Source organism: Neofelis nebulosa, chromosome 11 (genome assembly GCF_028018385.1).
Source record: "Neofelis nebulosa isolate mNeoNeb1 chromosome 11, mNeoNeb1.pri, whole genome shotgun sequence".
NCBI classification, from domain to species: Eukaryota; Metazoa; Chordata; class Mammalia; order Carnivora; family Felidae; genus Neofelis; species Neofelis nebulosa.
In genome coordinates this window covers 92,599,225-92,665,563 of record NC_080792.1, presented here as the reverse complement: position 1 = coordinate 92,665,563, position 66,339 = coordinate 92,599,225, and the positions used below count along the sequence as shown (strand labels likewise).

Below are 66,339 nucleotides of genomic sequence, written 5' to 3'. Positions count from 1 at the left end.
GCTGCTCTATGGCCCCATGGGTCTCGTAACACAAGAGACAAAGGTCCAATTCTGTGCACGTCACAGGCTGATGAAAGGGAAGATATTTTACCTGCTGCTAGTAACAACCTGCTGTATGCTGAGAGCCGTATTCATTCTTTAAATGTTTTCATTTACTTGTATTAAACGCCCACATATGTTTAGCACATACAGATACACAAAACAGAATTTAAAAATCACACCGAATCCCACTGCCCTGAGGTGAACACCATGAGCACTGGGGTCTCAGGTTTCTCCAGACTCTGTGAATCTAATCGCGAAAACGGTCGCACCCCCCCACCCCCCTGCGGCCACCAGGGTTGCAGGCACTGGGCAGTTTACTCCCCCACCAGACCTCCCCCCACCCTGGACGGTAGGCACTACTGTTCTCAGCCCTTTACAGATGAAGGAACGGAGACTCGAGAAGGTAGGATGCCTCCCAGAGTAGCAGACAGAACGGATGCCGCTGTCCCTTTGACTCGGCTATACGGACACGGTATTTTGTTGTCGACTTTCATCGCTTTGGTTTGTGCTTGTCATTGTGTTACAAAAAGTAAAAATGCTTTACACGGCTTGGGTTTTTGTTGTTGTTCTGTTGTTATTTGCTCTTTTTTACTTTTACTTAATAATCGTGGTAGGCACAGTGCTAACATGGCCCCAAGATTTCCAGCCTCCTGATGCGTGTCATCTTCCAGTTATTCAATCAAACGCCCAACCAGGTGGTGGGGTGAGGAGAATTTGTAGGTTAAGTTCTCAATCAGTCGCCCTTAAAATGGGGAGATTATGCGGGGCGAGTCTCATCCAGTAACTGTCCCTTTAAAGGTGCTGGGCATTTCCTGATGTCAACAAGGCTCTGGTGTGAGAGGGACGCTAGGTCAGGGGCGTTCTCTGCCACTGCCCTTGGGGCCCACAGTGGCCACGAGCACGGAGCAGAGGCAGGCCCTTGGGGCGGAGGCCACCCCCACGCCCCCACCTGACAGTTGGCAGGAAACTGGCACCTTTACCGCCCGCCTCAACGCACTAGATCCTGCCACGGCCACGGGAACCACAAAGAGCTCCAGATGAGACCTCACTTCTGCTGTGTGAGACCCTGAGCTGAGAACCAGTCAGCCACGCCCAGACTCCTGACTCACACAAGCGTGGGCTGGTGGTGTTGGTTGCTACAGTTGTGATTTGTTTAGTAACAAGAGAAAACAAATACAGTGTGTCCTAAATGGTTTCCACCTCAGAACCCTGTATCCTTTGAGGAAGAACACAGCATCCCAGTGTCCCCATGTGCTACAATCAATGCCTTCCTCCTGTACATCTTTGCTGCTCCCAATCCTGCTATTCTAGGCAATATTGCAACGAACGTTTTATAGCTAAGTCTCTGTGCATTCTAAATTCCTGGAAATGGCACTACGCACGGAGTGTCAACGAATGCGGTTTTGAAATGAACACCCACTGCCCTCTAGAAACATTGCACCAAACGTATCTCCCCATTGGCCATTTATGGGCACACACACTTCACTTCCCCCAAACTGCCTTTCAGTTCAAGTGACGTGTCCTGTCTTTCTGCGTTTTTAAATTATTAGTGTTAACTTTTTTTTCCCCTTTGAAGGGCATTTTTTTAAAAAATGTGTGTGCATGTGTGTAATGTGTATGCGTGTGTAATGTGTGCGTGTGCAATGCTTGTGTAGGCCTGTGTAATGCATATGTGCATGTGTAAGGTGCATGCATGCATGTGTAATATGTGTGTGCGTGTAATGTGTGTGCACGTGGGTGTAAATTGTGTGCATGCATGTGTGCCTATTGCCTGTATTATTAGCTGGAACTTTTCCATTGCAAGGGACAAAAGTCACACTTGCTTAATCAGAAAGAGAAATTATGGGCTCACAATTGAATGTCCAGGAAAAAACCTACTTTAAGCGATGGGCAGAACCTAGACCCAGAAATGTCTTTCACGGCTTAGCCCGGATTAGACCAACTTGGGTCACTATCCCATCTTTGAGCCAATCACGTAGCTCAACAGAGCGGACAGGCTTAGGTCACATGACCACACCCCGCCCAGGGGAGGCCAGTCCTGCCTGCACCACAGGGGGCACAGGTTACCCCAAGAAAGAAGGTGCTGTCCTTAGAATAGATGCTGAGCAGGGCCACGGGGCAGCCCGTCCTCCAGGACGCCCGGACACTGACTTTGTGCGTTTTATTTACTGGATGTTTACCCAATACATCCTTTAAGACTCCCAAGAACTGGTAAAATGAAGACACTAAGTTTGTCATACGTGTTTCAAGTACTTTTTAAGTTTGTTTGCTGTCAACAGCAATTACCCTCTTTTACGCAAGGAAGTTTTAAGTCTCTATGTAGTCAGATACTTAACCGTCTTCTGTTATGGCCTGTGGCTTTACTGTTAGGCTTAGGAAAACATTCTCTGCCCTAAGAGTTTCCGTTTGCCAACGTTTTAAATTAATGCTTTTTCTTTCATTTCTCCATGACAATATTTTAACCATCTGGAATCGATGCTGGTTCGGAGTGTGAAAACTGTTTTTCCCACATGCAATAGTTGCTTATTCGGCTTAGGTCACGATGTCACGGTCCGTGGGTTCGAGCCCCGCGTCAGGCTCTGTGCTTTTCTCCATGGGTTGGAATGCCTTTATTACCATTTGCTGAATTATTTTATGCGTGTGTTTTGATGGTCTTTCCCGCGGGTTCCTCTTCACTGACCTTTTCTGTGAGGCCTAATCTAAAAACCAAATCCACACACTTGGAGCTACCGATTACCTATTTTATGACTGCAATAGGGATTAAGACACTCGTGAGGAGTTACAGAGTGGTGGTTATGACAGGATGGTTAGGTGTGGTCCCACAGCTGGCACGTCTTCAAAAGGGAGGAAGGGGAAGTTCCTGATCTTTCACTGTCCCCCTCTCTCCTACCTTCCCTCTCTGCTGGTGAATGCCTGGCTGTTGCAGATGGCCCGGGGTTTTTTTTTTTTTATTTTTTATTTTTTTTATTTTTTATTTTTTTTTTTTTAACATTTTTTATTTATTTTTGGGACAGAGAGAGACAGAGCATGAACGGGGGAGGGGCAGAGAGAGAGGGAGACACAGAATCGGAAACAGGCTCCAGGCTCCGAGCCATCAGCCCAGAGCCTGACGCGGGGCTCGAACTCACGGACCGCGAGATCGTGACCTGGCTGAAGTCGGACGCTTAACCGACTGCGCCACCCAGGCGCCCCGGCCCGGGGTTTTTTAAAGCACATGAGAACATAACCCCAAGAAGCAGAGGTTGTTACGCACAAGAGCCAGGTAAAATGAGTGCTTAAAAAAAGGCAAAGCCAACAAACCCGACTTCCTGGCCACGCACTCTCACCTCCCCGGTAAAAAGAAAACACACGTCATTCCGAGAGCTGAATTAATTCACGCAGCGCAGGCAGGTGAGTTTGGCTTTGTTGTGGGCCAAAGAATGGAAGGCCTGACTCCACCCTGTGGGTGACTGTGCCTCTACTGCTTATCTTTTCTGCTTCTGCCTAGATTCTGTGCAGCCAGACTGAACCGTTACAACAGGGACTCCCTGAAATAAACAGAACTTCTGACAAGTCTGTCCCCGAGGAGAGTCCAAAGATTGACAGGATGGCCTGACTGTAACGTTGCTAATGCCTCCCACCACGGTCTGGTGCACAGAGACCAGCAGGGCCTGTCGTGGTCCCCAGGATGGAACCGGGGAGCAGAAAAGCAGAAGCATGGACCGCAAGCCCTGACACCGAGCCGTCGCACCTTGCGGACTATGGTTGACTGGTGACGACAGACGGCACAGAACATCCGTGATGGCTAGCTGTGACCCGGCGTTTTGAGGAAGCCGAAACTGTGAGTAAACAGGTACGACTGTCTGGAAGCAAGGGGTGAGCCACGCAGAGATGAAATGAGCCGCGGAAATATTATGAAAAGGTCAGAGAGGTTCGACCGCCCCTGAAATGTGCTCAGTCTCTGATGGCTTCTGAATTCACTCCATCAGATCACACCTCCTCCCAGGGGACAGGGCAGTGCTGGAGCAGGGAAGGGTCCCGTGTCTGACAGCCAGTGGTGCACCCCAGTCCACACCCCTGCGCCCTTGCAGTTAAGGCTCGCTTTCCCACAGGGCCCTTGAGGTGAAGAGGCTGTGACAAAGCTGTACTCTGTAAAATGACGGACGCCATACTTATCCCCCAGACGCCAGCTGTGTGACTCAGGTCATTTACTCATTTATTTTAGGTTCAAAGGAGAGACTCACACAGTCACTTCCAGGAACAGGCACGTATTACGAGTCTACTCCACACAGTGGTGAGCCATCAACTTGTATCAATTATTTAGTGTTACAATGACTGGGGCTTAGCACAGGGGCTCAGAACGCATGGGCGGCAGGGGCCAGGCAGGAGCTCGAAGCACAAACTGGCCCAATGTGAGACAACAATCAGGCTGCCCTCTCCTTTTATGTTTTTTTTTTTTTTTAACGTTTATTTATTTTTGAGACAGAGAGAGACAGAGCATGAACAGGGGAGAGTCAGAGAGAGGGAGACACAGAATCCGAAGCAGGCTCCAGGCTCTGAGCTGTCAGCACAGAGCCCGACGCGGGGCTCGAACTCACAGACATGAGATCGTGACCTGGGCCGAAGTCGGATGCTCAACCGACTGAGCCACCCAGGCACCCCCTCTCCTTTTATGTTCTTACTTTTTAACAGAATCATGACGGGTGAGTCTTGGCTACAAGTAACGGAACACCCAGCACGTGGCCTAAACAGTGTACGATTTGTGATCTTTCACTACCTAACTTCTCCCTGATTCTCTACCGTGCTGTCCACATCCCCAGCCGGTTCGTCTCGGGAGTGTGAGACAGCTGCCAGCAGCAATGAGGGCCTCAGGCTTCCTAATCCATATCCCCCTTGGAAGAGTGTCTCTCTCGCAGGCTGGTACAAGAGTCCTTTCTTTCAGCCTGACCGGGCCAACTTACGTCATTTGTCCTCTGCTGGGCCCTGGGGGAACGTCGCGTCTCGACTGGGTAGAGTCTGGGTTTCAGAAGAGGCATGACAGACTAGCATTGGTTTTGACTAGTCGGATCCAGAAACAAAGATGAAGTTAGCTTCTCCTGAGCGACACGGTTAGCTGGTGGGGAGCGGGCTGGGGGAGGACAAATGGAGAACAGACAGCCAAGCGGAATCAGGATTCTGTTTGCAGGACAGGCGGGTGGGCGTGTTGGACAGGCAGTAACCGGTCGTGCCCACTGCACATCCGTATAGGGCGGCACTGACCGACAGAACTTTCTGCAGTGGTGGGGTAATCCACACCATTGTGCTCACCACAGAAGCATCAAACACACGAGGCCATTGGGCGCTTGAAGTGTGGCGGCTGTGATCGGAGAAGCTGCCAGAACTTCCTAAGGTTTAGGCCCAGACCCGGCCCAGGGACGCTCCGCCGTCGCGGGGCCGGGGCTGCGCGTGAAAACTCATTGCAGACAAACCGGAACGCTTCTTCCAGTTGGACTGTTTTGCAACCTCAAGATGTCAGAGACTGCGGTGCAGACCAGACCTCCCCAGCACCAGGAAGTGCCACACTTCCTCAGTGTACATCCTGAACTCCAACTCCTGCCCCCACTTTGTTCACTTAGCTTTACACTTCTCAGTGGAGATCATCCAGTTGGGTTAGTCTGCTGTCATCCAAAATGGCACATCTGTATGGGGCGGAGTTTCACAAGAACTCATCTCATGAACCGTGTCGAGTGGCTTAATTTTTATCCCATGTTTACCCTGCACTTTGCCCGAGAGTGGCGACTGTATCAGTCTCTTGAACAAATACTTGAAGGTTCTGTCTCACGTACCAGCCAGAGGACGGAAGAAGCATTGCACTGTACTAGGAATTAGGTAAAAGCCTCGTATGTAAGACTGAGCTCCACCGGGGTGTCTGGAGGGCTCAGCTGGTTGGGCGCCCGACTCTTGATTTCAGCTCAGGTCATGATCTCATAGTTTGTGGGCTCAAGCCCTGTGTCTGGCTCCACACTCTCAGTGCTTGGGATTCTCTCCCTCCCTTTCTCTTGCCCCTCCCGTGCGCTCTCTCTCAAAACAAATGAATAAACTTAAAAAAAAATAAATAAGACTGAGCTCTACTGCCTACTACGTGTGTGATCCTGGAGAGTAACCTTAAGTGGTTTGCCTTTTAGTTAAATTTGGATACTAACATGCTGTAGAAATCACAGGGGTCTCAAAAAAGCAAACAAAAAACACCAAGAAAACAATGAATATAAAATATTATTTGGGCACCATTTAAACTTCAAACATCCATTCAATCATCCAATTCCATACATAGTTTCGTGGTGGGGGTTGTGGTAGATTCTAGAAATGCAGTAACGGACAAACAAAATCACAGCCCTCCCTGGTTTGAAGACTGACATTAAATCGTTTTGGAAAATATGTAATCATAAATTAAAAGAGTATTGTGAAAACAACACGCAGCGAGTACTCTAAAGACGTATGAAAAGGGATGCAACCTATTCTGGGAGGACCAGGAATGTGACATTGATTGAGGACAATTAGCATTAATGGATTGCATGGGAAGGTCCTATACTGTCATTCAATGATTCCCTCTTTAAAGGACAGTAAGTATTTATCTCCTGCCTGCTGTGCCAGCACCAGCACTGTGTGAGGCATTTCTCAGCCAGATGACCTACCGAAAGCCCACTCCCCAGGTAACGGCTCCATCCTTCTCTTGGCTGGCCTCAAAGAGGGAGGAAGGAAGAGGCAACGGTCTCACACGAACGGCCATCATCCAGCTGTGGGTCCCAATATCTCAAGCCATGCCTGGGCCGTTTCTGGAGGACGCTCTTCCCCTCCACCATATGCCAGTGGTCACTATTGCAGGTGCTGTGGGCGTGGTGAAGAATAAGACACATGAGATCCCTGCCACCATGGAACTTACACTTGTGGGGACCAGTACAAGTCAGGGAGGACAAAGGAATACAGAAAAAAAAAAACAAAACATGACAGGTGCTATGCAGAAACTAAAGGCAATGGGATGGGGTGGGATGCACTTCAGATGGGATGGTGGAGAAATGCTTGCAAGGATGGACGCTTGAGCTGAGCGTTGAGGGAAAACGGGATGCCAGCCAACAGACAAGGAAGCAAACTCGGCGCCTGACTTGTCCTGGTGCAGCGGCTCTTCATGGGGAGATGCTTCCTGGGGACCGTCTGCACACAGGGTGCTTGCCACTCTGGGGGACGGGGGTGGAACCGGCCCCCGAAGGACAGCAGAGGCTAGGGGTGCCGCTCACCGACCTACCGTGCAGAGGCGGCCCCAATCGTCAGCGCTGCACCTGCACGGGAACCCCGTGCCGGGGGGCAGGAAAGAGCCCGCAGGCAGGCGCCAGCTTTGCAAATCAGCCTGGAAGACCGGCAGAGCCCGAAGCCGCCATATGGGGGTCTGTCTACGCTTTCGTAGGCGGAGGTCGGCGACCTCGGAGTGACAGGAACAATTCCGCTTTTAAAACCCCGTAGATGGCAACGCCCTGCGCCCGGGGCTCCACTCCCGGCAGAAGCTGACCCACTGCCCGGCCGGGCTTCCGGGCGGAACCGGAAGTCGCCAGCGGCGGCCAATGGGGGCGCCGAGGGGCGGGTCTCGCGAGAAGCCAGGTAGCGGCAGCGACCAATGGGGGCTCCGGGAGGGCGGGCCGAGGTGCGGCTGGGTGGGTCTCGCGAGAAGGGCGGCGGCGGCGGCTGCACGGCGGCTGCTGCGCGTTGGCCGGGGCGCGGGGCGGCGAGCGCATGGAGGGCTCGGGCGGCGAGCGGGCGCCGCTGCTGGGCGCGCGGCGGGAGGCGTTCGAGGGCCGGCGCGCGGCGTGCGCGGCCGTGCTGCTGACGGAGCTGCTGGAGCGCGCCGCCTTCTACGGCGTCACGGCCAACCTGGTGCTGTTCCTGAACGGCGAGCCGTTCGGCTGGGAGGGCGCGCAGGCCAGCCAGGCGCTGCTGCTCTTCATGGGCCTCGCCTACCTGGTGTCGCCGTTCGGCGGCTGGCTGGCCGACGCGCAGCTCGGCCGCGCGCGCGCCATCCTGCTCAGCCTGGCGCTCTACCTGCTGGGCATGCTGGCCTTCCCGCTGCTGGCGGCGCCCGCCACGCGCCCCGCCTTCTGCGGGGCCCCGCGCCCCACGCGCGTCCGCAACTGCTCGGCGCCGCCCTGCCCGGACGCGCCCGCCCGCTACTGCGCGCCCGCCGCGCTGACAGCGCTGGCGCTCGTCGGCCTGGGCGTGGGCGCCGTCAAGGCCAACGTCACGCCCTTCGGCGCCGACCAGGTGAGCGCCGCGCGGGCGCGCCAGGTGCGCCCAGATGTGCGCCGGGGCTGGGCCGCGGGCAGCCTGGGCCCGAGGGACTGGCCGCGATGCGCCCTGGGGAGGGGGTGAGCACTCCTAGGGGATGGCCAGGGGGCCCGCACATGGAGCGGCCTTCCCTTCTGGGAAGGGGCCTCTTGGGAGTGATGGCCAGGTGGCTGTAGGTGGAAGTCACTTCCTTTCTGGGAGTGGAGTCTTGAAGGCTATCAAAGGTAGCAGCTGTCAGAAGAGCTTTAGGGGACAAGCCAACAACAGGTGCAAAGGGCCTGGGGCCAGCAAGAGAGGGGATGCCCTTGTTGCCCTAGCTGTTAAAGTGACAGGCATGCTGCAACACTTAAATGAGATGTATTAAGTCAGCACATATTGTACACACTCAGAATTAGGTAAGGTTGTATGCCACATACATTAAAAAAAACAAAACCCAAAACAGAAGTGAGGAGAGAGGTGGTAAGAAGGGGCCGGGTCCTGGGAAGTTTTTAAAAGACTTTGAGGGGTGCTTTGCTGGCTCAGTTGGAGGAGTGTGACTCTTGATCTTGGGGTTGTGAGTTCAAGCCCACGTTGGGTGCAGAGATTATTTAAATAAATAAAACTAAAAGAAATAGAACACAGTAGGAAGCCATCGTGGGGTTTGAGTGAGGAAATAACATGATCGGATGTGTGTTTCCGAAAGGGGGGCCTCTAGAGCAGGTGTGCCTGGCAGCTGTGACCTGACAGCCAAAACTGGTCTATTTCCTTTTTTGGGAGGGCCCACAAGCTAAGAATAAGAACGGTTCTTAAGTTTTTAAGTGGTAGGGGAGAAAAAAAAAAAAAGAGTTTTGCGACAAGTGAAAATTCTGTGAAACTTAACATTTCACTCTCTGTACAGAAAGCTTTATTGGAACAGCCCTACCTGTTGGCTGGTCACACAGTAGCTGTGGTGTGGCTGCTTTCACGATGCAGTCGCAAGATTGTGGAGTCGTAACAGAGACTGGAGGTCTCGCAAAACCTAAGATATTTACGCTCTGCCCCTTCCCAGAAGAAGTTTGTGACGTCTGGAGTGCAGACTAGTGAGGGAAGTGGTGCCCACACGTGGACCAGGTAGAGACAGGTGACGCTGGCCAGATTAGAGACGGGGATGTGGACTTAGGTGGGCAGAGTGGATTCAGGATAAGTCGAGGTGGAGTGGGCAGGAATTGCTGGCGGGTCATCTGTGAGCAACAGGAAAGACAATGCGTAGGTTTTTGTGCTGAATAACCATGTGATTTTTGCCGAGGGCTTGCACTGCCCCAGGCCCTTATGCCAGGGCGTGTATGAGTCCATGTGACACCGCCCCTGTTGTCGTGCTCGTTTCACAGACGAGGAAACTGAGGCTGGGGAGGTTAAAAATCGTGTGCCCAAAGTCACACAGCCAGCACGTGACCGAGCCAGGATGGGAGAGCCTGTCCTTTGAACCTGAGCTGTAAGCGTACCTGTGTCAGGCCACCCATTACAGGAAGGTGGCACCTTCTAATGATGTTGGGAATGATGGATGCCTGACGTCCTGAAGGCTTCCTTCTCTGCCCCGTGAAACGTGCTTTGCGTACGTGAAGTCATTGAATCTCCTGTGAACCTCCTACCGTTTTCCAGTAAGGAGGTGGACGTACAAAGGTGCTTTCTTTCCGTTGTAGCAAGTGGTCAAGCCAGGGTCGTGGGCGTTCTGCGGCAGAAGCGCGGCAGAAACACAAAGCGTGCAGAGTTGGGTCTCGAGGCCCGGGCTTGTGGCTTTGGGGCTTGGGGGCTGTCAGTGAAGGGACAGCATGGGCCGCACAGCCACGTGATCACCTGCCATGGCCCTCACTGTTCTTGTTACGCTGCCTGCTGCCTGATCTGAGCCTCTTGACGATCTATGTACTGGAGTTACCTGTCTTCCTAGAAACAGGCTGAGAACGTTTGGCCTGCGCAGAACCATAGCAAGGGAGTGGGAGCTGGGTTTGGGCCCAGGCTGTCTGACTTAAAAGTCAGTTCTTTCCAGTGGATAATAGACCAGCAATTAACATTCATAAGGAGTGAATGGTCTTGCGAAGGTTATTTAGAATGCATGACAAAGAAGGAACCCTCCATGGTTAATCACATGGACATTTAAAAAAAAAAGTGCTCTCTTCGACCAGATGACCGACCTAATCTCTTCAAATATGACCCTATGCTGAAAAGAATAGGACTGACCACTCTAGATTCAAGGACGTTACATTTGAGAACCAAGTGCAATGTGTGTGTCATGATGGGATCCTCGGTGTTTTTTAAGCCATTTTGGGGGGCAATTGGGGGTAATTGGATTATAGACCACATATTAGATAAAATCGCATTGACATTAAGTTTCTTTTTAATTTTTTTAATGTTTATTTTTGAGAGAGAGACAGAGTGCGAGTGGGGGAGGGAGGGGAGACACAGAATCCGATCAGGGCTCTGAGCTGTCAGCGTGGAGCCCGCGGTGGGGGTCGAACTCGCAAACCATGAGATCACGACCTGAGCCGGAGTTGGACGTTTAACCGACTGAGCCACGCAGGTGCCCCGACGTTAAGTTTCTTAGTGCGATGATGGTCTGTGGTCATGTAGAAGAATGGCTTTATTTCTGGATTCGTGTGGGGTGAACTCCATCCTGCTGCAACTTATTTTTAAATCATTCAGCCTGGAGAGTATGTCATTTACAGGTGCAGAAAAAGAGAACCAAGGATCTAAGTGAAGGGTACACAAAGCGTATGTTTTACTGTTCCTTCAACTTTTCTGGAAGATTAAAACATTTCAGTAAAATGGTGAGGTGTCCTTGAACCAATGCACAGGTAAGGTGGATGTGGTCCCTCCGTACAATGGAATATCACCCAGCTGTGGAAACGATGTGCTGATGGGTGCTATGACGTTATGGATGTCGACAACACCGTGTCAAGCGAAAGATCCACACGTGAGACGCGATGTGTCCTTTTTGTTCCATTTCTACGCAGATGCCCACATAGGACAGACCAAGAAGACTGCCAGAACAGCGGTAGCTGGGGGCCAGTGGCGACAGGGTGGGAGGTGCCTGAAAAGGAACAGTGTCTTGGTGGTGTGATGGAATGTGGAATTGGATGGTGGCCGTGGTTGCTCAAGTGCGGGTAGGCCACCAACCACCGAGATGGACGTTTCCAAATGGGGAATTGTTTCGTATGCCGACTCTATCAGGAGAAAAGCATTCAGAAGGAAAGCGTTGCTGCTGTTCTGCCACGGGCTCGCTCGGTGCCGGGTGCTGCCTGCCGGGTGGAGGGAGGTCTGGGCGTGAAGCCGGTCGGTCGGGCCGCCCTCCAGGGTGGGTTACTCGTCACCTCCTGGCTCTTCTTGTGTCCAGGACGTCTGCTTGTGTTCTTAAGGTAATGTAAGCTTCTCTATCACTGTCCCCTTCCCCTCTGTCCCCCAGCAGGGTCTCGAGGGAGCATTCTGAGCGAGAGATGAGTGGGGTCCGGCAGTGTAGCTTTGAGGGGCCTCTGCGGCCCTGAGACAGCAGATGGGCCACTGAGGACTCCAAGGCGATACGTTTCGATGGAAGTCCTGCCAGCCCCTTATTTCTCCCCAGTGTTTAACCTTTTTCAGAGGTCGCGACCGTCCTTTCAAATAGTGAACTGAAAGAAGAAAAACTTACTTTACAGATAAAGAGAGGAAATGATACTTTTTTTTTTTTTTCCTGGAGGGGGGAAAAAGTTGCAGTCTTGTGCATTTTAAGGAATTTTTCCAAATCTGCCAGCTGTTTGACTTACTGTACATGGTTCTGTTCTTTTCGCTGGACTTTTGTGAATTGACTGCCGTAGCTCCTTTGGACCGGTCACATGAGAAACTTGTTTACCCTCGGTGGGGAAGGGCATGAGCCCCGGAGCAGATGACGATGTGATGTGACTAGTGAGAAGTGGCTGGCTGTAGGCTTGCCAGCTCAGGGCACAGAAGCATGTGATTTGCAGCTTACAGGAGCCAGCTTCCCATTTGTGGAAAAAAAAAAAAAAAAAAAAAAAAAACCACACTGGTATGTGGTTATTTAGGGCCTTAGTAACAGGCTTAGATTTCTAAAGTAACGTTGGCTGGGGCGCCTGGGTGGCTCGGTTGGTTGGGCGTCTGACTTCAGCTCAGGTCACTTCGGCACAGGTCCTGATCTCTCGGTTTGTGAGCTCGAGCCCCGCGTCGGGCTCTGTGCTGACAGCTCAGAGCCTGGAGCCTGCTTCGGATTCTGTGTCTCCCTCTCTCTCTGCCCCTCCCCTGCTCTGTCTCTGTCTCTGTCTCAAAAATAAATAAACGTTAAAAAAAAATTAAAAAAAAATTGTGTGAGTTGGGGCGCCTGGGTGGCTCAGTTGGTTAAGCGTCCGACTTTGGCTCAGGTCATAATCTCACGGCTTGTGAGTTCAGGCCCTGTGTTGGGCTCTGTGCTGACAGGTGGGAGCCTGGAGCCTGCTTCGGATTCTGTGTCTCCCTCTCTCTCTGACCCACCCCTGCTTGCACTCTGTCTTTCTCGGCCTCTCAAAAATGAATTAACGTTAAAAAATATTTAGAAAAGGTAATAAAAACTGTGTGAGATCACTGGCTGGTGTAGAGAAGGTGTCCGTGTGGATGTGGAAATCAAGGTCAGGTGGGAAGGTGTGAGGGGCCTGTCCCCATGTGGAACATCACCAGCACTGTGGGGCCCATTATGTGGTCTTCTCAGAGTGCGACCTGGGGCTCATGTCCGAGTTCAGGAGATGAGGAGTTCGTGAGCCCCCCAGGAGTCTCTCCCTTATCAGAATCTCCCAATTCCCTGGATTGCCTTCCTAATCTGAAAACAGCATGTAGTTTTAGGTTCAGTCTGGGATTTCCTTTTTGCCCCAGATTTACCAAGGTGTGGAGGTGTGCAACGGTGGTTCTAAAACTTACCTGTGAATACAGGTCACCTGGAAAAATGTTTAAAATGCCGATTCCTGGGCCCCAACCCCTGAGATGGTGACTGGGTGGGTCTGGAATGCGAGTCTTGTGAATGGGCACTTGTAGGGAGCATTCCAGTGTTTGCAGAGCAGGTGGTCCCAGCCAGTACTTTGAGAAACTCTCTTGGATTTCTTGGATTTCAGCATGATTAAGAGAAGCACCCCTAGAAAGTGCAGTGATTAAAGTTACAGGGTGCTCCTTTGTCAGGCGCCCCGAATGGATCTGTAGGCACCGTTTGGTGGGGCTGCGTTTCTTATGAGCTGCCACAGTGACAGTGACCGTAGTCACTTATACGGGTTTCTCTTCCTTGAGGGTGATCACGTTTTAAAGTCTGTTTCCTCCCCGTTGTTTTAGGTTAAAGACCGAGGTCCAGAAGCCACAAGAAGATTTTTTAATTGGTTTTATTGGAGCATTAATCTGGGAGCAATCATTTCCCTGGGAGGCATTGCCTACATTCAGCAGAACGTGGGCTTCGTGACCGGCTACCTCATCCCAGCGGTCTGCATCGGGGTGGCTTTCCTGGTCTTCCTCTGTGGCCAGAGCGTCTTCATCACCAAGCCGCCCGATGGCAGTGCCTTCACGCATGTGTTCAGGATACTGGTGTATTCGTGCCGTCCCCAGAAGCGGATCGGAGAGCACGGTCACAGTGGGTGAGTGCCGGCTGAGACACGACGCTCCCAGCGCTGTGGCTACAATACTGGTTTGTGTCTGACGCACGTTACCGTGTGCAGGGCTCTGGTCGGTGGCTTCAGTGTCTCATGCGCACACGGGGACGTTGTAAGGTGCTGCCGCCTCCATTTTTTTTTTTTACGTTTATTCTCTTATTTTTGTTTTTGTAACATTAATTCATTTTTGAGAGTCAGAGACAGAGTACAAGCAGGGGAGGGGCAGAGAGAGAGGGAGACAGAATCCGAAGCAGGCTCCAGGCTCCGAGCCGTCGGCACAGAGCCCGACGCGGACCTCGAACTCACGGACCGCGAGACCGTGACCTGAGCCCAAGTCGGACGCTTAACGGACTGAGCCGCCCAGGCGCCCCTCGGCAGCCTGATTCCGGGACTCATGCTTTTAGTGTTTAACTTCCACCCTGAGTTTCCTGTCACCACTGGCTCGGATGGACCTCTTACTTCTGTAAAAGTGACAGAGATAGACATTGGCAGAGAGTAGAGAAGAGACGTTATACATACTCCCTGTGTTTCCCTTTTGGCTTTAAAAAGCTTTGAAATTCATTTGAATGAAACATCCAGCAATCGCTAACTTGAATTGTACTTCCGAAACAGTAAGCTGTTGTGTCTGTCTTCTGAATCGGCTGCTGAGTGGGTCAGTGTGGGCCCTGTCATCCACTGGTCCCTGCGGCCGCTCTGGGACAGGACGACACACGAGCAGAATTTTGAGAGGCAGGAGGGGAACTGCATCGTCCCCTCTGCATGGGACTTCCCAATTTTAGTGCTGAAAGTCCCACGTCCTGCAGTTTTTTAGCGCTGGAAGTCCCACGTCCTGGGGAAGTCCCGGGCAAGCTGGGACAGATGATAGGTCACCCTCGATGCATATTAATACAGAAAAGTCCGGAACTTAGCCCAAGAAGAGAGCTCAGCAGTTTCGGGCTTTATCATTGAAGCGTGATCTACCCGTAGTACAGTGCACCCCTCCTCATACTGTGTGGTTCTGGAGTTAGGACGGCCTCATTCGACATAGGGTCTAGAGTATTTCTCACCCCTAAAAGTCTCCGGGACCCTTGGTAGTGGACCCCCTCAAGGAGAATTCTGATAGGCACTCCTGATGGGTGGGCGGGCGGTCCCTGAGCCAGAGGCCGACCCCTCAGCCACACAGGGCTTTGTGCAGCACACTCCTTGCTGGGTGGCACTGAACTCTGGAAGGTTCCGTGCGCCAACCCCCACACCCACCTTCTCGTGGCTGGTGCCCTGAGCCATACGAACGTGTGGTATTTCATCGCATGCGGTGGGTTTGAAGCTGTTCCAAAATAGCTCTCGTGGCCCTGCCCCTCCGCCCGGGGCTGCCATGGCCCCTCAGCTCTCCCCGCCAGTCCTGGGACTCTGACAGGTCCGTGCGGCGCCCGAACCCCTAATTCCTGACCGCGGATGGTGGCAGTGCCGTCTTCCTGGTGCTGTGCCTCGGCCTTGCCTTCATCAGGCCCAAGCAGGGGCTCTCATCCCACACGTTCGGTCCTTGGGTTGAGTACTCGTGAGCAGACCCATCCTCTTGAAGGCTTGGGGTGTCGGTGCGTGTGGTACCTGGTAGACATTCCTGCAGGAGGACGTCACGGCCTCATGGACGTTTTGGGGTGTCCTGCACAAATGGCATGATGAAAAAGGTGTGGACTCTTACTTCAGAATCTGATTTCCCTGTGGGTTCGGTTTTGGGCGACTGGCACAGTTAAGATCGAAAGGACTGTCTGGCAGAGAAGCTGGTGGACCCGACAGTTCTCGAGTTATGTTCTCCTTGCGCACGGGTCCGGGCTCTGTGACCTTGGGCAGGCTAATGACCTTGCCACGCCCGCATTCCCTCTTCGTACAGGGGACAGGGGCTCATCTTGCAGGGTCATCGTGGAGCCTGAGAAGCTGGCGTGTGCATGGCTGTTAGCGTGGCCCGGCCCGTGCTGAGAGCCCGGTTACCGTGAACTGCGTGGCCGGGAGGGGGATGAGCAGCCTCACCTGGGGTTCTGCCGAGGTGCTGATCTGCTCTGGTGGCTCCAGGTTCTTTTTGGTCTGGGCTGGTCTGTGTTTTGGAGATGACTCCATGTCGATTTTACGTGAGAAAATCGATGTGTATGTGCTCGTCAGGCTGAGTGGGGATAGTTCTAATCCTTTTCTGAGATGCACACCTTGAGTTGACAATCTGAGAGTCACTAGACCCTCTTCCTGGGAGAACGCACCTGCGTGCACACAGCAGCCTCTGCAGACAGTTCCGGGGGAGCACCAGCCTCGTGACGCTGGGGCCCTTTCCGGGTTCTGTCTGTGTTCCAGGGCATTCGTGTCTGTGGCTTCCTGTTGGACCCTTGTGTGTTGCACAGTAACACGCTAACAACACGTGTGAGTTAGGGAAAGCATTAGGTGCATTTGACTCAGCGGTACTCAGAACAGTTGAGGAATGCAAGTTGTGTGACCAGTAACATGGGAATGATTCGATGTATAAAAATGGGTTTGTCCTTTGACACTGACAGGATTTTAGAGAAACACATGGGTAGATGATGTGGTAAATCACCGACCGTGTCTGTAATAGGTACGTAGGACTGGACATCTTCTGGCCAAAAAATAAAATTGGAGAAGCTTAGTGAATATTTTCAAAAGAGAGTCTGAATACTATCTTTGGAATTTAGCATTTCTCCCTGAGCGTGGTTTTCCTGATTCTGTTCCCTACTAGATAAGCTGCGTGCGGCTCGGGTGCCACCTCTGTGTCCCTGGCTCCCAGCTAGAATGGTCCCAGACATGCAGGCACTCGGTAAATGTTTGTTGAACGGAACTTACCTTTCCTGTCCAAAACGTAGCTGCAATATTAAGTTAGTTTTCAGTTTTTTGCCCCCCCTCGAACGTTCAGGTTAAGAAATGTCAATGTTATAACAAAAAAAAAACCGAGACAAAAATGATTTAAAATAGTGGTAACTTAATTTGGATAGTTTAAGCTACAAAGCAGACAACTAGAAAGCCGTTTATAGCCGAGTTGCAGCATTGGAAGATAATTATGTCCTGGTGGTTCTGGCTTAAAAAGTAGTTGGTCGACAAAACAAATTTTTCTGTTTCACCCCTAACGACCTAGGAGCATCCATATCCGCTGGAGAGTTTCAGAGCTGTCCGCTGGGACCTGCCCATCTTCTGACTAGTGACAGTGGCCTAGAGTAAGCGGGCGAGCTCTGTTGCTAGTGCCCAAGCCGGGACCCAAAGGCCTGAGCGTGAGGGTGATGCCTGTGGCCAGAGAGTGGACGGGTGGCGTCCTGGCCCCCGGCTTTGTCACCGCAGCAGGGGGTCCTTACCCTTCCGGCCCGGCTGCCTCCTCTACAGTGGGGCCAACAGGAGCGTCTTGGTGGTCCTGGCTCGTGGTCAAGGTTATCGGGCAGGCGCTCAGTGCCCCCTGCTGCCAGGTGACCTCGTCGTGTTACCGTCACGCCCCCAGCCTCCCCCCCCCCCCCGCCCCGGAACAGATCCCTTCCTCACGGCCGCGTCGGTGGCTGCGTTTAAGTAAACGGCTTTCTTAACAACCTCAGTATTATGGTCGCAAGGTCTTCGCGTTTGAAAAGCAGCATGATTCAGAATCCACACCATCCCGTGCAGCTTTTTTTCCTAAACGCTGGTGCAGCGACGTAGCTGGGGTGGCAGCCGGAGCAGAGGGAGCCGTGGGCCCTCCTTGGTGTGGGTGAGCGGAGCTGGAGGCCAGACGAGACCCGGTGCCCGCCGCGGCCGCCCCCGTGCGGTGCGGCCGCTGGTGTAGGAACCGCGTCCGGCGTGAGTCAGTAAGCGAGGGGCTGAAGGAAGGCACATCAGTGCAGCCAGCTGCCTCCCTGCCTCCAGACTGAAATTGTTGCCAGACAGCCCATTTCCGGGGGTGGAAGAAAACTAACTCCTTCATTTTGTCTCCCAAAGTGAAGGCGTTGGAGCCCTTCAGCACCCTTCTAAACACAGTCTGTTTGATTCATGTAAGAGGTCTCGCGGAGGGCCGTTTACGGAAGACACGGTGGACGACGTGAAGGCCCTTGTGAAGATCGTCCCCGTCTTCTTGGCTTTGATACCCTACTGGACCGTGTACTTCCAAGTGAGTGCCGCCAGGGGCCCCCCCTCCCCCGTCCCGTCCCTGAAGCTCCCGGGTGCCTCGGTGGCCCTCCTGCGAGTCTCCGGGGTCTTGGCGTCCCACTGTCAGTGCCGGAGTCCCTTCCGCCTAGTTCGGGGTCGTGAAAACCCTTCGACAAGAGGAGCCAGGAGCGGCTGTGCTCCTGGTTTCCCAGGCCCCCCTTTGAGTCTCATTTCTCTGTTCCTTCTTTCTCGAAGTTCTCTGCAGACGACGCGTGTGGGGACCAAATAACCGGGCTGTTGGCAAACTGAGCGTTGCGCGTCTGCTCCCAGAGCGGGGTGGGGGGGCGCGTGCTCGAGCCTTCGCACACCAACCGTACCGCTTTCTCACCTAGATGCAGACAACGTATGTTCTGCAGAGTCTTCACCTGAAGATTCCGGCAATTTCCAGCCTCACGGCCACTCCTCACACGGTGAGAACAACTGGGGCGATGTGCAAATTGTCCCCCTGGAGCTTGTGTGACACACGGGGTCCCCCCGCAGGCCCTTGCGGGAACCAGGAGCATTCTCGCTGGAAGCGGCTTCTGCTCATTTTAGAGACGGGTCTCGGTCGGCTGAGTCGCTCGCCGATTGTTGACTAACGTCACTAAACCCCAGCATCCTCACCGCACTTGGCCCCCTTAAAGCACAGAAGCGCAGACGCAGAGGCATTTAGAAAGAGGTCTTTTTCAGTTCTAGTGTGTTGAACCTGGACTTTTTCCTTAGGCGGTTCCACTTGGTAGGAGTGGATTGTTCTGGAAAGACACTTGTCCCCGTTGGACATTAGTTACGTGGTTGCGTGTTCCTCCCAAGAACTAACCTTGTCTGTGTGTTTCCAGTTCCCGGCGGCCTGGCTGACCATGTTCGACGCGGTTCTCATCCTGCTGTTAATTCCCTTGAAGGATAAACTGGTTGATCCCATTCTGCGAAGAAACGGCCTACTCCCATCATCCCTAAAAAGGATTGCCGTTGGAATGTTCTTTGTGATGTGCTCTGCTTTCGCTGCAGGTGAGGTGGTGTCTGTGTCTCGTTCGGAGAGCCCGAAACCGGCTTCGGCAGCCGTGGGTGACTCCAAGCACGGTGACAGGCCCCCGGTCCTGCCGCGTGTGCACCAGAAAGCAGAACATTGTGAACGTGGGTGGTGTTTGTTTTCTAGTTTCCGTCATGCGACGTGTAAGATGTTCCTCCCGCGGCTCCGCCATTTTCCTTCTAGAGCCAAAACCACGTACTCTGGAAGGTGACTTTTGGCTTGGATCAAAGGAGGCTTGTTGTCTCCCTGCTGATTGAGATTTTGGACAACCGTCGATTGCCGAATGGATGAATGTTGATGTAATTCTCAAAGATGGGGATTCTCAACCCTTAGTTCTTAACGTTAGGTCCACTAGTCGGCTTCAGTCTGCCCCGGACCCTTTGCGTTTTTATGTAAAACTGTGCATTTCGTGACAAGAAAGGTTTTATCAAACACAGGTTCGCGACCAGCCTGCACCCCCAGAAAGAAACGGTTGAGAGCTGATGCCTCAAGTATCCCAGCCCTGAGGGGGGAGTTTTCCGTTGGGGCCTCCCCCAGCAACACGTTGCTGCTCACGTGTTTTCGTGATTCTTCTCTTCTGAACCGTAGGTTGGAATATCTTCTGATGAAACTGAGGTGTCACTGACTTCCTCAAGTTGCTCTGGAGTTCTTCCTTCATCAGTATTTGAAAATTATGGAATCGTAGGATAGCGTAGTTACATAACGAGAACAGAAAAGCTGATGTTCTTGAACCAACTATATATCACCCGGTGTTATGAGGAATTGAACGTGAAGCCCTGCCGAGACGGAATTTAATATTCTCCGGCAGTGTCTTCTAGCAGCCTCCCTGCACTGTCCCCAGAGTGAACATATTGATATAGTACTTAATAGATTTAAAGAAATGAGTCCCTAGGCTTAAGAGCTCTATATTGCCGCGACCGGGACATTTTAGAAGACGATTACGTTTTCTCTTGATCAAATAGATAATTAAAGTGAGGTTGTGTCTGAATGAAGTTTTTACTGTGTGCTTTCCTTATAATTCCGTTTCCCTTCCAGTCCTGGGGCACATAGGGAAACAAGCAAAAGCAAAGAAAAACTAAATTACAGGGGGCTATAATTGCAGGTCTCCCTGAGCAGGCTCGGAGATCATCGGGGCCGTCTGGACTCACAGAGCTGCCGGCGGTTGGTGTCTGTGTCCCGCCTCCCCTGAGCACCTGCCGTGGGCTCGGTTGTGGCCTGGGCAGCTCCCCTCCGTCCCTGCGTCGGGGAGCCCTGTCTGGACCATGGCCACGCTGCTCACGTGCTGGGGAAGGCAGCTTGTTCTGTCCCTCTGGGCAGGGTGGCGGCCTCGGCTTTCAGGCATTTCCTAGCAGATTCTAAGTTCGGGCTCCTTTAACACCATCTTACGTTTTGCTTTGATTTCCGGCTGGACAGCTCCTGGGGGGCACCCTGAGAACCGGGGAGGGCATTCTGGGGGTCTCTATGTGTCCGTGTGGGAGGCAGCAGGCAGACGGTGACCGCTGAGAGTGCCCGGTCAGCCTGGCGGTTCCGCCCGTCACTGGCGCCAGTGGGGCGGACAGGCCGTGCCCTGAGTGGCTGCTCGCGCCCCGCAGGGCGCTCGTGTGGCCAAACGGCCCTGAGACTCCGCGTAGGAATTGATTTCTATGCTTGTTCTTAAGAGGCTTGAAAAGGCTTTCTGTGCTTGGTGGCCGGATATTGGGGAGGGGCCTCGAAGTCACTGGTTCGGAGGTTTTAAGTATCTTGTGCTTGAATCCGGCAGTTTATTTTTTTTTTTTAGTTTTTTTTCAACGTTTTTTATTGATTTTTGGGACAGAGAGAGACAGAGCACGAACGGGGGAGGGGCAGAGAGAGAGGGAGACACAGAATCGGAAACAGGCTCCAGGCTCCGAGCTGTCAGCACAGAGCCCGACGCGGGGCTCGAACTCACGGACCGCGAGATCGTGACCTGGCTGAAGTCGGACGCTCAACCGACTGCGCCACCCAGGCGCCCCAATATCAATAAAATTGTAAAAACACATTTTATTTTTTTTTTTTTCAACGTTTATTTATTTGTGGGACAGAGAGAGACAGAGCATGAACGGGGGAGGAGCAGAGAGAGAGGGAGACACAGAATCGGAAACAGGCTCCAGGCTCCGAGCCATCAGCCCAGAGCCTGACGCGGGGCTCGAACTCACGGACCGCGAGATCGTGACCTGGCTGAAGTTGGACGCTTAACCGACTGCGCCACCCAGGTGCCCCATAATCTGGCAGTTTATTAACTGCATCGTAAACAGGGGCCCGAGCTTCTCACAGCGTGACTTCCAGCTCTGGCGAGTATTACTTAATTGGAACATTAATACGTTTTGAGTAGAGACCTGAAACTATCATAGCAAACCAAAATTTTAATCGAAAGGAAACTGTTTTGCCTTTGAACTTACTACCTCCTCCCGTAACCAATCAATAGCTTCCGTTTAGTACCATGCCTGCTGGTGATAGTGTTTTCTTTAGCGTCCCTGAGATGAGAAGAATCAGGCAGGCCCGAGGGGTTTTCTCAAGTGTGCGTAAGAAAAAAGGAAGTGTGTTCGTTGGTTAGATTTCCTTTTCTTCTTAAAAATTGTGTGTGTGTTCTTAAATTACTGAAGCGATACGTGCTCACGGGAGGAGAGGAAATCTTGGAAGCATAGACAAGAAGATAAAAACGAGCTGTAATTTCCCTAGAGAGCCTCTCTCCTGGGATGGTGTGAACTGGCCTGATCTCCTTTGTGTGTCTGTGCACATGCACCTCCTTTGTGTTTTTGCAAACATGAAATCCTGTTGTGGAAGCTGATTTAAGCCTGATGAGAAAACAGAAGCGTCAGAAAAACCACAGAGTGTAATAAAAGCTATGCATGTTACATGTAAGGAGAAAACCCCCAAAATACAGATGAGCCGTTGCACACGCACGTGCGCTCGCGCGCACGCACACACACACACACACACACACACACACGCTTAAGGACACATCATTCCACCGCCTGAGGAAATCTGCAATTACCACTTTGCACGTGCCCGGGCAGAATTATCTGTGTGCTGTGTGGTAGGTGTGTTTCGTTTCCTTTGTCACGCGCTTTACAAAGCCCTGAAGTATCATGAAGAGCCTCCCGTGTCCGACGCTCATGTACAGTTCTCCAGTGTTGGGTGTCAGGGCTCTTGTTTTCACTGCCATGGTCACCGCCACGGCGGAATTTCTTTCCTTTCCAAATACTTAGAAGCGTAATCATGGCACCCTTTGAAGGCTTTCGATAACCTGACGGAATTCTCTTCCGGGAAGGTGGTGAGGGGCTCTGCCATTGTCCCGGGCTGGTGGTGCCCTCCATCCGCCTGTCGGCCCCTCTGTGCCTCGTGACTGTGTCGTGGGACTCTGTCCCGCGGGTGTGGGCAGGGGTCCGTGTGCAGACCTCAGGGCCCGAGAGCATCCTGAAATTGGGGCAGAGCCAGCTGAGAGCCTTTTTTGGGCTATAGCTTTCATTAGTTAAGAACCCCTGGTCCACAGCGGGTCTTTAGAAATTAGTGTCACATGGTCAATCCGTGGTCATAACAGACACACAGAGGAAGCAGGGGCGACCTCAGTGCATCCAGAACCTCACCATCCAGTGACCACCACGTCATGTCTTCCTAGAACTTTTTCTGTTACAGGTAAACTGTTGTTTGTTTTTTTTGTTTTTGTTTTGTTTTTTTTTAATAAATAGAAATGAAACAAACCAGCCACATTTATAATCTACTCTCCTTGTTTACTCCACATATACCGTTTTTCTGTGGCGGCTACACAGTTAAGTTATGGCTTTTAACAGCCACATGATATTCCGTTGTTGAATGTCCTGTCGTTTTTTAAGCCAGCCTCTCTTGCCGCCCACGCTGGTGGATTCCAGTCTGTGCACACACGCCTGTCCGTGCACGTGCCTGCTCTTGGCTCGCTGCCCGCCCCGTTCCATCAGCACCCCTGTCCGTACTGAGCACCTGTTCTGTAAGTCTCTTACCTGAAGGGCTTAAACACGCTATGTCTTCACTTCAGGGCGTATGGTGGTGGTGGTGGTGGTGATTTCCCCCCAAATAACCCGCCCCGATATTTGTGTACCGTGTATGCTCTGTGGCGTTTTCTACTGGGCTCTTCCTGTTCATCCTGATGTGGAAATCCAGACGTTCATCTTAGGAATATTCTTTCCAATTGAATCATTTTCCGTTAACTTTATTTATGGTATCTTGCAGGTTTTTTGTTTTTTTTTCATGTTTATTTTTGAGAGAGACCGAGACAGAGAGCAAGCAGGGCCTCGAGGAGCAGAGAGAGAGGGAGACCCAGAATCCAGAGGGAGACGCAGGCTCCAGGCTCCCAGCTGTGAGCACGGAGCCCGACGCGGGGCCCGAACTCACGAACCGCGAGATCACGGCCTGAGAAAAGTCGGACACTCAGCCGACCGAGCCCCCCAGGCGCCCCGGTGTCTTGCAGTTTTACGCACATCTTCACTTTAGGTCCTGCCCATTTTCCGCTGGGCTTGTCCCTCGCTGCACGAGGTGTTTCCGCTTGCTCACACGGAGGTTTTTTTACTCTTGAGCTGCAGTGAACTCTTCTCAAATGGTCACGTGTTACCTTCAGATCACATGGTTTCTTCTCCTGCCTTCGCGGTGACCCTCCCTCCCTGTGTCTGTTGGGCGGCGTTGGCTGAGCTTCCTGCCAGGCTGGTAGGGGGCGTCCACTGGGCGGCTCAGCGGGAAGCTTAGAACTTGAGTTTGAGATACACACTCACGACGATGCCAAATTTGTAAGCTGTGTTTCACGTTTACTGAGTGTCGTTGGCAGGAATGAAAGTTGGCTTTTCCTCAGGTACCACGTTTTGGTTTCCAAGAGGGTTACGTGTGTGCCCCCCGCCCCCACGCCCTGGGATGTTCACGTTTTTGATTTCTGTTAACTTCCTGATGTTCGCTCCTGCATTTCTGAAACACCTGTGTGTTGAGAGGGTGGGAGGGTGCTGGCCTTGACTGCTTGGACTCTGCTGTCCTGTTGACGCCCGCTCGCCCCCACCGCGGTTGACCTTGCCTGGCCTCCCGGAAGCACCCCTAGGCCCTGTGCGCAGGAGAATATTTCCACAGGGGACGGTGATCGTCTCCTCCCTGGGAATCCAGGTCTTCGCCTGGAGAATCCTGTGAGCCCCTCACTCTGAGGAGACGTGCGGTGACTTTTTCACCTCTTCTCAGTTTTGTGCAGATCGTGTTTTCTCCGCAATCCCTTAAGCTTTTTTTTTTCTAATGTCCCAAGTAAGCCGTTCATTTTACTGAGTTCTAGGCTGGAGATAAATACAGTCTTCTAAATAAGCCTGCGGGGCCTCCTTCCTCATTTACAGTTTCGCGTATTCTGTGCTCTTTCTTCTTTAAATTAGGTTGGCCAGAACTGTATGTGTTTTATATTGCTCCGTAGACGCATCTCTTGACTTTATCAATTTCGCTTTCTCTGTGTTTTCTCATAACAGAGAACAATTAAGGGACGCATTTCTATTACCTCGGGTTGGTTCTGTGTCTCTCTCTTGCGCGTTACATCCTTCACTTACTTTTACTCACTCTTTCCTGTTTAACAGTGGAAACCGCGGAATGGTATGAATTTGCCCGTCGCTGCTGCTTTGTCAGGTTTCCTGTGCTTGGATTTGTTGTAATGTCTGTTGTTTTCTAAGGGTGTGGAAATGGGATTGTATTTCCTGTATGACCCAAGAGTAATTTCAGAGAATTGTTCCCATGGTATTGATGTTTAGCCGTAGGTTAAGGATGCCTACTTTTATTGTGGATTTGGGAGAGATCGTGGCTTTATGACTCCCGCACCGGGGACTTTGGGCCCTGCTCTCTTGTCCTGGTAGCACTTCCTAAGACGTCTGTAGGGTGCTGGATGCTACCCTACAGGGCAGGGTATCTGTAGGGTTCCTCTGCTGTGCCATCAGCTGTGTTCATCGGATGCTTTAGAGCAGGGGCCCTAAACTCGGTGCCTTCAAGGGGCCTGGGGCCACACGGGTGAGCGCACGGTCCAGGAACGGGGTAGTCTGTGCATCCTGCCCGCCCACACCCTCCCTGAAACTCTGTGTGGGCCTCCCGCACCGCCGCCCGAGCACTGACCTTTGTGGCCCCTCCGTTCAGTGAGTCCTGAGCCGTGTGCCATGTCGATGGTGCCCAGGCCTTGCCTGCGGGTCTCCAGATTGCAGCCCTTGCCCCACACGAAGCCTTACTTTTTGTCTACTTGTTTGTGTCAAGGGCTGGGAGGGGTGTGTGTCTGGTCGTCCCCGTGTTTCGAGCTGATGAGGCTCTTCTCACTCTTCTCCAGGGGTTCACTGCGTCAGCAAGGGAGGATGGCCCTTTGGTAGCGAGGCAGAGCACGCGGGGCCCCTGAGACCTGGGCACGGGGCCGGGGTGGGGGGGGGGGGCAGACGTAGCGCTGCTCGTGGTTAAAGAGCTTGGAGGGGATTCTGTCCAGTTCTGTGAATCACAGATGCCATTGTGTCTGTGAAGCCGCGAGCACAGGGCTGCCCGTTGGCTCAAGGAACACGCCGTAAATGGCGCCCGTTTGTTACTCCAGGTGTGTGTTTCTCAAATCTTTCTTCTGCCGTGTTGCTGGGCGTCCCCTTCCCCTCACTCCTGCCTGCCGGCCGTGTCGTGGCTGGTCCTTCCCCTCACGCTGGCCAGTGGCCCTCATCCGGCCCCCGCCGCGGGTGCTCGTCTGGACCTGTGCAGAGTCACGTCCTTCACTGAAGAGTTTGCCGCGCTGGCTGTTCCAGCACGTTCCTTCCCGTTAGGTCTGTGCTTCCTCGTTATTTCCCACTGTTAACACTGGTGACGGCCTGTGCCCAGGCCTCTGTCGTTGGTGGAGCCCCCCAGCCTCCACTGGCAGCGTCCTCTTGTCTGCTGTGGGGTTGGCCCCACGGCCCCCACAGGAGCTCCCTCATCTGTTTTCTCATGTCCCCTCCCGGGCCTGTCACCTGGGTCCCCCTGGCCACTGCCCCTTGTCCCGGCCTCCTCTCCCGCAGTCTGTGTCGTGTCCGTGTTGTCTTGCTGAGACCACAGAGGTCTTGTCCCACGGCGCGTCACATCTCTCCTCTGATGTCCCCGCTGGTGTCCCTGCCCCCCGACACTCACGCACACACATCCCCTTAACTGTGCGGCCTTCCCTGTGAAGAAGAGAGTTTTTTCCCGCTTCAGTTTTCACCCCCAGGACTGGTTGGAAGGGTGCTTCCCTACAGACCCAGCTGCACGCTGGTGGCTGGTGCCGTGACCTTGCAGTCTGAGGGGAACCTCGGCCGACCCACAGGAAGCGGGTCACACTCTGTCCCGTGGTTGGAAGATGCTCCAGCCGGGCTAACACTGCTGTCCACAGCCCTGCTGTAGGACAGCTGTCACTTGTGGATAAGGCACCGCACGCCTCAGACGCTCTGTCCCCAGCAGGCGGGAGCAGTAGCCAGACGGCTCCGCACCTGCATGTCCTATGAGAGGATGTGGTGTGGGGGCTGGGGTCCCCTGGACACGCGGCCGGGAAGGGACGCAGGTGTCTCTGATGGCAGTGAGCCGGAGGCGTCCCCTTCCCTTGCTCCTTCCACGTGTTCTCTCTGTGGACGTTTCACTGGACACATAGCTTGGGGACAGCTTCCAGAATGTGTCTTCCACCCCCTCACTGGTAGCCTGGACCCTCCCCACTCTCTGGTTTTAAATACGTACGCGTTGGCGTGCTTTTCAAAGCCTGGGGTCCATGATTTTATCACAGAGTTCTTTACAAACAAAAGTGGTGGCCTCTTCCACCTAAGAACTTGGTGCTACGGCTGTTCTTTGTCAGCCTCACTCCGTGTGTGTGTGTGTGTGTGTGTGTGTGTGTGTGTGTGTGTGCGCGCGCACGCGTGCATGCGTGTTACAGGGAGTGGCTGTCTGTACTCCTGCTTGTTTCCAGTGTCTCTTTGTTGCACTTGACGAAAGACCAGTAGCTCAGCGGGGTCACAGGGCCGCTGAAGGCGGTCTGCTCGCTGGGGTCACAAGGAACCTGGCGTCACTGTCAGTAGCAGGTTGCAGGAGTAACGATGATGAGTCAGCACGGCAGCCCGAGTCGGGTACCAGGACGAGAAAACGTCTCCAGCCTCACTGCCTTCTGACAAGCCGACGCATTCTTACTCTGCCACAGCGCTATTTAGCGTGGCCCGGCTCCTCCTGTTAGAAACAGAAGGGGTACAGGTGAGCCATCCGGACGTTTGAGGATTAAACCCCACGTGTTGAGTCTCCTGTGTGAGGCGCTGTGAAAAGCCCACATGAGTCGTGTATGGTTCGATCAGTGTTTGAGTAACTAGGAAGCTGGGTGCCGGGAGGTTCTCTAGATTGGGGACCTCCGGGCAAAGCTGTGTCCCTGGGCCTTGTGTCTTCATGTGATTTTCTTTTTTTTTTTTTTTTTTTTAACGTTTATTTATTATTGAGACAGAGAGAGACAGAGCATGAACGGGGGAGGGTCAGAGAGAGAGGGAGACACAGAATCGGAAACAGGCTCCAAGCTGTCAGCACAGAGCCCGACGCGGGCTCGAACTCACGGACCGCGAGATCGTGACCTGAGCCGAAGTCGGACGCCCAACCGACTGAGCCACCCAGGCGCCCCCCTTCATGTGATTTTCAAAATAATCAATAATCGTAACAGATCTGTAGTTTTTTAGTTTAATTGCAAATATTAACGAACAGAGGTTCTATTAACCTACTTATTTCCTACTTAATTCCAGGAATTTTGGAAAGCAAAAGGCTGGACCTTGTTAAAGAGAAAACCATTAACCAGACCATCGGAAGAGTCGTGTATTACGCTGCCGACCTGCCCATATGGTGGCAGGTCCCACAGTACGTGCTGATTGGCGTCAGTGAGATCTTTGCAAGTATAGCAGGTGAGACTCCTCTGAGGTCGGGGTTGGGGTCTGGTTTGAAGGCAGGAGGGCGTGTCCCTGTGTTGGGGGCGTGACGCAGGGACAGCAGATTGCCTCTGTATCTCCTGGCAACAGCTACGGTTCAGAATGTGAGTTGGTAAGTACAGTAATCCTGTAGAAGTGAGGTTCTCCTTCCTTCCTGGGTACAAAACCAGGTTTCCCAAAGACATTCCCATGCATTTGTCCCCTGCTGTGGGGAAGGAGGAAGTCCCGGGTCGGGCACTTCCTGGGCACAGCTCTGCGGTTACCCTGCGGCCCCCAGGCCCCCGGCCGTGGGCCGCTGCCAGAGCTCTGGGTGTCTGGGTGTGCTGGGTCGGCTTCGTGAAGGACGCAAACCTGATTGCTAAACGTGTCTGCACGAGCCTCTCTTGTCCTGGGAGTGAGGTTCTGTGGGGTGTGGACAGGTGTGTTGTGTGCAGGCCTGTGTCCCGCTTCTGGGAGGGAGGGGGAGGGCGAGAAAATTATCGACAGAGCTGGGTGTGTTGTGGGGGGATGTGGGCGGTGGTTCCCCCTCCTCACCTCTCAGCAACTCCCGCAGAATTGGCTCACGATCTGTGAAAGATATAAATCAAACCGTTGTCTACACTGCACATCTCCACATCTAGTTATTATAAAAACTGGAATTTATAGATGTCTCTGTTGAAATTATTTTAAGATATATTGCCGTTAAGATAGAAGTCTTAACACAGAATCCCATTTTAGTGTACATACATTGTTTTCAGACCCCTCTCGGTTGAAAATAGAGAAGTTTGATTCTTTAACCTCTTTCTTTCCATACGGATCCATCCCGAAATCCAAGCACTGAGAAGTCAGATGTTACCTTCAGTTTGAAAGCAAGGACTTGACATTTTGCCCCGTGACTGGAAGGACTGTCATGGTGAAGAGAAGGGGCCCCTGACCTCTTGACCTTGTGTTAACTACGGTCCTCAGAGTAGGGCAGGGAGCTGAGTCCCCACGTGGGGCCCGTGCTCACCCTGCCGTTTGAGGCAGGGCACCGTCAGCCCGCGCCTCTCACAGAAGGAACCCCCTTGTCTTTACAGGTCTAGAGTTTGCCTACTCGGCGGCCCCCAAGTCCATGCAGAGCGCCATCATGGGCTTCTTCTTCTTCTTCTCTGGCGTCGGCTCGTTCGTGGGCTCTGGACTGTTGGAGCTGGTGTCCATCAAAGCCATCGGCTGGATGAGCAACCACACAGACTTCGGTAAGGGCCCCGCCGGCAGTTTGAAAACGGCCACTGGCAGAACCCGGTGCTTACGCGACGGCAGGCCAGGCGTCTGAGCGCCAAGGTCACGTTAGGGGAGGTGGGCTGCCCGGGGGCGGCCGTGTGCAGTTCCTGGATTGGCGTGAGCCGTCCCCCCCCCCCCCCCCCAAACACCTGATCTCCTTCATCCTGACCAGTTTCCCGAGGCCCCTGTGAGCCTCTATCTGCCCCAGGGGCCAGTCTCTGGGGCTGCTGCTTTCCGGAGACATCTTGGACCCCCTTGTGGACCACAATCTTCGTGAGGCAGATAAATGCTCTAGCACATAATTCCCTTTATTGAATCTTGGTTTGTATTTTCCTTTCTTTTCCTGACAGTAGCTTTACATTTTCTGGTATTAAAAAAACAGGTAGGTAAATAGTTGTTTTTCTTTCCTTGTGACCTGTCATAATGGGATTTTACAGCTCACACCAGTAGGTGGCATCTTGGGTGCTAAACAGAGTCACTCAAAAAAGACCAGAGTTTTGCGGTTTCCAGATTTATGGTGGCTTTTAAATGGACGCAGGAGATGAAGGAAGTTTCTTTCTTTTTATGTTACCGTTTTGCTTCTGAAAACAACTTTATTACTTCATTACATCCTTATGTAACCTTGCAGCATTAACTCCGGTCAGCACTCTTAGCCACCTTCAGGTCTTAAATCCCCTTAAAACTCTGAGGAAAGTGTGGGGACTTTTCCAGAAATTACAGAATTCCAAAAGCCCTGCGCGGAGTTAAATTCCCATCCTAAGGGGTGAGTGTAAGCCTGTGGAGTCCCAATGTGACGTCCAGAAACCTAGGCCGTCAGTGTGGGCCCTGGGGCGTGGGCTGCAGTGCATTCCAGCTGCTGGAGTGTCTCCATGGCAGGCGCAGACCTGGTCGTCCTGAAGAGAGCGGGCAGGTCTAGGGCTTGGTTTCTGCACGTGGGGCCCCTGGAGGGGACAGCAGGTGCACACGGCATCCGAGAAATCTCATGGGTCCTGGTGACCGTGATCTGTTCTTGTGCACGCAGGACAGCCCTCCTTCAGAGAGAGCCTTGCTGCAGAGACCAGGTCTCTGTGATTCCTCAATGTGGATTCTATGTCTTTGTCTTAGTTTTCAGCATATCCTGAAGGATTGATTGGTTTTGGTCAATCTCATTGCTTCCCAGAGATTTGATCCCTTCTGGGCTAATTTAGTATTTAGTCACTAATTGAGTATCTCAGACTTTACCATGGTTTACCCCTTATTTCTGACAGGGTTGCTTCCAGCCCTGCCCTGTGAGGCTCGTCTCCAGTCCTCGCACATGGCACACGCACAGGCTTGGACCCGGGTCTTGTGTGTTGGTGTTGTTTTCATCGCGTGTAGCCTAGGACGGCCCCACGCCGCTCCCCGCTCCTTACTGCCACGCCAGTGAGGAGAGTTTTGGTGAGCTGTGCTTGCGGCCCCCGCAGCCCGGGTGGCGGGGCGAGGCGAGGCCGCGGATGTAGGAACTGTGCAGTGGTCCAGGCAGCTCCCTGTCTGCTCCCTCCCACCTGGGGATTTGGGCAGGGAATGGGACACGGTAGCCCCCCTCCAAAATCAAACCTGGTTTTAATAGCCCAGGTTTAATCCTGGGCTCCGTCCGTGCTGTTCCTGACTCTCGGCTGTTCCACTCCTTCCCTTCAGCTTCCGTGTTCAGGCTGCTGCTGAAGCAGGTGGCATTAGAGCCGGCTTAGTGTGTCGCGATCGGCCCACGAAGTGGCTTCCCGTGCAGTCGTAGGACTGCGGTGTGAAGGGAGAGCCCCCACCCTTCCCCCTCCTTCCTTCCCTACCTGTTCTGCGGGCGTGCTTGGTTTTCATCCTCATCGGGCCCAGAGTGATTCATACGGCGAGGCGCACCAGTCTGAAGTGCACAGTTTGAGACGTTTTCCATCCAGATCAGAACGCAGGACGTTTCGGGAGGCTTCCCTGCGGCCAGCCCACTCCCCACCCCGCTAGGTGTGAGCGCTGTGATGTCCGGCACCGTGGACCCCCTTTGTCCTGTGCTCTGCTGTGGCCGCTCCCTTCCACGCTCTCGTGTGTGGATCCTCCGTGGCTGCTGCTTTATTATTTGAGGGGTAGCCGGGGGAGGAGCCTGTCCAGTTCACTCACCTGTTCTCTCCTGCCGGGTGCTAGCGAGGTTTCCAGTTGGAGGCTGTCGTGAGTCAAATGCTGGTTCTCGCACGTGTGTCTGGGGCACGTGTAAGGTCAGTTCTCTGTGGCCCAAGCGTCTGTCCTCCCAAGTACAACCTCCCAGAGTTTGTCTCTATGTGCATCGTCCTGCAGTCGGTAAAGAGGCCCCAGAAAGCACGGAGCAATTGCTTCTACGGGGTGACGCCATCTCTGAATGCCCTCTGTCACCCCCACAGGCCGACCTGCCAGGGAACGCAGCGTATAGTCCCTGGGCGTGCCCGCTCTAAGCTTCGGAAGTTGTAAATGGCTCTTCACTTTGGGCAGATTCGCATTTCAAAGTCGGCCTGCAGAGTGACGTCACCGGTGTTCCGACAACGACCTCGTCTCTTAGCGTTGAATGCCGACAGCACGGTGGTGGCCACAGACCCTGGGCTCTACCAAGGGCGTGCGGCTCTCTCCCAGTGCCCGAACGGAGCCTGGCCCGCCGTGAGGGCTCAGGCGCCGCTCTTGCCTGTCTGCTGAGAGGTGGCCTGCCGAAGCTCAGGTGTCCCCACATCCCTTCCCAAACCAGCCCGCGTGCGAGATCATGGTCTCCCGCAGCCTGTGTGCACGAGAGTTCTCTAGAAGTGTGTGAGCACACGTACAAATGTACATTCGATGTATTGTTAGCTGCGTTTATCAATACAGGCTTCCGGAAACGTTGGTGCAGATGAGTATGTGTTCAGACGGAGGGATGTACCAGGATAAGCCAGCTTCACAAAGCCCTTCAGAGGAACAAAGCCTCTGTTTCGTAAGAAGTCAGAGCTGCTGTGAGACCAAGTACAGTGTTTGCTCATCTGTCGAGAGATGTGTCAGGGAGCCTTTTCAGTAGGTGACAGATGGCGGAAGGGGTGGGACGCCTTTGGGCCGTGGTGACAGGGTCAGTCCATGTAGGGAGCCCAGGGCACTGTGTTGTGCGTGGATGTTTGTGTAGAAACATCGCTGTATGTTGTCCACGCGTCCTTCCTGCTTCTCCGTGGTGAGCGGTTGGGTCAGCGGTGCTTTAAAGACTCGCTTGTCCCGTGGAGAGACCGTCAGTCCGTGGGGTGGATGGTCCTGGACCCACCTGGAGACTGAGGACAGGACGGTGGCAGACGGGTGGGCTGGGCACTGTGTCAGGGTCGTTACCTGCTCATTTCCTCCAAATGATGACGCTGCCCGCGAGGTCTCGTGGGCCCCCTTTTGCAGGTGAGGAAACAGCCCAGACTGTCAGGCCATTTGGATTTGACCTTTGTTGGTTGAGCTCCACGGTCTGCGGCTGGAACCTCTTCCGCCTCCTCGGGATTTATTGGGAACTAAAGGGAATATTGCATGGGAAATGCCACGCTGAGTGCTTGGGGCCGAGTTGAGCATTTGGTATGTTAGCTACTGGGGTCAAGTTCGCTCCTGTATCACCTTGAGGATGCTGAGACCTGCGCATTTGCGGGAAAACATCTAAAGACACGCTTCTGTCTTCCTGTGGTACGTAGAGTGTATGTCACCATGCACTCTGGCTTGTGAAGGGCACGCGCGCTCTGGAGTGAGTTCGGTGTCCCCGAGCTCCCGGACCATGCGGTAAATCCTGAGCCCTAAGTGGCCGCGGCGTCCAGGCTGCGTTCTGGTGTCGCGTGCGGTGTTGAGAAACGTCCAGATCTGAGACCCGAGTTGCAGGGAACAGCACCCGCAGGACTCCGCATGGAGATGGGCTCTCTTTAGTCGCCTTCCTGCTGTTCCGCCGGACGGCGGCTCCGCGCGAGGCCAGCCGTTCGCGGGGGGCACGACCACGGACCTTGAGGGGCAAGCGCTGCAGGAAAAGACTGGAAGGCAACACCGTGTGACCACATATCTGCTTCCGGGGGCAGGGACGCAGCGGGGTGCGGCCTCCTATCTGCTCCGGGTCGGGGGAGGGGTGTGGGGGCGCAGGGGGTCCCTTGTTCACTTCCCCGCTCTTTCCGGGCGGGAGCAACTTCAAGTAAAAAAAGACTTTCTCTGCTGCGTCCAGTCCGCACTCCCGTCGCTCGCCTTGTCGCACGCTTCTCTTCGGCCCACCGCCCAGATTCCCCTGGGGGTGTGGGCAGAAACAGGTCGCGTCGCTGCAGCCCCCTGGTCCTCCTCCTTTGTCTTCCGGGGGGGGACATTTGAGGGGCAGGGGTCACGCCAGGGACCCCCCCCCACCCCGCCTGTGGTGGAGACACACAGCCAGCTTCAGCGCGCTGTGTATCTTGCGTTTCGGAGACACGGGCTCTTCGACTTTTAGGCGCTTATTTCCTAATAGCCGCAGGCGAAGAGCACCCTGACCTTGCTCGGGACCGAAGGTGGTAGGTGAGACCTTCGGAGGTCCGCAAGCGCAGCTCACGCCTCTCTCGTCCTCCCCAGGGAACATCAATGGCTGCCGTCTGGACTATTACTTCTTCCTCCTGGCCGCCATCCAGGGAGCCACCCTCCTGCTGTTCCTCGTCGTGTCTGTGAGGTACGACCGTCCGCGGTCCCGGGCCATCGGTGCGCCCGCCGGCCGGAGGACCTGACGGCCCCGAGGCCGCGTCCACAGGACGGAGGGGGGCCGTGCGCCGTGCCGGCCGGGCCGGGGGACTCGTGGTCGCCGTGCAGGGGCGGCCCCTTCTTCCCTTGCCTTCTCCCAGATGAGCTGGGTAAGTGCCTTTCCGTGGTTTCCCCCCGGGGGCAGAAGCCGAGCCCCGCCAATGGGGACCCGCGGCGGAGCCGACCAGGGCCCGAGACCGCGCGTCTGGTCTGCGTCCTGGCACTGGTAGCAGATGCTGTGGCCTCCTGCCCGCAGAGACCGTATCCTCTCGCTTTGTTTCCTTGTGCTTGAGAAGCGTTCGCTCAAACCTTGAACGGGAGGGCTTTTCAGGAGACAAGAACGTGGGCAGGTGCCGCAAGGACTTGGTGTGAAGGTCACGTCTGCGGTTTCGCTCGTAAGCCGCCGAGCTCGCCAGTGCCGGGTTCTTCCGTGGCGAATGTGTTTTATCCGCGTCTTCAGAAACTTACTTTTAAACCATCGACGATTGTTTTCTCACGAAAGAACGTGCGTCGAGAAACGTTGAAGGCCGTGTGACCTGTCTCAGGCGAGCAGGCGCCCTGAGGGGGTGTGAGCCTTGTGTCGTCTGTCCTGACGTGTCATCCCATCCTGGGCGCCGTCGAGGGCGAAGACTGGTCACCGAGGCGGTCGGGGAGCCTCACTCTGAGCGGAACTCGAGATTCAAGGCCGCCGGCAGTGTTAAATGTCCCGAGCGCGCTTGAACCGTTGGGCGGTCTGTGTCGTCGTTTCACGTGGCTGTGAGGGTTCTGATTTTGTTAAATAAACTACTCTTTCTTTGTTGCTGTATCTCTGGCGTAACCTTATTATAAAAAGCCCCTCAAATGTGGGACCCAGTAACAACTACTTTGCGTGGTTTGTGCACGGCCTTCGCTGACTCGCATCGGAGGCCACGGGGATTCATACACTGTCGTCTCCTGAGTCCCGAGGTGATAAAAGTCACAGTAAAATACCCGTTCCCGTCACAGCTCTTTGATTCTTCCAAGATAGCGTTTCCTAATCCTGCTCTGCATATTCGGAGAAATATGCAGATTGCAGATTCAGGGAAAACAAAACATGAACACAAAACCCCCTCACTGTTTTAATGGGTTTTGTGGGTTTTTCTTTTTGTTTTGCTTTGTTTTTTTAATACAAAGTATAGAAAAACTACAGAAAAATAGAAAATTCTCTGACTGATGGGAGTTCAGGCAGGTTGAAGACAGGTGACTGTTTCTCACTGGACTGATGTTGTCAGTTTGGGTTGAAAACCACTGTTCTCGGAAATCGTTTCCACTAGGGGCGCCTAGGGGTTAAGTCTGACTTCAGCTCAGGTCATGATCTCACGAACCTCATGATCCTACAGTTCAGGAGATCGAGCCCTACGTCGGGCTCCACACTAACAGCACCCAGCCTGCTTGGGATCCCCTCTCTGCCCCTCCCCAGCTCGCACTGCTTGTTCTCTCTCAAAATAAACAAACACGAATAAAAAAAGAAACCGTTTCCACCAGAGATGTGTATCTTCAGGGTACACGGAGAACCACTAACCCCTGCTGTCAACAGCACGTGTTCTCCATAAGGACTTGGCAAGGAAAGGGAGAAGGGGAGTCAGGCGATGGGGACTTGCCATCCCCCGACTTGAGCGTGCTGCAGAGCTCTCGCCCGGGGCGTTTGGAGGCAGAAACGAAGGACCGGGGCCTCCCGTCCCCCTCATCTGTCCAGGCATCATCCAGGAAGGTCTCCCAAGCTCCTGAGCGGACTGACGGAGGAATCTTCTAGTCTTTCAGCTGAATATAGGAAGACGATGAGCGGGTTGGGTTCACCCTGTGGCGCTAAGCAGTAATCAAGTAAATATACAAAACCCGTGTGCTGTCGTGGGAGGTTTATAGAACCCTGTCCACCCTGAAGACTCTTACGTGGCTTTAGCTTGTGTGTCGGTCTCGGAGAGCAAACATTCGTGTTCCCTTTGGGGACGCTCCTCCGGCTTCCTCTTCGTTGTAGGTGGACAGGACGAGGCCCTTCTGTACGGCATCCCGGGCAGATTCATGACGCACAGCTTTCCCACACGAGCTTGTGGGAACAGAACCTCGTTCTGGTTTCATACGGACCTGCCGGGCTTGTCTGTGGTGTCCATCCGTCTGGCTGTTTCTCTGGGGGCTGGGGGGCTCCCGCTGGGGCGTCCTGACCAGGACCTCCCTTGTCGGTAGGTGGGGAAAGTGTTCCACTCTGTATGTGACACCACACGGGCCTGCAGGAAGCTGCCATGGCTCCCGGGTTCTCGGTGAGACAGCGTGGATGCTCCTTGGAGCTACTGGATCATTCCACGTGGCACGGGACGAGCCCATCACATTAAAGAGGAACGGACTCCGGTCATGATCCGGAATCGCCGTGTGCCCCTGAGTGATTCACTGTTATTGAAACAGGCCGAGTATGTTAGGGGCACTTTGAGTCGAATGACGTCATGTGAGTAGACGCTTAAAAACGTGCATCGTATCAGCTCGCTCTTTCGGAAACCGGGCCTAGTTGGGAGGAAATGATGTATAAATAGTGTCTGGTTGAAACAGAGCATATAACAAATGGAAAGCACAAAATAGAAGGCAAAGGAGGAAAGCAGTCACGTGACACAAGGCCGCATAACTGGAGAGTCAGCATTTACTCGTCTCCGAATTGGCCTCAAGACCAGCTCCGTGGTGCTGGGGGGTTTACGTGTGTCTGCCTCGAACTAACTAGCTCCACACGGAGGTGCGACCCGGGTCACAGGCTCGGGGGGTGGGGGGGGCCTGGCAGGACCCCATTTTTTTCTCCTCTGCCATGCGGGTTTTCCAGAGGCCTTGGGACCCAGCAAAACGCATCAGGTAAGGAGCAGAGGAGGCCGCGGACCGTGTGGGGTTTGTGAGGAAGGCACGATCGGCCCCTCGACCTGCAGGACCCCTGCGGTCAGGGCTGAGTGGGGGCAGGCGTCTGGGACCCGTTGCTGGAACAGCCTCCCCCTCCCTGCCTGCCCCCCAGGCCCAGTCCAAGCTGAGCCTGGCACTCGTTCTTGAAAATAGGTCAGTATCTCAGTCCTTAGTAACTTCGGCGGAGCACAAGCTTGGAGACGTCCCTAGACGCTTCTGAAAGGGCTTTCTGCCTGACCGATGGCCCCATGTGGGGGCCGGAGATCGGTGTTTGGAGTCATCCAGAGGTAGGTGAGGCTTGACGCCTGAGTTTGTGAGTGTCCTGGTGAAGGGATCTGACCCCACCACTCCCAAGCCCCAAGGTCAGGGGGGTGCAGGTGGAAGTGTGCTTCCCAGAGGGAGAGACTGTGTGTGCCACGGGCCCCTGTCTAGTGACGTGACCGCCTTCTGGAGAGCGGTGAGCTCGGCCACGGAGCACTGGGCATGCAGGTGCACAAGGTGCCCACTTGCCTGGAAGGGACCCAGAGGAGAGGGCTGGTAGCAAGGGCTGTGGGGCCAGGTTGGCCCTCAGTTCTGTCCTCTCTCCCTCCCTCCCTTTTGTCCCTTTCCTCCTCCTTCCCTCCCTTCCCTCCTCCCTTCCCTCCGTTCCCTCCTCCCCTCCCTTCCCTCCTCTCTTCCCTCCTCCCTTCCCTCCCTTCCCTCGTCCCTTCCCTCCTTTCCCTCCTCCCTTCCCTCCTCCCTTCCCTCCTCCCTTCCCTCCTCCCTTCCCTCCTCCCTTCCCTCCCTTCCTTCCTCCCTCCCTTTTGTCCCTTTCCTCCTCCTTCCCTCCCTTCCCTCCTCCCTTCCCTCCTCCCTCCCTTCCCTCCTTTCCCTCCTCCCTTCCCTCCTCCCTCCCTTCCCTCCTCTCTTCCCTCCTCCCTTCCCTCCTCCCTTCCCTCCTTTACCTCCTCCCTTCCCTCCTTTCCCTCCTCCCTTCCCTCCTCCCTTCCCTCCTCCCTTCCTTCCTCCCTTCCCTCTCTTCCCTCCTCCCTTCCCTCCTCCCTTCCTTCCTCCCTCCCTCCCTTCCCGAAGGGTCAAGGTGGGAATGTTTTGAGCACCTCCCATGTGGTGGGGTGCAAGCCTGCCCAGAGGGGTCCCGGTATGTGGGGGGCACCCCCTGTGTGTCCCCACTCTGAGCGAAAGCCTGAGGCAGAAAGGCGTGATGTGCCCCATGTGTGTGCATGACAGAGCCAGACCCTCGTGGTAGGTCCACCTCTTGGGACTGTCCTGGTGGAGAAAGAAACAGCCACAGCCTCGGGTGAATGGTGTCCCCCCAGAAGTCAGGTCCACCCAGAACCTGTGAACGTGACCTTTTTGCAAATCGGGTCTTTGCAGGTGGTCTCAAGTGAAGAAGCCACTGTGGAGGAGGGTGGGCCTCCCCCCCCGCGCAGCTGGACGCTGGGCTCGGGCTCGCGGGCGGGGGCTGTGCCACGACAGGCAGAGAGGGGACTCACGCGTGCATGGGCCCCCGAGGGGCTCGCTCTCGCTCCCGGACTGAGAGAGGAGGCGTTTCTGTTGTTGCCGACGCGGCCCCGGGAAATGAGTGCAGCCGGTCCCGGAGCTGCGCTCACACAGCACAGTCGTGTTGTCTGACGGTCCCACAGCCTGGACATCCCGACAGGTCCCCAGGGGCTGCGTTTCCTTCTGGAGGCTCTGGGGACGGTTCTCTTGCCTTCTCCAGCTCCAGGTGGCCGGCCGTCTGCCCGCGCCCTTGGCTGGGCCCTCCGTCCGTCTGCCCGGCGGGCCATGGAGCATCCCCTGGCTGCCGTTTCTGCCCCCTCCTCCCGCTTGTAAGGGTTCTCGGGATCACAGCGGCCCATGACGTCCCTTCTAGAGGCGGCTGGTTCGTGGCCGTGTGGCCGTGTTCACAGGCTCCAGCTGCTCGCACGTGGGCTTCTTGGGGGGCCACGGTGGCTGGCCGGCAAGCCACATTCCAGAAGGTCAAAGCCTCGAGGCTCCGGCGTGTCGTCACAGGCGAAGTTCGCAAGGCCTCAGAGTCCCTTGCACGCGCACTCCCATGCTAGAGGCAATTCCCCCACATCCAGTGGTGCTAATAGCCAACAAAATTAGAGATTTCTCGACAGATCCAGGCATGAATTTTTATTCTTCACATTACTGCATGAATTCCCTTGGAGCAAACGTGGACACGAGCAAACTCGCGGTGGTTTTTAGAAACCGAATTAGGAAGAGCGCAGTTGCTCCCGTATCAACCCCACCCCGTCAGGTGGTCCGGAGGCCGCGCACAGCTCACGGGCCGGAAAACGAGTCTGCTCACGCCCACCTGTTTCCTTCTCGGTTTCGGTCCAGGACTCTCAACGTTTCTACGTCCTCAACACGAAGGTGGTCTGTTCCCGAAGAGAAGAAGATTACGGCCGCCATTTGTATCAGCTGAAGGTGAACCAGTTGCTCTGCCATCACGGCGTCTTCAACAGACCTTTGTTACCGGCGCGGCTCCGACTGGAATGCCATCCCTGCCGGCAGGAGGCCCATCCTCGCGGCTGCTCATCGTGCGCGCGCCGCGAGTGAAAGTCCACCGGGGGAATCGGGCAGAGGAGCTGTGGGGCCGTCACTGAGCGACACGCCGGAAGCAGAAACGTGCTGGTGGCAGAGGCTGTGCCTCCACGCCGCCTCCCCGGGGGGCTGAACCCACAGCCAGAGCCAGGCTCGCCCAGAGGACAAGGAAGCGCGGCAGGCGCGAGAGGCTGCTTGTGAATAATAAGGTGCACTCCCCAGTGTTAGATTTATTTCGGGGGAGGGGGCGGAGGGGCTTCACATTTTCACAATTCGTATTTTCACGTTTTTATTAGCATGCGAGCAGCGGGGAAGGGCAGAGAGAATCCCAAGCAGGCTCCGCACTGCCGGCGTGGAGCCCGACGCGGGGCTCGATCTCGTGACCCTGGGGTCGCCACCTGAGCCTAAGAGTCGGAAGCTCAACCAACTGAGCCCCCCGGGCGCCCCAGATGTTTTTTGTTTTGTTTTTGGTTTTATTGAGCTGTCTCGTCATCACGACGTACCTGTTAGACGTCCGGCCATTGTATTTGCCACGTAGACCCTTGAGTGTTGACAAGGCCCCTTCTGCCTGAAACTATAAACTACTGAGCTCCTTGGACCCGGTGGGCCCCCATCCTGGGCTGCCAGGACCTTCCAGCGCCCCGTACGCTTCCTTGAATTACGGGGTCGGCAGGGCCGCACCTGCCGACTTGCATCTTTGACGCCAGTCTCACTGTTTGCAGGTGTGGTTGCTGCTGGTGTGGCTGGGAACCGTGGTGAAGTAACCACGTCATGGGAGCCATTGTCGTCTCCGGTCAAACTGGGGCCGGCCTGCGTGGGCTCCCCTCGTTGCCTCCCTTGCTCACAGTCCCCTGGATTCCCCGATGGTGCCATCGGTGTCCAGTCTGGCAGAATGTCACCCCATAGGCTAACATTCAGATCGGCACCGCTGTAGACAAATAATGCCCACCCACCACCCCCAAAGACGTCCACCTCCCAGTCCCCGGGACCTGTGAGCATGTTCCCTTACACGGCAAAGCAGACTTTGCAGGTGTGGTTAAGTTGAGGATTTTGAGACTGAGAGATTATCTTGGGTTACCTGGGGAGACTTGGAATCACAGGGGTCCTTCCGAGTGAAGGAAGGAGGCAGGACATTCAGAGTCAGTAGAGAGGACAGAAGTGGAGGGCAGAATCATGTCATTGCTGGCTTGGAAGATGGGGCGAGGGGCCATGAGCCCCATGCTCTGCAAGAATCCCAGCCCTGCTGTTCGTATCTGCCTGCTCTCTCGGTCCACGGGTTAGAACCTGCACAGCACTCCAGCAAAATCTTTTGAGTGCTTCGACTCATTGCAAATGGGTGTTTTATCTAAAGAAACCTTAATTCACCAGAATGCACAGCCCTCCTGCTTGCTACGTGAGTCATTTGTGGATCCTGGAGTTGGAGGGGACAGACACCCTTCAGGCATCATCACAGAAGCCTCCAAGTGGATTTACGCTTGCCGTTTTTAATTTTGGACTCAAGCCAAGCCAGTAGGACTCCGAGGACTTCTTGCTTACTGCTCTTCAGAGCTCAGATGTTTCAAAGACATAAAGCAAACCGCGGAGTTCAGCAGTTTGCCAACATCCTGGACACCATGTTACACGCAAGTTGTCTTTCACAGTGAGTTGTGATGCCTTTGGAAACAGGAGAGGCAGAGGAGACTTGGCCCATGCTGTGGACCACACGTCACATGCATCTGTCAGTCCTGTCATTCATCCATTCAACAAATGCCCCTGAGCCACCTGGATCTATTTGGGGGGTGCAGCTGCGAACAGAACAAAGTCCCGGCTCTTCTGGAGCTGATGTTTTATTGAGGAGGACGCACAGCGAATGTGTAAGCAAGCGATAACGTTTCCGGAAGTGTAAGGACTGTGGTGAAGACAGTGTAAGGTGGCAGCGTAGCGTGATCCCCTGCGGTGAAGCAGTTAATGCAGGGAAAGCCACTTACCCACCACCGTATAGACCAGAGGGACCCCTGCCCCTTCCAGTCAAGCCAGTAAGCCCATTAGTATCTGCCAGTTCTTGTTTGTCCTGCCATCTAGTGGCTGAAAGCGGAACTACAGTTTATTTTCAGAAGCTACTAAGGAAATTTTTTGAAAGCCTCCACTAGAAAAAAAAAACGTTTTTCAAGGCTACAAACTGGGAACTAGCGGATAAACAAATCCTGGAGAGATGGTGAACAGCGTAGGGATTATAGTCAACCATGCTGTATTACAAACTTCAAAGTTGGTGAGGGACCGGACCCTCATTGTTCCCTCCACAGAAAAGAACTGATCCTTAGGTGAGGTGATGGAGGTGTCAGCTGATCCTGCAGGGCGATCATGCCGCTGTCTGTACCTGTGTCGAATCCACACGTTGTGTGCCTTAAACTCGCAACCTTACCTGCCAGTCGTAGCTCAGTTTTTAAAAAGTAAAGGAATCCGTACAGTGATGAAAAACACAGTTGGAATCCATCAAAGTGTTTGTATGGGATGTAGTCATTGGAGTCGTTTTTCCCAAACCTCGTAGGTTCAGAGTCGACAGAATTATCTCGAGCTACTTACAGTGTAGTAGGGCTCAGATAAGGCGCATTTGTTTTCGGCTTCATCGCACTGGACGCACACGGGATCCTTTCCTGTAACCTGGGCTGCTACGTTCTCCCATTGCCAGTGAGATCTGGGACAAGTGTGTAGTTTTTTTTGCTTTTGTTTTTGTTCTTTTAGCACAAGAGGGATTGACAGATTGTGGATTTTTTAGAAGTTTATTTGTTTTGAAAGAGCGTGTGAGCAGGGGAGGGGCAGAGAGAGGAAAGGCAGAATCCCAAGCAGGTTCCACGCCATCCGCACAGAGCCCCACAGGGGACTCGAACTCGTGAACCCGTGAGATCATGGCCTGAGCCAAAACCAAGAGCTGGACGCTTCACTGAGCCACCCAGGCGCTCCCCCCTGCCCCCCTCCCACCCCACACACACTTTTTAAAGTTGATTGTGTGTTTTCTTTTGTGACACATCAAGGATCCAGTGCTGGTCCTGGGCCACCGCTGGAGGAGAACCCATGGTGGAGGAGAACCCATGGTGCGATCTGAGAGCAGGAGTGGGGCGGGCGTGAGAGGGGGAAGAGCAGGTGAGAGAGAAGGTTCTGAGTCGGTGGCTGCCAGCACAGGCAGCTGGCACTGGATTCTGCGGGTCCTTTGGAGGAATCTTGTGAAATGCATCTCAGAACTGTCTGCTTGGGCGAAGGGGGACAGTCCATCCATCTGTCCTGTCCCCCACTGCCAAGTGCGGTGTCACTTCCTGACTGCTCCTGGGCCGCCCACGGGTGAGTGCTGAACGGGTCCCCAGGCGTCCCACCCACCCTGGGGAGTCAGGAAACACCCGGGGCAGAAGCCAGGGGCTCCCTGGCCTGCCCGGTGTGCCAAGTGGGTTGAAGGGAGAAGCGTCCGGTCCACTGAGCCCATACCACCCAGCCTGGGGGGTTCGCAGAAAGACCTTGGAGCGGGGAGCTTCCCACACTGACAAGCAAAGACCCGTCCGCTCACAGGCCCCTGAGTAGACGAACCCCTCTCATCCGTGCCTTAACTCCTCCCGAGATGGAAAATGCCCGGCAACGAGGGGGCGTTTCCTGGAGCATCACGTCTAGGCGTCCTCCCCTCTGTCAACTACAAAACATCTCCTTTAAGGGCAGAGGTTCTTGAAGGACGCTGTTTACTCCTGCAGGTCTGGGAGCCGGCATATCCGATCATGGAGGTGGCCATCTCTGAGGGTTGCAGTGGGTCCAGGTCCTGAGCCTACGTGAGGCTCAGCTGGAGTATTTTAAAACATTCACCCAGTAGATCGGTTTTTGGGTGCTTTGCAATAAATGATTGCAGACTTTGTGGCTTAAAACATGGAATTCATGGGGCGCCTGTGTGGCTCAGTGGGGTAAGCCTCCGACTTCAGCTCAGGTCACGATCTCACAGTTCGTGAGTTCGAGCCCTGCGTCGGGCTCTGTGCTGACAGCTCAGAGCCTGGAGCCTGCTGTGGATTCTGGGTCTCCCTCTCTCTCTGCCCCTCCCCTCCTTGGGCTCACTCTCTCAAAAACTGAATAAATGTTAAAAAAAAAAAAATTAAAAACAGGTGGAACTCATTTTCTCACTGTTCTGAAGGCCAGAGGTGTGGGCAGGGTCATGTCCCCTCTGAACACTGTAGGGGAAGATGCTCCCTGCCTTCTCCAGCACCTGGGGGCTCTGGCGTTCTTGGCTTGTGAGCAAATCCAAATCACTCCCATCTCTGCCACTGTCTTCCTATGCGTCCCCCCCCCCCCCGCCACCTCGTGTGTCTCTGTGTGTTCTTTTCAGTCTGCGATAAGGACACTTTCGCTGCGCTTAGGGCCCGCCCCAGTCCCGTATGAGCTCAACCCCATCCTCACCCCAATTACATCTGCAGTGGCCCTGCTTCCAAACGAGGTCATGTTCTGAGGTTCTAGGTGGTGTGAATTTGGGGGCTACCCCTGTCAAACCACTGCACCCAACGTTGGAAAATCAGGAGACTCTACATTAAAAAAACCTAAACTCTGAGGACATCATCAGAAAATAGGTCAAGACGGGATTCAGGTCCCTGGGGCATAAGCGGGAGCTGCCTCCCTTGGAAGGGTGTCTTTCTGATTTGTCACGGTTCCTGCCTCTCCGCGGAGACATGTGGGCGCCTTCTGCCAGGCTGGGTAAATGCATTTATGTCACCTGCCTGGGCCAGGCACGGTCTGAGTTTCTGGCCCTTGATGTGAGAGAATCAATACCAGAAAGTGCTGAATAAGCAGCTGGTCCATTATGGCCATTCCGAGTGAAACAAAAGCACCTTTTCTAGAAGAGTCCATCAGCATGAAAAATAGACCGTCTGTGCCACTGTCTTCAGAACCTTCAAACAGAGGGTCACAGGGTAGAACGTAACACCTGGACGAGTTTCTCTGTCTCAGGCTGGGAATTCACATTACAGTGATTTTTATCACTCCAATGAGGTACAGCCATTGTGTCTCACACTCATTAGCCCAAATTGGCTCTTCCTTTCTGGAGGGACGCTCACCCAAGAGGCAGACTCCTCAGTCTTCCTTTCTTGTCCTCGGTGAGAAGGAATCTGACATGCTACAAAGGTACCAACTGGAGAATTATGTTGCTGTCATAAAGCTGTGAGCGACAGACTTCATTGGTTTAAAGAAGCAAAAAGCCCAGACATGGATTTCAGGTACAGCTGAATCCAGCAACTGACATGTTGTCACAATTCAGACTCTCTCCATCTTTCAGATATGGTTTTATCTGTGTTGGCCGCACTCTCAGACCATCTTCTCCCACAGGGTTGCAGGAGCCCTTGGTCCCCATTCGCTTTACCAGCTTTGTGTCCTGTGAAAATAGGGTTTCTCTTTTGCAAAAGGTCTATCGAAAGTCTTAGAGTCAATCTCACAGGCCAATCAGCAGGATTACAGACACATGCTCATTACCAAAGCACCCGTTGCCCAGGACTGGTCACATGCCACCGTGGAGAGGGGTGGGAATCCACTCTCCTGAACCACACGGATAAAGCCCGGGGGAGTGTGGCTTCCTGAAGGAAAGCCCAGGAGACTTCCTACAGGAAGGGGAAACGCTCTACGTAAACGAGCAGATGCATGTTATGGATTCTCTGCCCGTTTCACTTTCTGAGCCGTCGGCCTCCCTGCACTCTGGAATCGGTTTTTGCTCACAGATAAGCCTGCCTGGGTTGCTGTCTCTTACTTCCCAAGTAAGGTCTCCAAAACTTGGAGCTGCCCTCCAACTCACGAGTTGTGAGAACTAAGCGAGTCCTTTTTATTAAAATGCCAGGCAGGGTGCTGGGCTCCACACGGGGATTCTGCCCTGGGAGCCGTCGGCTGTCAGCTGGGTGCACCTCCGTGTGGGTTTTGGGGGCCTTTCCTTGGCCAGGGGACTGGCTTGATGTGGCCTCAGAACTGAGAGCTTCATCCTACAGAAATGGTGACAAAGTCCATGGGTCAAGCCTGCAAACCACAGCAGTGGGGTCACCCAGCAGTGGGGGCTACACGCTAGGGTGTGTGCCTGGCCCAGTGGGGGACAACTGCATCGCGGCCCTGGAGATGGTGAGGCGGTCCTGGAAGGGGACCCCAAGCCAAGCTGTGCCCCACGGGGCTCCCGAGTCACATTCGGTCGGGCACTGTGGCAAGGTTGCTGTTCCCAGTGTGGCTTCCCAGGGCTGTTCTTTTTAAAATTTTTTTTAAATGTTTTATTTATTTTTGAGAGAGAGAGAGCATGAGCAGGGGAGGGGCAGAGAGCGAGGGAGACACAGAATCCCAAGCAGGCTCCAGGCTCCGAGCTGTCAGCACAGAGCCCGACGTGGGGCTCAAACCCACAGACCGTGAGATCATGACCTGAGCCGAAGTCCGACGTCCCCAGGGCTGTTCTGACAGAGTGTCATAAACCGGGGGATCGAGACAGCAGAAACTCATCATCTCACAGTTCTGGGGGCCAGAAGTCTAGGATCAAGTGTGGGCGGGGCTATGCACCCCCTGAAGCGACCACGGGAGGATCCTTCCTTGCCTCTTCCTGCTTCGGCTGCCGTCACTTGATGTGGAGACGTATCACTGCGGCCTCTGCCCCCGTGGTCGTGTGGCTGTCTCCCCTCTGTGTCTGCGTCGTCCTTTCTGTCGTTGGGCCCCGGGGCCCACCTGCCCCAGCAGCACTTCTCCATCTGCGTGATCCCACCTGCAAAGGCCCCGTTTCCACACCAGTTCACACGCACACGTCCTGGGGGCTTGGCTCCGGGTCTTCGGACGTATCTTTTTGGTGCACACAGCTCATCTCACCACACCAAGTGTTACGTGCCCGCTATTTTTCTTGAACCGGTCTCTCTTTTCCCACCTCCACGAGCGCGAGCACCGAGTGCTGCTTGGGAGGAACCGAGGGCAGACCCCCCAGGGACCCATCCCGCCGAGGAAGGAGGCGCGTTGCTTTGCTCAGTGTGCCCGTGGCCTGTGCCTCTGCCTCGTGGGGCAGTCGGGGAAATTAAGCAAGAGGGCGTATGCGCACGACCTGGAACACGGGGCAGGGCAGCTGTCCGTGTCCTCACATCATTCATTTGAAAAGAAAATGGTGTCGTTGCCTCAAGTGGACAACCACAGTCGGGCATTAACGAGGAAAGATAATTGGCAAGTTAAGTGCCACAGAAACAGCTACGCACAGTCACCCCCCCACCCCCAGTGGCCGGGGCCTTCGAACATGGCAGCTGGCTAGAGTTGGAGTGGTGTTAACGCCATGCCGACACCTGCTCACGCTTTCCCCTTGACCTCCAGGGAGAACGGAAGGGGATGACGTTCTCGTCTGGATTGTCCGGGTCAGTGCTGGCTGCCTCGTGCCATCGCGTGCGGCCTCAGCTCACGCCCCCCCACCCCCGCACCCCGAGCACCGGATTCCCGCCTCGTCCAGCCTCCAGCACCTGGAGTTGTTGTGAGGGGGAGAGGGGTGCTGTCTGTGAAGCTCATCCTGGGGGGGAGCGAGGACGCCTGGCCCCAGCCAAGCCAGGCCGGCAGGCCCACATGCCAGGCCCCACTCAGCCGTCTCCCCGGAGACCAGAGACCCTTGAGCCGCTGCAGGAAGAAACAGTCCTCACTCTCCGTGCAGCGGGCGGCTGTGTGTGGTCCCCAGTCCCCAACAGCAGCCCTTCTTGCCATGTCAGCTGTCGGGGTCCGTAGAATAAAGCCCCCCTTTGTCTTCAGATTCTGCATCGAGAGTGGGACCTGCCAAGGGAAAGCTTCGGGACTGTCTCTTTTCTGTCTCTCTCTCTCTCTCTCTCTCACACACACACACACACACACACGCACGAATGGAGATCTCAGTGCACGCACAAAAATGCAGACACATGCACACACACTCATGCACACCACCCTCCCCAAGGGGCAGCTTTATCCTCTGGCTCCTGCCCACCTCTGCTCACGCCACACCTGGAGCCCGGGTGGGAGAGGACGTGAAGCTCACTCTTTAATCGGATTGGAGGGATTAAAGACGAGAGGGGCCAGGTGCCCGTTTCATGCACAATTCTCTCTCTCTTTCTGAGCTCCTAAGCATTGCATGCACATTCCATTCTCCGTGGAAGGCCCCTCCTTTTTAAGTGAAATGATACAAAATTCCATGTTAAAAAGTAAAGAGGGCCGCCTGGGTGGCCCCGTCAGTTGAGCATCTGACTCTCGATTTTGGCTCAGGTCATGATCCCACGGTGGTGGGATCGAGCCCCACATCAGGCTCTGCGCCAAGCAAGGAGCCTGCTTGGGACTCTCTCTCTCCCTCTGCCCCTCTCCCCTGCTGGTGCTTGGTCTCTCTGTCTCTCTCTCTGTGTGTGTCAAAAAAACCCCCAAGAACAACGACAACAAACAACAAACCAGCAGTGCACAAAGCATAGCTATCGTATAAAGAATTGGACTGGCCCCCACGTGCTACCGTAGTTTTCCTTCTTCCTTTTCTTCGTTATTTCACTACATGTGCACGTGGCCCTAAACACTATTTTTTGCTCTTGTGTGGCCCGACACGTGGCCTGGGGGGGACTGGACGCAGGTGGTTGGTCCTGGACGACGGCTTCGGGGTTTCAGAGTGAGATTCTGCCGTGCTGATGCCCTCGGCTGCCGTCCGTTCATTATCCCCTCCGCGTAGCAGCGATCTCTTACGTGGCTGGAGCAGAGATGTTTTCTCCGGTTTCTGACTGGCGGCACATGAGTCAGCCCAGTAGTTTTTGCGGTAGCGAACGGGGCTGCATGTGGACAGGCTGGGACACGTCCCCCACACGTGTGTCTCCCAGGATGGGGCCCGTGGGCTTTCCTCTCTGGTTCACCTGACGGGCACCTGCTCGGCCTCTAGGCCTGCACCCACAGCGGCCTGTCCCAAGAGGTGTTCAGATTGCGTCTCTCCCTGCGCCCCCCATGCCCCCCCCACCGTGGGCTGCAGCAAAGACATCAACGGGGGCATTAAGACCCCCAGATTTACATGCACGAGAGCACAAAACTTGAGCATGAAGTGTGGACCACACTACTGAAGTTCAAGGCCCACGCTGCCTCTGTAGACTGCGTCGTGAACAAGGGATGGGGTGCCTGTTGGCTCAGCCTGTCTCTCCCCTGGGGCTTAGAATAAGGACCAACAGCTCCCCGGGGGGGCGTACTTCCGGGGTCAGGCAGGGGCACAGCCAGCGTCGTGTGGAGACAATACGTTCCCCTCGAAAGGACGCCTTAGCAAGGGCGGGGATGTGAGAGAGGAGAAGCAGTCCCCATGACCACCTCATTTCTGCTCCCAGGGGTGGCCGGCCGGCCCCCTGGAGCCGTCGGTTATTCAAGACCCAGAGGAGCCCGGACGGGCAGAGGCCGCGGGGAGGGACGACCCCAGGAGGTGGGGGTGTGTTTGCATCCTGCAGCATCTGGAACGTTCCTCGCAGGGAGGGAGGAGTGGGGAGCTGGGTGGCTTTGAGCAGGGCAGTGATGTGATCTGAGGTTTTCAAGGATCGCTGTGTTTGCTGGATACAGAAGAGACACAGGGTGAGGCGTGGGGCCCTTGGAGAGACAGGAGCACGAGGCTTCCCGCCCTGCTGCGCCCCCAGGGCACCTAACACCCAGCGCTCAGGGCACCCACTCTGCATTTGGGCCTCGAAGGACGACAGCATTTCAATCACAGGATGTCTGAGGGGAAAAGACAGAAATAGCGCGTCACTGGCTGAGGCAACACCACTAGCCAAAAATCCCAGAAGGTGGAAAGAGTGGAAGAAACTCGTCCCATGAACCAGGGAAGCATGCCCACGAGGAGGGACCCTTCTGCCCAGGCCTCCTCCTTCTGAGCCGGAAATGTCCATCCCTTTGCTCAAGAAGGATGGCCCATCTCGTAGCATCTAAGCCAAGACATCCTTCGAGAGTGAGAGTTTTAAAAACGATTAACACTCTGCACTTTAAATAATCCCTTTATGGGCTGACAAATTGGTGTAATTACGTCGGCAGATCTGTGAGATGTGTTCAGAAACTATTTTCAAAACGATAGCGTTTTCTAAAACATGAACATCATCTGTGTGTGTTACAGGGAAAAAAAGTTCAATTCTTCATATTAATTAAAAAGTTTGTTACTACATTTTATATACATATTTTATGTTAACTCAGAAATAACATAAAGCAGGCTAATTGCTTTTGGTGGGTGTATTAGGGTTCTCTAGAGAAACAGAACCATTAGCATATGTAGGATTAAAAGGGTTGCCTGGGTGGCTCAGTCAGTTGAGCATCTGACTGCTGATTTCAGCTCAGGTCATGATCCCAGGGTTGTGGGATCGAGCCCCATGTCAAGCCCGTGCTGGGTGAGGCAAGGAGCCTCCTTGGGATTCTCTGTCTCTCTCTGCCTCCCTCTCTGCCCCTCCCCTGCTCACACTATCTCTTTAAAATAATAATTTAAAGAATAACATAAAACAGGGGCGCCTGGGTGGCTTAGTCGGTTAAGCGTCCGACTTGGGCTCAGGATTGTGTGTCTCCCTCTCTCTCTGCCCCTCCCCTGCTCGTGCTCTGTCTTTCTCTCTCTCTCTCTCTCAAAAAATAAACATTAAAACGGTTTTTTAGAAATTTTTAGAAATTATTTAGAAATAATTTAGAAATTTTTTAGAAATAATGTAAAACAGGGTAATTATTCCTAGTAGATAGAGTTCTCCAGAGAAATGGAATCAATAGTGTATTTGTAGTATATATAACATATATATATGTAAACAAAATACAGATGTATATATATATGTATGTACGTACATAAGTATGTGTTTTCACTTATGTATGTGTGTAATATATACATATTTATGTATATACGTATATGTAATATATATACATATTTATACATAAACATACGTGTAATATATGTGAAACATATATAAAGAAACATATTGTGAGGAATTGTCCCACATAATTAAAGGCACTGAGAAGTCCCACAATCTTCCACCTTGTCACCCACAAGCTGGGGGCACAGGAAAGCCAGGGGTATGGTTTCAGTTCATGTCAGGAGGCCCGGTGGTGTATATAAACCCCGATCTGGGGGCAGGAGAGGACAGGCGGGTCTAGCTCCGCAGTCAGGCAGAGAGAGAGAGGCAGACAGAGAGGGAGAAAACTCTCCCTTCCTCTACCTTTCTGGTCTCTTCAAGGCCCTCAGTGGTTTGGGTGAGGCCCACCCACATTGGGGAAGGCCGTCTGCATGCCTCAGCCTACCAATTCAAAGGTCAGTCCCTTGCAGAAACACCCAGCAGTCACGTTGAGCCAGGTGTCTGGGAAGTTAGGTTGACCGTGAGATGACATCGCGGTGCATAGGTGCTCTGGCGTATCTGTCTCGAATACTATGCCACAGTTATTATTCTGAAGAATACGTTTTTGTTTTTTTTCCCCAGTAAAATCTAAGTTTAGAACCAGTGTGGCCACATAAAACACATTTTTATTAGGTCTTAAAATATTGAAATTAATAACAGAATATTCAGCCCAGATATTTTCACACGCAGCGTCCTTTTGGCCTCCACTCAAGACCTTTCTTTGACATATTTTTCCAACACAAAGCCTATCAAATAATTGACCCCTACTTCAGGTTCCTTTTAATATTTTACCAAATCCAGATCCTGTGAAATTTCAGGCTCTCTCAATTTTGGTCCATTCTGACACAGAATATAAATTCATCTAATTAAATAGATGAGCTCTGTCAAGACCTCTCCCAGGTCAGGGTGTCTCAGAGCACAAGCCTTTGCCTGTTGGTTTGCACCCTCACTATTTAGGTTTTTCTGTTCCTCCCCTACTTCTGTGGGGCAGACTTCAACAGCTTCCTGCTCTCCAGCCTTTTTCCCCCCGCAATGATTATAACTTGCTAAAAGTTTTAAAAGCTGAGGTTTGTGGTCCGTTATTTGAATGCTCTGATTGAAGAGTTCTGTGTGATGTTGGACAGAAGGCAACCTGAGTCTCAAGTTTTCAGCAAATTGTTCAGCAGGATTGCAGGACACGTGGGGGGGGTTGACAAAGCTGGCCTCCAGACACTCAGACATTGTTTGTCTTTTATTTAATGTTTATTATTGAGAGAGAGAGAGACAGAGCACGAGCACAGAAGGGTCAGAGAGAGAGGGAGACAGAATCCGAAGCAGGCTCCAGGCTCCGAGCTGTCAGCACAGAGCCCGACGTGGGGCTCGAACTCACAAACCATGCGATCACGAGCTGAGCCGAAGTCGGACGCTTAACCGACTGAGCCACCCAGGCGCCCCATAGAAATAGATCTAGATTTTTACAACTAGAGTTTTATATGAGTTATCTAGCACTGCATTAACAAATTACCCCAAACTCATTCATTTAAAACCACAAACATTTATTACATCCTGGTTTCCATGGGTCAGGAATCCAGTCAGAGCTTTGCTGGGTCCTTCCCCAAGGTTGCCGTTGACCGGGATGGCCGTCGCACCAAGGTTTGCGGGGGTCCGGGGGTGTGCGCTCCTAAGCCGACTCGTGTGGCTCTTGGCAGCTTCGGGCTGTCACGGCTGTTGACTGGAAACTTGGGTTTCTTGCCACATGGCTTCTCCGTAGGGTGCTCACAAAATGGCGGCTTGCCCCTCCCAGACGGAGCAACCGGGAAGAGAGGGAGCGGGAGCCTGTGCAAAGCAGAAGGCAAAGGTGGTGACATCTCTTCACTTTTGCTACATTCTGTTAGATTCCCCAAGGGCACAAGGACAAGGTGGAGATGACCCCCGGGGTCCACCCTAAAAGACCAGCTGCCTCAGCCTCTGTCTGGGTAGGAGATTGTACCGTGATTGGGCAAATTATGCATGGTGTGGGGTCCCTCGGGGGCCCAGTCGGTTGAGCATCCAACTTCGGCTCAGGGCATGATCTCACGGTCCGTGGGTTCGAGCCCCGCTTCGGGCTCTGTGCTGACAGCTCGCAGCCTGGCGCCTGCTTCGGATTCTGTGTCTCCCTCTCTCTGCCCCTCCCCCGCTTGTGTGCTCCCCGAAATAAAAATAAATATCAAAAAAATATGCATGTGTATGCACAGAAATCCAAGAAAGTAAGTTCTGCCCAGGAGGCTTCCTGACTTCATAAACACTGTGGCTCCTCTGTCCTGATTTTGTACCACCCAGCGTTTACATTCCTGTCACTACTACGAAAACAACCCTATCGTCTCCAGTGTTGAACTTCTCACCGAATTTTCAGTAAGACTCCCGATTGTATCAGACCGACCCTCATCTTGCGCTGAACCAGCTTTCAAAACCTTTGCTCTCATTCCAGTCATCGGATGAAAACAAGTGAGCCCTTATTGTAATCACTGATGTTTCATTGGAAGCCTTGAGTAGACACTCATCATTTATCTGGTTGAGAAGTCTGTCCTCTGCTACCAGAGCCGACACCTTTCCCGTCACCATTTGGGCACGTGCCAGAAAGTAAGGAATCAGCAATGAGCAGATTAATAGAATAGCAACTGCTTGATCGAACAGAAAAGCCATGCTTCTCGGGGAAACGTAAATGCACCTACTTCAGCTGTGTGCGTGAAACCCTCATCTTGGGAAGAGAGCACTGCAATACTTGGTAACTGTTCAAACTCCTTTATCGTGCGAATGTTTTCAAAAAAAATTTTTTTTAATGTTCATTCTTGAAAGAGAGAGAGAGACAGAGCATGAGCAGGGGAGGGACAGAGAGAGGGAGACACAGAATCGGAAGCGGGCTCCAGGCTCCGAGCCGTCAGCACAGAGCCCGATGCGGGGCTTGAACCCACGAACTGTGAGATCATGACCTGAGCCGAAGTCGGCCGCTCCGCTGACCAACTGAGCCACCAGGCACCCTAAATATACATGTTTTCAAATCAAACCCCCATGTGTTCCAAACCCAGCTACAATAGTTAATTATTTCATGGTTACTCTCGTGTCCCTCCCTCGCACCCCCACCTACTTCCTTCCTACATGTGTTTTTTTTTTTGTAGCAAATCCTAGGCAATATATATATATCATGTTATTCATAATAGATAATACGTAATATGATCTATTACGTATCTCTAAACGGTCAGTGCTGTACAAACCCCAGCAGACTATTACACACCTAAAATAACTCACCGTAGTGCCATCATATCACCAGGGGCCTGGGAGCTCTTTAGATTTTCAGTGGATTCCTAAGTGTTTTATGAACTTACTCATCTTTAGCTTTGTTTCAGTCAGGCTGCAAATCAGGTTTGCGTCGCAACTCAGCGATCCGCCGCCCCTCGCGGACCCTCCAGATCCCCGCCTCTAAGGGCTCCTTCCTCCGAGGGTCGGCCGGGGGCCTCCCAGCTCCCCGCACCCTCCCAGCGCCGCGTGTTAGAGCAAGAGCCATCATCTTTCCATCGGGGGGCTTGTGTCAGAGTCCTGAGGCTCACAGGGATGTGGTCCACTCAGACCACATGCTTATCCTTGAATCAAGCGCTGCTTATGGTTGGCTTACATGTGGATGCCCTGCCCTGCGAAGCACCGGGCCGAGCCCGAGAGGTGGGTTCCCACATGAGACAGCACCTTTTCCTGGAAGATGAAGACAGAGTTCATAGAGAGCAAGGCAGAAATATCCACTGTCCTTGGGGACCAGACTTTTGTCTTCACGCTCTTGTCAGACGAGAAACACAGAGCATCCAGCGAGGGCCGGGTCCAGGGGGCCCCCCTCTGCTCCCACCCCTGCCCCGCCCCAGGGCAGTGGGGTCCTTGTTGCTGCGGTATGTTTGTTCCGTGTAGGTGTTTAAATACTGACTCTGTCTGGAAGCAGCTGACTCTGGAGCAGCCTTCGGAATTATTTTCAGTCCCTTCAGATGAAGGCGGCCCCTGCACAGACAGAGGGCAGAGGTGCTCTGGCTGATGGGCCTCTGTCAGGTAGACTCTGGGGCCGGAACAGCGAGGCTGGGGTGCAGGGGGTTGCCAGGGCCCCTTCCCTTCCCCTTCCCTTCCCTTCCCTTCCCTTCCCTTCCCTCCCCTCCCCTCCCCTCCCCTTCCCTCCCCTCCCCTCCCCTCCCCTCCCCTCCCCTCCCCTCCCCTCCCCTTCCCCCTCCTCCCCTTCGGCAGGGTTCTCCCTTCACTTCTCCCCTTTTATGAGATGAACTCAGCCCCGCGGCCACGCTTGGTGGCAGGGGGGCAGAAGGCACAGCCTCTTTCCGTGTCCACATAGCAAATTTGAGATGGCGGCAAATACTTTGGGACCTGCGTCGAGAGGCGGGCTCTGCTCCCCTCACCGTGAATCCGGGCTGGGCCGTGTTTGCTTTGGCCAAAGGTGTACAGAACATCCGTTCTGACGTAAAGAATGGAGCAGGCAGCTTCCGTTGGTCTCATCAGAGCCCCAGGCCACCGTGTACAGAAGGCCAACCACTTTGGGGTCCCCGTGTTGTAAGGAAGACTAGTCTGTCTGAGCTGTGCCTTGAAATACTGATCCCCCCTCAACACACACACACGAGGCGCAATAGTAACACGTTGTCTGGAGCCACTGAGATTAGGGGTCATTTGTTACGCAGCCACAGGTGACTGAGACACCGAGGAGAGAATACGGGCAGCAGTGAGCATCGCTACCCTCTTCCCACGTCACCCGTCTTCCGCCTTGGATGGAGCACCCACGTAAGAGCCATGGCAAGAAGTGGCACCCACAGTCAGCAGCCCCGGGAAGAGACAGGGAGGCTGAGTGGTTCCCTTCCCCAGTTACAAGCTGTAAATCCTCCCACCATGCCTGACTTCGAGCTGCCAACGTGGCATCGGTGGATACAGATCTGAGAAGAAAGGTGCACATTAGGCTCTCACGAGCCCACGAGCTAGCTCCGTACCGCCTTCCTCTGAATCAGAAGCTTCCAGAAAATAGGGGTCACGTCGTGTTCAAAACTCAGGGGTTCAGACGTTTTGGTTTGGTAAAATGTTTGTCGATCTGAGGAGCTCCCAGTTTCCAGTGGACACTCCTGGGATACAACAGGGAAATGGTGCAAACAGGAAGTTCTCTGCTTAGAGAACTATCTTCCTGTCACCCTGTGAGTCACAGACAAAATGCTCTTAGTGGCCTGTACGATGTGCCCCCGTTACCTCTCTGGCTCCATCCGAGCCCTGACTTGGCTTTCTCCAGCCAGCCTGGCCTCCTGGCAATCCCTGTAACATCCAGGCACGATCCCGCCTCAGGGCCTTTGCACTCGCTGCTTGCCGCAGCTCCACCTCCAGATGTACACGACTTTCTCCCTTTCTTCAAGGTTTTGCTAAAGGGGTACCTTCTCAGGAAGACTTTCCCTATGGCACTATATTTAAAATCGCCACCTCTCCATCCTTGACCTAGGAGCTTCTGCTGTCCTCCTCCCCTGATTTATTTTTCTCCATATCACCTACCACCTTTGAACAAACTGCCTGATACAAGTTACATGATTTTCTGTTTTGTTTGCCAACGGTACCTTCCTACGGCTTGGATCTGAGTGTGGGCCTGAGAACCCGAATTGCGACCAGGCGGGTTTCCTGCCTGTTCTCTTGAGTCCAGTCCTCAGATGGGCTCCCCGGGCCCGCACACTCAGCCCTCCAGCAGTGGGAGGGCGCCCCTGGGGAGGGCGAGGGCGAGGGCGAGCAGTGGGAAGAAGGGAAGGCTGGATTCTCCCCTCCGGTTACCTTCCAGAGTTAGACACCCTTCCATCGGGAGCCCAGGAAGAGACTCAGAAAGACGAGACGATAGGCCATTCTTCAAACGCGATCTGGTTTGCGTTTGACCACCGGAAAGGAAATATTGAAAAGGAAACCAAAAACCAGACGCATTTCTTTCTTTTCCCCTGAGGTCTCCTTCTTCGTGGGACCCTGCTCGTGCATCCCTAGCGACCTAGACGCCCTGGGGACCCAGACACCAGTGCCCGCGCCCTGCCCCCAGCTGAGTGACGTCACAGTCAGCCGACGTCCGTCCATCTCTGGCTCTTCCAAAGAGGGCACGTTGCCAGTGGTGCCTTGTAGACTTTCCACACTGGGGAGACAGAAGCATGGAGGCTTATTTACCTGGGGCCACGCCGTGCCCGAGGAGCGGGGCCGGGGAACGTTCTCTCCATCACCCAGCGGCAGTGGCGGTTCAGGGGCTGGCCCGGGTCAGCGGAACGCACGTGGGGTCACTGCTCTTTGGAGGATTCGGGGTGAGGGCCAGCAGCCCCAGGGGTGCCTGTTGAAGGCAGCTTGGATGGTGTGTCGGTCTGGAGACAGGTGCTCAGAGGCCAGCACTAGGAGGGGCTTAGAGCAGGCTTAGCTTTTAGTCTGAGAGCCACCTGTGAACCCCAGTTTCTCTCCTGAGCCCCATTCAGAATTTCACGGAAGACGTGGGCTCTGATGTGAAGCAACCCCTTCCCCTCCTCCCTCCTCCCTCCCTCCCTCCCTCCCTTCCTTCCCCACTTCCTCCCGCCCTCCCTCCCTCTTCCTTCTTCCCAAGTAATGTCTGCCCCCATCCTTGCAGCCAGGGGCTGTGTTTCTCTCTGCTCCTCGTTGCCCACAACTGCTGCTTGGTGCAGAGGAAACAGCACATGAACCCGCTGGCGGGAGTGGAGGTGAGATTTCCCGCCAGGCGTGGGCAGGAGGCTGAGGGCCTGTGAGCTGCTCGAGGTGGCCACCCTGTCACCCCGGAGGCTCGGGAAGCTGGGGAGGGTTTGGGAAGCCCCAGAGGGAGATCAGGCAGCAGTGATGAGGACGATGCCCGGAAGGGCTAATGCAGGGTTCAGAGCGCTGACCCTGTGTCAGCTCAGTCCTCGGGGCAGTGCTGGGGGAAGGACCTGTCAGCATCCCCATTTTACAGATGGAAACACTGTGGCACAGGCAGCTTCGCTAAAGGGATGAGGCTCGGTTTCTAACGGAGCAGGTTCCATTAACCACCAGAGAGAGAGAGAGAGAGAGAGGTCTTTGTTACCCCCGGTTTCTAGGGCATGGATTCCAGGCCTAGCCACGGATCTGTCGGGTGCTCACCCTCTCTGTGTTTTTAAAAACGTAACGTGTGTTGAGGTGTAACGTTCAATGTCATGGGACAGCTGCATACGCCCGCGTAAGCATGCCACATCTTGTTTTCCGGGGTCACCGAAGGAGGGCTCACGTCACAAGCCGGGGCGTCACGGCCTCCACCCCAGCGACGGGGAACGCAGGTCCGGAGAAGCGAGGGGCTCACCTCTGGGACGTTTGGCCGGTGGCAAGAGCGAGGGTTGGAACTCATTTTCACCAGGGTCTCCACTCCCCTCCTGTCTGTTTTGATCACCCCCCACTCAGCACCCTGAGACGCAGGGTTGGCTGAACACACGGCAGCTGACAGAATGAGGAGACCAGGGTCGTGGGTACTCACGGCTGGGTCGGGGGGCACCAGGCGCGTGTGGCCCGCGGGGGCTGGGAAGGGGCCTGTGAACTTGCAGGGGCTGCGGGTCGGGGTGGGGGGGGGCAGGTGCCTGGCTCCCTGAGGCTGTGATCCGCCTGCTTGAACCATCCTGCACTGGTGGACAGCTAACCCCGCTGCTGGGCGTGAGCAGGCGCCCGTCCCCCATTGTCTGCCCTGGGGGCCTTATCTGTGGGAACAGAGCCGGGGAGGACGTTCGAGGCACTCCTGGTTCGCCCCACATGCTGAGACAGCAGCACACAGGACCCAGCTCACTTTCAGGCCTTCCGCCAAAGCGTGCCGTCCCCTTGCCACTGACCCGTTGCCTGCTGTCTCCCGCGGAATACGCAGCCGCGTCCCCTTCCCTGGCGAGGACACTGCCCCAGTTGTCGTGTGCACCATTTTGCACACTGACGCACACTCGGTCGTCCGTGACCCCGCGTCTGGTGTCTTGTGTAATTCTTACGACACCCAGGTGGGACAGGTCTTTTTGGCTGACACAGTTTACGGGAGAGGAAACTGAGTCTCAGGGAGTTTGAACGGCTCGCCGTGGACCCAGCCGGCAGGGGGCAGTGGGGGCCTGGAGGGCAGGTGCCTCAACGGTCACCCAGGCCCTGGCCCGCCCCTCCCCCGCAGCTGCACCTGTCCCTCTGCATCCACAGTCCCATCCTCTGCCACGTTCGCAGACCGAATCCCAAACATCCTTGAAATTGAGATGTTGCCATTCAAGTCGGACTCCCTGTATCGGCTGCACGCTGGGGACTGGCAAACCAAGTCTGGCCAAAGTGAGAGGGGATTGAAGTCATCGCTCAAGCTCGAACTGAGCCTCAGCCTCGCCCGGGGATCGTCCGACCGTGTCCCCGCTGGTCCCGGTGTCCGTTTCGCAGAACTTTGCACCCAAGCCCAGCCCGACATCAGGTGGTGTCGCGACAGGCCACGCCATGCCGTCCCCGCCCGGATGGTCGGCCTCACTCGAGTGCATGCCCGGTGTCAGGTGCACGGCAGGGGCTTTGAAAGGCAGCAGGGGACGTGCCCACGATCCGTCGTGGCTTAGCCCGTGGAACGTCGACCGAACCAGACACCGATCTGCTCTCTGCCACCGGTTAACCCCCCGACTCCTCAGTTCAAGCCTGTGAGGTAGCTCCATTTATCAGACACGTCTTCAGATGGAGAAACCGAGGCACAGGGTCCAGCGCCCCTTCCTCACCGCAGCCCTGCTCACGGCCGGCCGTGAGATTTCTCTTTACCTTCAGTGAAAGAGGGCAGTTTCCTTCCTCGAATAAATACACCGCCATCCGATATCTAATTCCCTTGATTACCATAACAAGAACACTTTTCTTCCTTGCCTCGTAGGAATCCTCAGTGCCTTCGCTTGCTGATGAATCACCTGGCCAGCCACAGCTTCTGAGAACTACAGCCTGGGGTCCTCCCCCCACCCCGTAATTATTTCCCTGATACGACATGATCCCTAATTACCTCTCCATCGACTTCTCTCCCCGGGGGCTTGGTCGCTGCTAAGGTTAAGCTCAAGGCTGATGGGAAATTCAATCTGATTCCCACATTCCGCGGCCCTGCTGAGGACGCTAATAGATAAGAAAGTGTCACTGTTTGGGTACTTAAGTTAAACAGCGGAGAAGTTCTGGACACCTGATCAAAGTGGCGAAATGCCGAACACGGACAAACACCTGAAAATGCTGGGCGGCAAGAGTGGTCGGAGGTCACGAGTCCGAGAGGAAGGGTGAGGAGTTTTTCAGACTTAAAAAGGCTCAGCAGGACCCACCACCGAATGGCTCTGCCAGGACGTTTTCTCCAACACTCATCTTACCCTTAGGGTGGCGGCTCAGCTCCTACGTGTCCACGGCAGGTATTGCCAGAGCCTCCTGGACCCAGGCACCTGCCTGCCTCTAGTGCGGAAGGAACCTGTCATTTCCGGTTCTCACCCCCCAGGCCCAAACCAGTCATGAGAGGCCCATTCTGCTCAGCAGAGATTGGTCTGGGAATGAGAATACAAAACCATTCCAGCCAGAGGAAGGTCGGGTGGGACTACTCGGAGGCATTAGAAAATGCTCCTGCTTTTTAAAAAAAGATGCAGGGACGCCTGGATGGCTCAGTCAGTCGAATGTTTGACTCTTGATTTAGCTCAGGTCATTGTCCCACAGTCCTGGGATCAAGCCTCACATCAGGCTCCATGCTGAGCCTGAGCCTGCTGGTTTCTCTCTCTCTCTCTCTCTCTCTCTCTCTTTCTCTCTCCTCTCTCTGCCCCTTCCCTGCGTGTGTTCTCTCTCTCCCAGTCTCTAAAGTCAAATAGAAGGAGATGCACAATGATGAGCCCTTCCTCCCTTCACCTGTCATGTCCCTCAGTGATACCCGGAAACGTGGTTGCCATCTTGAAACCCCAGAGCGAGATTTCTGAGGGAAGATCCACGCTCTGAATGGCGGCGGGAAGACAGAGAGAACCTGGTTCCTCGTGGGCGCTGGTGACCATCTGAGTCGAGAACCTGTGAACTTCCCAACCTCGGGACTTCTGTCGCAGGAAGGAAGACACTTTTCTGTTGTTGAAGCCCTTTGGAGGTGGGTAATCCTGGAGGAACCCCAAATGTGGACCCCCCTGCTGGAGGGGACTCCCTCCTTGGAACTGTCTCAGCGTGCCGTGACCCAGTTTCGACACACTGGAAGGTGATGTTTACGTGTCTCGTTTGTTTTGCTCAGCTGAGTACCCCCTGAAAGCAGCTGCCTTAGGATCCACCTCCCCCCGTCTCCAGTCCCAAGGAGCAGCCCTGGGTGTAGACAGCACAGCGCACACTTCATTGTAAGGACAATCTGACCGTTTCCGTTACCATGGCTGCATCATTTAGTACCCAAAACTGAGGGGCATCGAACAGCCATTGGGATGCTCACAGGTTTCATGGGTCAGGACCTTGGACAGATCATCTCTGCTGCATGGGGTCTGGAGTCTCAGCTGGAAATGTCACAGTTGGGCTGCAGTCCTCTGAAGGGTCATTCATCTGGGAGCCCAGGGTTAATGCTGGCTGTTGGCGGTGTTCCACTCATGTGGTCTCTTCCTGAAATATCTTCGTGTGGTCTCTTCGTGCGGATCCATCCATGGGAGTCCACCCCTGTGGCCCATCCCTGTGGTCCATCCCTGTGGTCCATCCCTGTGGTCCCTCCCTGTGGTCCCTCCGTGTGGTCCATCCCTGTGGTCCATCCATGTGGGTCCATCCATGTGGTCCATCCATGTGGACCAGTTTCGGCTACCTGACAGCATAATGAAACAGTTGTCTTCTTCCAGAGTGAGCATTGCCCAAAGAGAGTGCCAGGCACGAACTACATTCTTTTTAAGACCTACGTTTGCAAGTCACATGACATCCCTTCTGCCATATGCTGTTGGTGGAGCAGTCGCGGCATCCCAAGATTCAAGAGGAGGGAACTTGGTCCACCTTTCAGAAAAAGGAGCATCCTCCCCCTTATGAAAAGACCAGGTGGGATACGGAGGCTGGGTGTTTATTTGGGACAGTACGCCTTGCCACATGGGTTGGGCAGGCCCATGAATCCTAACGAAGGCATTCAGCTGCAATGAATGCACTTCGGGCTCTAGCACAGGCCCGGAACCTGTATTTACAGTTTGCCAAATGCTTTCCCTCACTTTATTTCAAATGGGATGATCACCTCCCTTCTCTTTTGAAGACATGCCAAGGACCTGAGAGGGGTTGAGGAGTCCTCTGAAGGTCACAGCAAAACAGAGAAGACAGTTCAAGCGCTCAGCTACAGAGCTGGTCTGATAAACGGTAGCTGCCCCATACAGTGTCACGTTAGGTGGCTGTGAAATGGAATGAACTTTAGGGGCATCTGGGTGTCTCAGTGGGTTAAGCACCCGACTTCAGCTCAGGTCATGATCTTACGGTTTGTGGGTTAGAGCCCCACATCGGGCTCTGTGCTGACAGCTCAGAGCCTGGAGCCTGCTCTGGATTCTGTGTCTCCCTCCCCCCCGCTCACACTCTGTCTCTCAAAAAATCAGTGAACGTTAAACAACAGTTTAAATGGAGTGAACTTTATGTTCAAAAATGAAAGGATCGTCAACCTATAGATTAATTCATTTAAAAAACGATGTATAAGAAAATAGTAGCTACACTCACGGAGATGATGGAATTATAATTGGGTGGGGAGCACCTGGAAGGCTTCTGGGTTGGATGGTACAGGTGGTGCTTATGAGAGTGTTCCTCTGATGATAACTTACTAATTGTCAATGAACACGGTTCTTGTGTAAGTTATAATTTAATAAACACTGTATTAATTGTTTTTTCAACTTTCTGGATTTGTGTTGTATTTAATTATAAAAACATTTAAACTAAAAACAAAAACACCAAAACACTTTGGCATCCCTCAAGAAGTGAGAGAGAAGGACCGCATGACCTGCCATTCCCTTCCTAGGAATACACCCAAGAGAATGGGAAACACGTGTTCAAAAACTTGTACACAAATATTCATGATTGCTCTATACGCAACAGCCAAAAGGAGAAAACAGCCCAAGTGTCCGTCAATGGGTAAATAAAGTATGACCTGCCCCTGGCCTGGAATAGTCTTCAGCCGTTAACGAGGAGTGGAACAGACACATATGGCTAAACCTGGAAACTCTGGTGCCGATGAAGCGTGCCAGATGCAAATGGCCACACCGTGCGATTCCACTGATATGAAATGTCCAGAGCAGGTGAATCCACAGGGGCAGAAGCAGACTGAGTGGTGGCCAGGGGCTGGGGGAGGGGACAATGGGGAGCGACTGCCAACGGGCACAGGGTTCCTTTCTTGGGGGGGATGAGACTGTTCTGGAACTAGATGGAGGTGATGGTTTCACAACAGTGTGAAGGTACCAAATGGCACCAAGTTGTACACATTAACGGATGAATTCTACGTGAATTTCACCTCAGCGACAACAGAAGGCAGTGTTTCAAGGGCCCTCTCATTGTAGGAAGCGATAATGATGCATGCGGGGGACGGTCACGGGCTCTCATTAACGGCACCATGAAGCTGGGTGGCTTTGTCTCCCAGACCCACAGCTCTGTGGGGAGGACGAACAGGTGCCTTCTGTGTGGGCCCCTTGAGTGCCGACCAGTGAGAACCATTGTCGTCCTGATCCCTCTGTTCTCATGGATGACAGTGGCAAGCTCAGGGTCCCTGGCCTGCAACAGTCTGCAAGGAAGGCAGGGAGGCAGAATTCATGTGATTTGTCAGGATCTAGGTCTTTGATCTCATGTGATCGTCTCCTTTAAAGGATGTCTAACACAATCCACGTGTGGGGTAGGGACCCAGCGCTGGAAACCACGGTTCTCCATGACAGACCCCCTGTGCAATGCCACCTGATGACAGACTACAGGGATCTGTTGTCAGTGACATCTGGGAACATGTGGTCAGCTAGGGAAAGGCACGTGTGCACGTCTGTGTGTGTGCCTATGTGTCCACATGGGTCTGCGTGTGTCCATGCATGTCTGTATACACACATGTGTGATTCTCTGTCCATATATGCATTGTGTGTATTGTGTGTGGGGCCACAAATGTGAGTTTTACGTGTCTCTTTGTGTGTGCTTACGTGTGTGTATATGTATCCGTGTGTACGTGAGTTCATGTGTGTGTGTGTGTGTGTGTGTATGTGCATGTGTCTGCATGTGTAGGGACCATGACCGTGAGGTTTGTGGGTGTGTGTGTGTGTGTGTGTGTGCACAGATCAACTGAGTTGTACCCTTGGGGACAAAACCTCAGCAAAGTCTCATTTTCTGGCATATCTAAGCTCTTCCTAGTTCTTGGTGGGAGAGTCGCTTCAAAGCCTCACTTGTAGGTAATTAAATGACCTCGCAGAGACCTGACAAGTCCTTCGTTGTCCTTGACCAGTGGGACGAAACCCATCCCTTTGAAATATTAACAACATCTTTTTGTCATCTCAAACCAAACTGCCTTATAATAAAAAATAAAATTACTTTATCGTATGCGGACCTCCAGTTACTTTCATTGCTCAAAAATTTTTATATGCTTCTAACATATGGAAAGTGGGCATCAATGGCCCATAATCCTTTAAAATGAGAAACCGTATATTTTCTTGCCTACGATAAAAAGGCCCGTCTCTGTGAGGACAGTGGAGCGTGTTGGCGGCTGTCCTGTGGTTAGCACGCTGAAGGTCACGCGCCGCGGGCAAAGAGACATGCTGTCCTGTGATGGGAGCTGAGGCTGGATGGGGGAGGCCTGCATGGCAGAGGAGTCCTCCTCCCCGGCTGTTGTCTCTTGCACCCCCGGTACCTGGGCAGGTTCTGGGGGGCCATGTCCTTTCTCTGTGGTGTGTGTGAGAATTCTATTTTTGAAAATAATGGAATAGCACAGGGTGTTAGTTCCCGGGGCCACAGTGGAGTGGCAGTTCTGGAGGCGACACATCCAAAACCCAGGTGACAGCAGGGTTTGCGTCCATCTCTTGGGCCGTGGACACATCACTGCACCCCCTGCTCCCACAGCCACATGCTGTCCTCCTGTGTCTGAATCTCCCTCTTACCAGGACATCAGTCATGGGTGAGTGACCCACCCTCCCCATCCAGCGTGGCCTCATCTCGATGAGATTAGACCCTGTTTCCAAAAAACTACGTTCTGAGGTTCCAGGTGCACAAGAATTTAGGCGGGAGGTGGGTGCAGTGTTCATCCCAGGACGCACGATGGGAATTCTGTAGATGGCGCATGAGGCAAAAATCACGCAAGGTCACCATGAGCATTAAAAGCCCGTTGGGAAATAGGCAGAGAAGTCGTGTGCAGCTCGGTGCTTAGGAAGGAAAAAACTTTTCCTGAGACGCCCAGAAGACTCCCCCTAATCGTCATTGCCCGGAGCTGTGTCCCATGTCCCCCTCCCACCCTCAACCTGGAGGAGTTTTTGGCACAAGGAACAGGATTGCTGTGGTAAGCCCAGAACAGTCATGACTCATCCCGAGACTGGGCACAGCATCACTTGTACAAAGTCGGTGTAGCAAAAAGCAGGGATACCTGCTGACAGGGGGCCAGACGTCCGCCACCAAGGGAACACGCGCTTCGCCAGGCGCTGCTCAATCGCTCTCCAAACTATGCGCCCGGGTCTGTGGCCTCAGTTCTCTGCCATCCGGTATCCGTGCCCCTCGCAACGTGAGTTTGCCCCTCCTCCATCCGGGGGGGTGGTCTGCACCTCTCAAATTTGGATACCCCCTCAGCGGGTTGTTGCCGAGCGATGCAAAGGACGAGGCACTGACGTGCGCTAAAACACAAAACAATCTTGGAAACAGGGCGCCAAGTGAGAGAAGCCCTCACACAAGGGCACATCGGCTGGATTCCGCCTGTGTGATGTGCCCAGATAAGTAAATCCACAGAGACAGAAAGGGGATTAGCGGATGCCAGGGGGTTGCGGAGGGCGGGGGGAGGCAGAGGGGTGAAGTGTTTCTTTCGGGAGTAATAAGGGTGTGCTAAAATGGGTTGTCGTGGCGTTAGGGTAACAGTGGACGTACTAGAAGCCGTTGGAATGTGCACTTTAATGAGCGAACTGGACGGCGTATGAATTCTGTCTTGGCAGGACCATTAAAAGCGAGTCTATGCTTTTGATTCAGTGCTCTTTTGGTAACGTGTCTTGGCCCAGAGGGGAGGCTGCGTCCGGTCCAAGGCCTCCAGCAGCCTCAGACGTGGCACGGGCGCATCGTGAGCAAGCACAGCCCAGCCTGGTGGAAGATGGCACATGGTCCAGTCGCCCCCTTGCCCCGGCCCACAGCGAGCCAGTCAGCCAACGTGTGAGTGAGGCCGTCCCAGAACCCCGGCCCTCAGCCACCTCTCTAGCTGACCACGGACCCACGAGCCATCAAGACCAGCCAAACCCCAGCTGATGCATAAACTCGGAATCCATAACAAGCAGTCGTTAAGTTGCATCTTCTCGGGGCGACATCACTCAACAATGACATACGGCCGCCATGATAATTTTCCTTTAACAAGGCTCTATTGAGAGATCGTTCACACTTAACTGCGAGTCCCCTTGTCAAATGCCACAAGTCGGTGGCATTTATCCACAGAGTGTCACTTCCATCTGTGTGGTTGATTTTAGGACATTTCATCATTGAAGGAAGAAGCTTGGCATCCGCTAGCAGTGGCCCCGCCCCCACCCCAAAACCCCCTCCCCATCCTCTGGCGTCCACTCGCCTACGCTCTGTCTCTATGGGTTTGCTTCTCCTGGACATTTCCTATAAATGGAATCCTTCAGTATGTGGCCTTTGGTGACCGGCTTCTTTCCGTTGGCACAACGTTTTCAAGGTTCATCCACATCGTTACCATAGCGTCCTGACTTTTCATTAAAAGGCCTCCTTATCTGCTTCCTTATGAACCATCTTTCTCCAGTAAAATGTAAGAGCTGTGACCTCAGGGAGTTTGCTTACGTTCATGAACCGCAGGCTCTCTGCTGCCTAGGACTGAGCTGTGCACGCAGAACGCCCCTAGAAAGAACGCGTGGGTTAACGGGGAGATCAAGAAACACGGTGAGGGGCTATTGAAAGAGCCTGAACAGGCTCTGCGTTACAAGCTGGTCCGCGCCCGGGCGTGTGTCAGGGTGCCCCTGTCATGTGGCGGCCGAGTGAGGGCCGCCTCCGGGGGCCACCGCTGCCGGTTCCACCAAACCCAGGTG

The 66,339-nt window shown here is 54.0% G+C and overlaps 1 protein-coding gene across 2 annotated transcripts; it reads left to right on the top strand.

Annotated features, from left to right (window-relative positions):
- The first annotated feature begins 7,703 nt into the window (after positions 1-7,703).
- SLC15A4 (solute carrier family 15 member 4) lies at positions 7,704-34,731 on the top strand. 2 transcript variants are annotated; one of them, XM_058691484.1, is made up of 8 exons: positions 7,704-8,307; positions 13,624-13,919; positions 17,862-18,030; positions 18,401-18,478; positions 18,884-19,052; positions 27,810-27,965; positions 29,045-29,203; positions 33,765-34,731. In XM_058691484.1, exons 1-8 carry the CDS (start codon positions 7,783-7,785, stop codon positions 33,911-33,913), a joined length of 1,701 nt encoding a protein of 566 aa, XP_058547467.1. In that variant the 5' UTR covers positions 7,704-7,782; the 3' UTR covers positions 33,914-34,731. The 2 variants fall into 2 exon arrangements, with proteins under 2 accessions (XP_058547467.1, XP_058547468.1); XM_058691485.1 differs by lacking the exon at positions 7,704-8,307 and adding an exon at positions 10,795-11,699.
- The last annotated feature ends 31,608 nt before the right edge of the window (positions 34,732-66,339 follow it).

Excerpts from the sequence above, each read along its gene's own strand:
- SLC15A4 (XM_058691484.1), top strand. The coding sequence starts at position 7,783 with ATGGAGGGCTCGGGCGGCGAGCGGGCGCCGCTGCTGGGCGCGCGGCGG. Across the intron at positions 8,308-13,623 it reads CGCCCTTCGGCGCCGACCAG|GTTAAAGACCGAGGTCCAGA; the intron begins GTGAGCGCCGCG and ends CCGTTGTTTTAG. Across the intron at positions 27,966-29,044 it reads GATCTTTGCAAGTATAGCAG|GTCTAGAGTTTGCCTACTCG; the intron begins GTGAGACTCCTC and ends TTGTCTTTACAG.